The sequence below is a fragment of the Salvia miltiorrhiza genome, chromosome 6 (assembly GCF_028751815.1).
Source record: "Salvia miltiorrhiza cultivar Shanhuang (shh) chromosome 6, IMPLAD_Smil_shh, whole genome shotgun sequence".
In the NCBI taxonomy this organism is placed as follows: Eukaryota; Viridiplantae; Streptophyta; class Magnoliopsida; order Lamiales; family Lamiaceae; genus Salvia; species Salvia miltiorrhiza.
In genome coordinates, this window is record NC_080392.1 from 20,805,308 (window position 1) to 20,877,005 (window position 71,698).

Sequence of the window (71,698 nt, forward strand, 5' to 3'; positions counted from 1 at the left end):
CTAAAACGCAAATAACAAATAAAAACACTTAGGAAATTCAAATAATAAAAGACTCTGACCCTAGGGATGTACTTTTACTAATTAACTACATGCATTTAACCTATTGATTCAATTACCAATTTAATCCAACCCTGATGAGAGGTCACAGAACTATTCACAAGCTTCTCTAACGAACACCTATGAAAGTAGATTAATTTACCCCCCTTCACATTCAAGACTCCAAGGAATAAATTAACTCCCAAGCGTACACAAAGAATAGCTCCCTATAGTTTCACCTATCCCATTCAAGTGTCAAGGCTACTACTATAACATGCATTCCTGAATCGGCTGAACAATTATCGCATTCAAGACTCAAACTGAACAACTAGACATGTAAATTATTGGCCAAATAATTCACAAGAAATTAAGCACCAGGAATCATGAATCACAAGTTGGAGGGCAAATTGATATCAATAAATCATACACACATAATTAATCAGCTATGTACAAACCCCTAGGTTCAGATTAAAGAACTAGCCAAACATACTAAAATAAATCATAAACATAATTAAAAAGAACACAATTGAAAGAACTGAATTAAATAAAACTCTGAATAAAACAATTATAGCGGCTTGAATCTTCAATCTTGTGGAAATCCAATCCAAGCTGTAAAAACTGGAAAGCAATAATAATCTAAAGCTATGAAACTGAGAAAATAAAGTTTGGGAACTGAAAAAGGAACCCAAAATAGGTCATAAGAAGACCTATTTATAGTACCAGGGTAAAATACAGAGTTTGAAACCCAGAAGAACTCAAAAAACGCGCAAAACTGAAAAATCCGGGTAGCCGGCGACCTGCCCGGCGACCCATCCGGCGGTCATTGGCTCAAGCACAAAAATTCTTCATCTGGCGGCGATCGCTGCATCTTTTCCAACGTTCCAGAAGATCCGGCGACCCAGGCGGCGGTCGCCGGTCAGGTCGCCGGAAATCCTTCTTCGGGCGGTGGTCAACGGTGTTTGACCGCCGGATTCTGACTACTGCGCGCGATGTTTTCGTTTCGGCCATAACTTTCTCGTCCGAACTCGGATTTGCGATTCGTTTGCGCTCACGAACTTCTATCGCGATGATATACAACTTATATTTCAGCACAGTTTTCCAAATTCGAACTCAATAAACCTGAAATTTCCTTCAAAGTTCGAGTAAGAATCATGTTTCAAAAGATAAAGCAAATTAAGCACAAAACAATCATCCAACACTCAATTTCCTATAAAATTGACATCATATGAACACTAAAACCATGAAAACATGAGTGTTATCAAAGCTTGAATTCACGACTAACAATATTTCTAGTTGTGAATTCATTTAAAACTTGAATTCACGACTAATGCTATTTATAGTTGTGAATTCATGTTTTAAAACTTGAATTCACGATTAACACTTAGTCGTGAATTCACAACCAATACTAGCTATTCAATAGTGAATTCGAGTTTTAAAGCTTGAATTCACAACCAAAATTAATGATAGTTGTGAATTCGACTGATTGTGAATTAAAGGGAAATTTTAAATTTTTTATATACAATAGTAAAATGGTAAGTGTCGCTAATTTAAAAAAAATTGGCTTAGTGGGTAATTTTTAAATTTAATATTTTAAAGTGGCTATTTTCAAAATCCACTCTATAATCTATATCTATATATTATATGAAAGCTCACTTCTAATGCTAATATTTTCCCCGCAAAAAATTTGACATTTTTTTTCTTCAATATTTAAGACAAATTTAAACAAATGTAATTTCAAAAACAATTTAACAGTTTGGGCTATTTTTATTTAACTTAGCATTGGGCTCTTGCAATTAATAGATGAATATTATGGGTAATTCTATTCATAGCCCTCATTTTACTTAGTATAGCCTCACATCTAAAATAATAATAATAATAATAATAATAATAATAATAATAATAATAATAATAATAATAATAATTAAATATTTACTACTCTCTCCGTCCCATTATTCATGACACGTTTTCTTTTTTGGGTTGTCCCAACCTACATGACACGTTTCTATTTTTGGAAACAATTAAGGTTCACTTAGCCTTAATTTAATCACTAATTACCTACCTAAAAATTATGATAACCCTAATTAAAACTCATTTCTCTCTCTTTCTCTCTCTCTCTCTCCTACCAGCCGTCGTCTCCCTTCTCTTCAAAAATTCTCGGCCACCACCATCCGTCGATTTGGCACCTCCACCGCCACCACCGCCCTCTCGCCCCCTACCACCCGGTCGCACCTGCATCGCCGCCTTCGTCGCTGCATTTTATCACGGCTGCTCTACCCGCCTTTGCCACTCTCTTCTCCGCCGCCTCCCTCACCTTCCGCCTGCTCCACCACCTCTGAGTGAACCCTAGTAGCAGCGCGGCGACGGAGTACGAAGGAATTATTTCAATTTTTGTCTTCAATACTTGGGTTTCGATGTTTGTGGGTAGATCTGGTTTTGATTTTTATTTCGATTTTGTCTTCAATACTTATGGATTTGTGGATTTTTGTTTGTGGGTTTCGATTTTGTTTTTATTTTTGGTTTCGATTTTAGTTTCGATTTTGTTTTGATTTTTAGTTTCGATTTTGATTTTGATTTTGTTTTAATTTTTGGTTTCAATTTTGTAGATCTGGTTTTGATTTTTTGGTTTCGATCTGTTTGCTGGTGAATCGAGCTGGGCGGCGGCGGTGGCGACTCTTCACCGCGAGCCTGGCGGCGCTGGAAGATGAAGAAGGCGGCAACCTTTCTCTGTCTCTGGCACAAGCGGCGTACGCCCTGTTCCGAACAAGAGGTGGAGAGAGAGAGAGGGAGAGAAGGAAGATGGAAAGGAGAGAGGGGACAGGGGGAGGACGGAGAGGGGCCGACGACGGAGGCGCTCGGCGGCGGCGGCGGCGCTGTGTACCAATCCGGCGAGAGAGAGAGAGAGAGAGGCTGAGAAAGGAGTGTATGTGAGTGTGTGACTGCGTGTGTGTGTGTGTTAATTAAAATAACATTAAACATCTAATTCCCTTAATTCTACTCTTCTTAATCTCCGTACCGAACAGTAACGTCCCATAAATAATGGGACGGAGGGAGTACTTAATTCCATAATTCATAGCCTTCAAATTAAATACTCTGTAATTCATAGCCCCTAAATAATAATCTTTTATTCTTCATTAATTAATTTTCGGAACCATTATCTGCAACCTCACTCAACCTTTTGCTTGGAAGATCTTCTTGCATCTGATCTCCGATGCCACTTGTACATCTGCCCAAAAACTTCATACAAGTACCAAAAACTCCATGTTATTTCTATTATTTCTCCCTTCCTCTCCTTTTCTCTTTCTAGATTTGAAAGCATAAGCAGGAGAAGCGGAAGCAGAAAGCTCACTGGATTCTTCGTCCTCCCCGTCAGACCAAATGAGTTTAAATTTCACCAATATATCCGACATCAAATCATAGCAACCAAAGTCTAGACCAATCGAAAACTAGCAGCATCTCTATAGACGATGGAGTTGAGGGAGGAAATTAAGGAGAATTCACAGCTTTTCTTCATGCTGAATTCTGTTTGCACAGACTGCCTTTGCATAGGCGCGGCGGAGGATTTGGAGGTGCCGCCGCTGCAGCTCCGCTGGCTCAGGCGACGCCGCTGTTACCGCGGTCATGTCTCCGGCGAGGGACGGCGGCGGCTGTCAGCCAAGAGAGAGAGAGGGGGTGGGGGAGGAATGAGAGAAAGAGAGACTGAGAAAGTGTAGAGAGAGATTAGTTGTGGGTATTTTTTTAATTTTAATCTTAGGGGCAGTTTAGTCATTTAATATAAAAAGTGGGTAATTTTTTTTTAAAAAAATTGATTGGGTAAATTTTAAGTTTACTAAAAGAAAATGACTACTTTCATATATTAACTCTTTTTAGCTAGCTTAATTAATTTGTTAGTTGGGCTACTGATTAAAACATATTAGTACAATGATAAATAAATTACATAACATATTTTAAAATTTAGTAAATACATTATTAGAATAACATTAATAATATAATAATAAATAAATTATGTGACATATTACAAAATTTAACAAATACATTTAAAAAAAAAAACCAAAGACGAGCAACTATATTAGGAGATATCCTCCAATAAAAGGTCCCTAATCTACATGGGAAAATCAACAGTATAACAGACTGGTTGCTGACAAGAACGCGGAAATTGCGCTAAAGAATGAGCTACTCTATTAACCTTTCTAAAAACATGATTAACGCTAACAGGCATAAAAGATCTAACAGCTTGAATAATATCCAGTATGTCCTCCGGTAAAAAACGTCCCTCCTTTTCAGAGCACACCATCACTCTCGTCACCAACATAAAGTCCGTATAAAGCTCGATTGGTGCAAGGCTATGCTCAATACACCAAGTGAGGCCGGCCATTACATCCATTATTTCCGCCATAAGAGGGTTTGAGCTCGGTTTAGAAGCTCTCGCAGCAGCCATCTGAGCGACGCCCAAATGATCTCGGACAAACACCATACATATTATTCTGGGCATCAAACATTGCATCGACGTCACACCGGAAATGGTCAATTCGCAGAGGAATCCAAACCTTTTTCCCCAGTCACAAACCGATTAAGTTCGCCACTGTGTAGGTTGGTTTAGCGGACTGGTAAGCTCCAAGTGTTGGATTAAAATCCAATTAATGGGCAAATATATATAGTTAACGTAAATTCATTAATGCTACTCCGTTCATCCCCCTATTCATGGCACGTATTCCTTTTTGGGTTGTCCCAACATAAATGGCACATTTTCTATTTTGGAAAAAATAAGGGGCCAATTAACAAATTAATTAGACCTAATTGCACCATCAAATCCAAATTACCCTAAAATCATTTTTTCACATCTCTCTGCAGTCGTCTCTCTCTAGGCCGCAGCCTCCACCCCACTCCGCTTCATCCGCCCCCCGGACGCCTCGTCCACCCCCCTCCGCCTCCACCCACGCCGCCTCTTCTTCTCTCTCCTACCTTGTTTTTCTCTTACCCCAATTTCTAGGGTAACCTCATTCTTTCTCTCTCTCTCTCTCGAGATCTCTTTCTCCATGCCCTTTCTCTGCTCTCCCTCTTGATCTCTCTTTATCTCTTGTTCGCGGCAGCCGCGGCGGAGCATGCAGCGCCGATCGCCACCGCCGCCTCTGCTATATCTTTCTTCCTCGCTCACTCCGCCTCCATATCCCTCTCAGGTGTGTCTCTCACTTTATCTTACTCTCTATTTCCTGGGAAATTGCAAGAGATCTGTTTGTGTGCAAATAGAATTGGTGAAATAGGTTGAAGTTTGAACAGATTTTGAAGATTTTTTGAAATGGGTTGAAGCTTGAACAAATTCTGGAAATGGTTTTGAAGATTTTGAAGATTTTTTTGTTCTTTTGAAATGTTTGTAGATTGAGTAGATTGAAGCTTTCTAGAAATGTTGATTGAAGCTTGAAGTTGCAGATTTTAAATTGAAGATTTTTAAGTTGTAGATTTTGAATTGCAGATTTTTGAAGATTTGTGGAAATGCAGATTGATTGAAGTATTTTTCGAAAATGCGGATTCTTGAAGTTTTTCTAGAAATGCAAATTTTTGCATATTTTTGAATTGCAGATTGATTGAAGTTTTTTTTGCAGTTTTTGAATTGAGTTCTAGATTTTCAAGATTATGGAAATGGTAGAAGATTTTGAAGATTTGTAGATTTTGAACAATAATTAATTTTATTCATAATATATTTAAACATGTACTCATCAGTCTTATCTCTCTAATTCAACTTTTCTTAATACCCGTGCCAAAAAGAAACCTGTCGTTAATAGCGGGACGGAGGGAGTATTATTTTATGTATATATTAAATGTTATATTTATTATTTATTGAGGGACCAAATAATAAATGTTGATAACTTAACAGTTATATATATATGGTCTGGTCCCCAAGAAACGACAATCTATTATGTATTCTTTTCCCATAAAAAAATACGCTAAACAAGAAGGAACCGTATTCTTGGAAGATCATACTGTGTCAACCGATCTTCAACTACGACTGTAGGTTAGTGATTCCATATAAATATAATAGGATTATCGTCGTAGAGTTCATGAGCTTATTGGACGGAGGGAGTATTATTTTATGTATATATTAAATGTTATATTTATTATTTATTGAGGGACCAAATAATAAATGTTAATAACTTAACAGTTATATATATATGGTCTGGTCCCCAAGAAACGACAATCTATTATGTATTATTTTCCCATAAAAAAATACGCTAAACAAGAAGGAACCGTATTCTTGGAAGATCATACTGTGTCAACCGATCTTCAACTATGACTATAGGTTAGTGATTCCATATAAATATAATAGGATTATCGTCGTAGAGTTCATGAGCTTATTGTAATTATATAAATAAATTACTAATACTACAAAAAACACTTAAATACCGACCGGAGTTACCGACGGCGAAGTTAACGCCGGTAATTACCGGTGGCCCACTGACGACAAATACGACAACCCGCTTTTTTAAAATAACGACTAGAATACCGGCGGCGTAGAAGCCGCCAGTATATGTTAAAATAATTAATTTAATATTCTAATTTAATTACCGGCGGGACTCCACGCCGCCGGTATTTTCGAAGACGGGTTGGTGTTTAGCGGTGGCATAATGCCGTCGCTATTTACGAAATAAAATTAGGGCACTCCCCTATTATTTTCAGAACCCGCCACTGCCAACACCACTCCCCCTGTCTTCAGCCAACCCCCCTTCCCCCAGAGTTGCCAGACCGTCGCGCCCCACCCCCCGCCGTCGCGCCATATCCGCCGCCCCCAGGTCCTTTCTCTCTTTCTCTCTCTCTCTTTGACATATCTCACTCGTTCTCTCTCTTTCTCGTCTCATTTGGACGACGCCTCTCCGCCGCTGCCTTGATGACGTTTCGCCGCCGACCACCACCGTACGCTTTTGCTTGCCCTATTTTATTTATTTATTTATTATTATTTAGCTAGATTAAAATTAATGTTAGATTAATTTTAATTAATAGTATGATTAATTATGAATTTGTTAGTTTATAAATAATGATTAAGTATGAATTTGTTAGATTAATTTATTTATTTTAGATAATTTTGTTAGATTAAGTATGATGAAGTAAATTTTAGGTAAATTTGTTGAATAAGTATATTGATAAATGTTTAAGTATGCTAGTATGTGTTTGGGATGAAATGATATGCTACTATATTGTGGGATAGATTTAATCAATTTCTCAAGGAACTTCTCCCTTTGGGATAGAAACTGATTATTTCTTAAGAATCTTCTCCCAACAAATGATTATTTTTAATTAATTGTTGTATTTTTATTACTTATTTTATATTGTATTGCTTGAACAATTGCGGGCCGGGTAGACATAGCGGATAGACTTAGTATATTACAACCACTATGGTTAATTAACATAGTTGATGGTAAAGTTGAGCATTTGGTAGTTAGGATAGTGAGGTTATGCTGCCGAAATTTTGTTTGATTCAAGTAATTTATGATATTTTATTTATTTTTTTCAATTAGAATTTACAAGAATGAGTGATAATCGTCTGTAGATGTACGCGAGATACAATGATCGTTCTGTATTTGAAATGAGACTTGAGGGTTTCCTTGAGTATGCAATAAATTAAACAGCGTACATAGATGTAGTAGGTAACATTAGGTGCCCGTGTAGGAAGTGTAAGAATATGAAGCCTTTTTATCTATACCTACAGTCAGAGAACATGTTACTAGGCGTGAGTTTCTCCACAATTACACAACATGGATTTATCACGGGAAAGCACCAGTGTATATGCCACGAGTGTATTTGGCAATGTATTTGTTTGTTTGTTATTTTATGTGTTATGTTTATTATTTTATTTGTTAATGTATTTGTAAATTCACATAACTGGTTGAGTCGAACACTTGGTAGTTAGGATAGTGGATTTATGCTGCCGAAATTTCATTTGATTCAAGTAATTTATGATATTTTATTTGTGTCTATGCTTATCTGAATCAATTTGAAATAGGTAACATGTCTACTCGCAGATGTTTCTTTTCGTTTGCTCGGTCTGAGGATGAGCAGCAGACTGGTGAGACATCTTCAGGGTCCGAGCCACACATTTCTGCAACTCTTGAGACCCCCCAAGCCTCTTCTAGTTCACGGGCTAGAAGGCCCAGAGGCCGATTAGTTGCCGAGATCAAGGTTGACTAGCCTAGGGGCGACGGGGGAAGGTTCCTCTTTGAGAGGATGCCTACTGGGTAAATATTTTAATTTAAAGAATTATTTCCCGTATAACAAATAATTCCTTAAATTACTTTTACATATTGGAATATATCTACAGTGAGTTGAAGGAGCCACCAGACATCTCCACCCACTGCACGGGAGCATTTAGGAGGATTCATAACTCAGGCGGGTACATTTGAAAGTTGACTCAGCCAGCGGTGAAGGAGGCGTACTTTCAGGAATTAAAGGTAATTAAATTTCTAGTACATATAAATTTATCATTATATATTGTTAAAATGTTATATATTAAATTAACCACTTTTTCGGACAGAAAGCATATGAGTGGACGCCTGATGATGAGCGCGATGTGAGGATCATGTGGGAGCGAAATGCCCGCAAAAGGTATGGTGACTTAATGAGCGACTGCAAGAAGAAGCTCAGGGAGAAGACAAAGATAGGGGAGATGATGGAGAGACCTTTGGGCATGTCTGACGATTTCTGGACGGGACTCCAGGCATACTGGGCGCGGGAGGATGTTCAGGCTATTTCCCAGCAAGCACGTGCGAACCGGATGTCTGAGCCCGATGGACCCGGTACAGGGATCAGCATGCACGTTGGAAGGTCTCAGTTCACTCGTAACCTGCAACAGAGTCTGGTTAGTAATTATAAATTAAGTTCTTATATATATATATATATATATATATATATTACTTAAGAACTTAATTTATAATTACTAACTAGACTCTACTGCAGGATACGAATGGACTGAGACCCTCCCTGGCTGCACAGAACTATAACACCTTCCTCCGCCTCCACATGCGCGCAGATGGAAGTTATGTGTCAGATAAAGATGCTAGACTTGATGTAAATGTTTAAGTTTAATCAAATATTAGTAATACATAGTGAAATGTATTTATTTTCTAACAATTATGCATTGTTATGTATGAATTAGGCGGAGATTCATCGCATTACTGTTGAGACTGGACGAAAGAACCGGCTAGATAAGGTCTACTTGGAGCTCGTACAGCCCGGCAGGTCACGGCTCTACGACACTGGAAGTTCCGGTGTGAGTCAAGTTAGTAGGGGGTCTACTCACAGCACTGGCACTTCCAGAATGTCTCAGTAGCTGTATGAGACACGGATCTCCACGCTGGAGGAGCGCATGCAGAAGGCGGACGAGGACAGGGCTGCAGAATGAACAGCACTTGAGGCCGAACGAGCAGCACGTGCGGCCCTTGAGCAGCTGATAACTATGTTTGATGAGTTGATGAGACAGTCGGATCAGCTAGCTTGATGCCATACTGATGATTAGGTCTCTAATCCCCGGTTCATCGTCCTGGCTTTTATGTATTTATATTTTGTTGAACTATTTATTTCATGTTTTGGAACAACATTACACTTGCACTTTATTTTTACATTTATGTTTTCTTGAACTATTTATTTCATGTTTTGAAACAACATTGCATTTAACTCATTCTCCATCCCCTATTTATTGTGATTGTATAATTAAGTCACAAAAATATATGTACTTAAAAAAAAGGTAACCGAGATTGAATTCAACGTATGCAATTGAATTCAAAATACATTACAAGTACCAAATTAAAATACTTATTGTGTATAAACTAGATTGATAAATAATACTCCCTCCGTCCCGCTCCAAATGTCTTCTTTCTTTTGGGCACGAAGATTAAGAAATGTGTATAAAGTAGATAAAGTGAGTATAAAGTAGATAAAGTGGGTTGATGAAAATTGTTTAAATATTAAGTATAGAGAGAGAGAGAGCAAAAAATGAAATGAGACATTTGGAGTGGGACAACCCAAAATAGAAAATGAGACATTTGGAGTGGGACGGAGGGAGTAATAATAATAATAAATTAATTAATAAATATTTTTTCGACATAAAAATAAGGATGAAAACGAGACCGATCAGTAATTAACGACATCTCTTGGATATCATCTTCACATATTCTAAGATTATGAATGTATGATACTGTATATTGAAATAGAGTTTAAATGAATTAATATGTATTAGATATATCAATAATATGAGTGTTATGTACTAGTGACCACTCGAAAGGAACTTCAAGGTTAAGCGTGCTTGACTTAGAGCACAACTAAGATGGGTGACCGACTTGAAAGTTCGTATAACGTATGCTTATAAATACGGAAATACTTGTGGGGTATAAATAAATAAATAAATAAAATATAAAAAAAATTACCGGCGGCGTTGTGTCGCTGCTAATCACCGGCAATATTACTCCGGCAAAACACCGCCGATCCGGCGAGTATCGCCACCGCCGTCTGGTCAACATTACCGGCGGCGATAGCGCCGCCGGTATACCAATCACCGACGAGCGATATATCGGCGGCGATGGGCCGCCGATGATCATATTGCCAGCGGGATTCCTATGATTACCGGCGGTAATTTTAATTTCGATTTTTTTGTAGTGTAACACCAAGAATGGCCGAAACAATCAGACTCAATAACACGTTCCTTATTCTCAGCAGTTCCGCGCATCAGCTCACAAATATAACACCAAATGCGATGAAACATTATACACCAGAGAGCGTAGTCATCTTACTCAAAATCCCTTCTTATACCCATAATAATATCAATGAAGTCCAGCCCATTCGCTTCTTGAAGAAAGCACTAGAATCTCAAAATTTTCCAAACACCACCTATAAGAGGACAAAGACAAGTGAGAGCGACAGCTTCACCACCTCGACTTCGGGCGAGGAAATCTCGTCTTCCCGCCTAATTGGAAATAAAGTGGCAAAGGTGGCGGTGAGAGCGGCGAAGGGGAAGGGAAAGGCGAAAGGCTCTCAGTCGTAAGGCTCGGAGGCTCCATCTGAATGTAAAGAGTTCATAGCGAATACCGACGCCAAGTTCGATCGAATGATCGACGAGTACGCAACGAAAAATGCCCTCAAGTGGGAGATCCACGAAGATTGGTTCTTGTTCTTGAACACCGCCAACATGACGTCGGAGCAACGAGAAATTCATGCGACACGGGTGGCGACGATTCTAATTAAATGAAAAATACAAAAATCATAACTGATGGATATGAATATATGGATGAGTCTCCCCAATGCAGGATGCTTACTTATAAGTGGTCCCCTACTCCGTTGAGTAAACTTCTTACTCAACAAACGTGCATGCTCTAATGTATAATTTGAAAAAAAGAAAATGGATATGGTTGAAAAATAGATAAAGTGAATGGAGAAGAAATATTTTAAAGAATAATTTTGAGATTTAAGTTTGATGTAAAAGGGTGGAGATGGCTTAAAAGCATTTTCAATCCTATTATCCAACAATGTTGCATCTTATATATTTGGATTCAATTTTAATTTTTCAACTAAAAATCCGTTTACAAACGCATTCAACTTTTTTCTTTGTTTCTAAAAGTTGCAAACTATAAATCGCAAAGGTGAATGGATTAGTAGAAGATATAGAATGATGAGAAGAAGAAGCAAGCATATATGTAAAAAAAATAGGGATCTTTATACTATATAGTTTTATATTGGTGTTGGGTTATGAGATGAAATAATTTTGTATATTTGATTTTGTGTTAATAATGAAAACCTTTTTAATTTGTGAGATTTTTAATAATCATAATAATAATAAAAAATATGGCTGAAATAAATTACTATGATATATAAATTTGTTTGTCTACGGAAATCATAGTAGCGTTTTACTTCAACTGAGCTGGCGTTAAATGGGCACCTGCGCTCCGCCGTGAAAACTAGTCCATCGTCAACTCCAAACCGCCGGGGATAATCAACCCCGGAAGCCGCCGTTCAATCTCTCAATTTCCCTCCAAGAAAATGATGCGGAACCTACTCAAGCTCTGATCAGTTCAATTGAAGTAATTCACCACCAGTTCAAGTTCTGAACTGCCATCTCCACTGTGAAAATGGACATACTTTTCGCTCAGATCCAAGCGGACCTTCGCTCCAACGACGCGCTCCGCCAGTCCGGAGCATTGCTCCAAGCACTACAACAGTCCGCCGCCGGCCGAGACATCTCGGTGCTCGCCAAATCCGCCGTTGAGGAGATCGTCGCCTCGCCTGCCTCCGCCGTCTCCAAAAAGCTCGCCTTCGACCTAATCCGCTCCACTCGCCTCACTCCCGATCTATGGGAAATCGTGTGCGCCGGCGTCCGGAAGGATCTCGATTTCCCCGATCCTGACGTCACCGCCGCTGCCGTCTCGATTCTCGCCGCCGTCCCCTCCTACCGCCTTGGAAAACTCATTAACGACTGCCATAAGGAGATCTCGGCTTGCTTCGATTCGCCTAGCGATAATCTGCGGTTCTCGATTACGGAAACTCTGGGCTGCATACTCGCGCGTGATGATCTCGTGACCTTGTGTGAGAACAATATTAACTTGCTCGATCGCGTCTCCAATTGGTGGAACCGGATGGCGCAGAACATGCTCGATAAGTCCGATTCTGTTTCGAAGGTCGCATTTGAATCCATTGGCAAACTGTTTCAGGAATTTGAATCGAAGAAAATGAGTCGGCTAGCTGGAGATAAGTTAGTTGACACTGAAAATTCTGTAGCAATTCGATCGAACTGGATTTCGTCTATGGTTGATTTTGTTTGGAAGAAGAGAAGTGCATTGATGTCTCGTTCGATAATTCTCCCTATTGAGAGTTTTAGAGCGACTATTTTCCCGCTAGTTTATGCAGTGAAAGCAGTGGCTTCGGGATCGATAGAGGTGATCAAGAAGCTATCCATGTCATCAAAGAGTGGAAGTGACGCAACATCAGATTCAGGAAGCACAGAGAGATTTGTGGGAGTGTCTGATGTGGTGTCGCATTTGGCACCTTTTCTGGCATCATCATTGGATCCCGCATTGATATTTGAAGTGGGGATTAATATGTTATACTTAGCTGATGTTCCTGGAGGGAAGCCTGAGTGGGCGTCCGCGTCAACTATTGCAATTCTTACTCTTTGGGACAGACAAGAGTATTCCTCTGCCCGCGAGAGCATCGTTAGAGCCGTTGTAACTAATCTGCATCTCCTTGACCTGAGCATGCAGGTCTGTTTCCTGATTGATGTCTATTATTTAGATCTGATGCTAGTTCTCAGCGTATTTCTATGTTTTGGTGCTGTTGCAACATATGTACATTTCTTGCTTTGCTATGGTTTATGACTTTATATATTAGTTATACTAGCGGTTTTCCCGATGCAATTCTCCTGAGGAATGTTAGGAATTTAGAGGAAGAGAGATTAGTATGGCTTGAGGTACTGGAAGTTTGATTTCACCTGCATTCTTTTGTCAGCCTTTTGAGGCGGGAGGATTACTTAATTCCATGTTTCTGAATTACAGCTATAGTATTGTCCTGTTCTTGATATTAATGCTTATCCGCTTGATCAGATTAAGGATGCAATAACCGGTTTTGATGTGCCATTGCTCCTTGGTGCAGGTTTCATTGTTTAAAAGGCTGCTTGTTATGGTCAGGAACTTGAGGGCAGAATCTGACCGTATGCATGCTTTGGCATGTATTTGCCGTACTGCTCTTTGTGTAGATCTATTTGCAAAGGAGAGCGTCCGTCGAGGTCAAAAACCTCTGGCAGGAACAGACATTGTCTCCCTTTTCGAAGATGCTAGTGTAAAGGATGACCTCAACAGCATCACTAGTAAGAGTTTGTTTAGAGAAGAATTAGTTGCCATGCTGGTAGAGAGCTGCTTCCAGCTGTCCTTGCCTTTACCTGAACAGAAGAGTTCGGGCATGGAGAGCAGAGTAATTGGAGCCTTAGCTTACGGAACTGGTTATGGTGCTTTAAATTGGACAGAACCAGCTCTTGAAGTGGTGGAAGTGTGCAGGCCATGTGTTAAATGGGATTGTGATGGCCGAACATATGCAATTGATTGTTACCTTAAATTGCTTGTTAGGCTTTGCCATATCTATGACACGAGAGGAGGTGTTAAAAGGGTCAAAGATGGGTCATCTCAAGATCAGATATTGAATGAGACAAGGTTGCAAAATTTGCAACGGGAACTTGTTAAAGATCTCCGCGAGGTTTGTTAATGTTTTCCAAGTTCCTTTAACATGGTGTCGTGAAGTTTTATCTTTTAACTTTGAGCATATCTGAATCTGCACTCTAGTACCTTAAGATCCACGGAATTTTGTACTATTATTGTTTCTAGAAGTTATTTGTCCTCTCCCTCCCTCTCCTTTGTTCTTTTTTAAAAGCTGCATTTTGGTAGATTAAGTGCATGTATATCCATTATTCCCTAGTGTTGTTATATCTGATAGTATACTCATTGAACTTTTGATGTGTCCCTACATCTTTTTACTACAATATCTCATCTAAAGAGTATCTTGTTGAATAACAATCATGTATGGAGTATCTTGTTGAATAACAATCATGTATGGCAGGTAAACACACCTAGAATATGCAGCCGTTTACTCTGGGCGATTTCGGAGCACATTGATTTGGAGGGATTGGACCCCCTTCTCGCTGATGATCCGGAGGACCCATTAAATATCATCATATCAAATATCCATAAAGTCCTGTTCAATATAGACTCATCTGCGAGTACAACAAACCGGCTTCAAGATGTTCAAGCAATTCTTCTGTGCGCTCAACGTCTGGGATCACGTAATGCTAGGGCTGGGCATTTGTTGACTAAAGAGCTTGAAGAGTTTAGGAGCAATCCAGCAGCTGATTCAGTCAATAAGCACCAGTGCCGTTTAATGATACAGAGAATTAAATATGTTCATAACCATTCTGACGACAAGTAAGACTTATCCTATTATGTAACGAAAGAAAGTAGAATGCATGACTATTTTGAGAAAACAATTCTGTTGAAGAAGTGTAACTTTTGCAAAATACATATATGCCCTATTATATTTATCTTTGTGTGTACTTTTAGTGAATTTTTGTGTTCTGAGTTTGGGAGCATTTATTCACACATAGGACATCTAGGCTGGTGTTCAAAATATATAGAAAGCACACAAGAAATTACTCTCTTAGGACTTCTCCCGGTTGTCCCTTCATTTTGCATGCTTATCTTTTTTTATTTATTAATCTTCATTGTCTAAGCTTGCTTAGTAAGGAGTGCTGCAGCTCTGAATCAAAATAAAGTAGTATTCTGGTATACCAATGAAGGTTCAACTTAAACAAGCTAGCATCTTAGATTGCTAAGCTTGCTCTTCACTGCTTGTTTTTAGACCAGATCTTTTCCAAAGTTTACCTTTTGCATCCAAAAACTGGCTGTTTCTCATATTTCGTACTCTTTTGGTTGCTCTAACTCATTAGTCATTACGGGAATCATCATAAACCTGAATTGAACATTCTGAGAGTTGATTGCATTGAAGGAGAATCTGGCCTTGGTGAAGCGTATCACTGAATCCATATAGCTTGTGAATCATATAATTTTGCTAATGGTTGAATAATTCAGGGTTGGAAGTTTATTTTCTCCTGTGCCAAATTCTGTATCGAGAATAATACAAGCATTTCTTGATGGTACAGATTGTTGAGGATGCTTGTCCATCCTAATTTTCAATCTGAAGGTCTTTTTTGTAATGAAGCCATTTTTCTGATTTGGTTGCCATATATATTTGTTTTCAGATGGGCTGGAGTTAGTGAAGCCAGAGGAGACTACCCATTCAGCAACCACAAGCTGACTGTTCAGTTCTATGATGCATCTGCAGCTCAGGACCGAAAACTTGAGGGATTAATCCATAAGGCTGTATTAGAACTTTGGAGACCCGATCCCAATGAATTAACTCAGCTGATGACAAAAGGCATTAACTCAAGTTTGATCAAGGTTCCTCCAAATGCATTTACTTTGACTGGTAGCAGTGATCCGTGCTATGTTGAAGGATATCACTTATCAGATCCAAATGATGGAAGGATTACTCTTCATTTGAAGGTTAGGCCTTTTCTTTTCAGCAAACAATTTGTTTGTGTTGCCTTATTTACCGCTGCACGCCAACTCATTCATTCTTGGACAGCTTAAGATTCGCATGAACTAATATTGTGCTCATTGGACCTTTTTTATTTAGTTTCTCTAGAATGAGCAGGCCTGTATGTTGTAACAACTCCCAAATCAGTTAGCACATATGCACTTCGCACTCCCACACTTTATTTTCTTAGTCCATTGTCCTGAAAATATTCTCATAAATCGTTTTTGAATTTTGACATTGCTCATTTGGAGTTGGTTTTAAAAGGATCTGATCGAGCTAATAGTTTAAATATTTCAGGTTTTAAACCTTACAGAGATTGAACTAAATCGGGTTGACATTCGGGTTGGATTATCTGGTGGGTTGTACTTCATGAATGGGTCTCCTCAAGCTGTGCGACAGTTGCGCGATCTTAATTCACAGGTTTGTTTGAATAAGTTACTTTCTTGATAAGTGCTTGTTGGTCGTTTTACTTGGTTTACTTTACCTTTCAAGGTCACTAGTTCATGAAATCCATGTTCCGGTTCAAATCAAACATTAGTGGGTTGATTGGCAAGTTTTTTTTTTTTTTCCTTTCTTCCCAGTAACATGTCTAAACACTCGTTGATCTTGTGAAAGAGCTAATTTTTTCATATGTTCCATTTTAAGCTAACACAAGAACTTCTTTCAGCACGTGAAGTATAAATTGTTAGCGAGGAGTTGGGATTTCAAAACTAAAATCAATCATCTTGAATTTGACCAATATACATACAAATATATTTTTACTTGGTGTTGAGGTTTCTACTTGTAACATCTGAAAGGCCTGCATTTGCATTTATTCAGGAGCCAGTATTATGCAGTGTAACTGTTGGCGTTTCACACTTTGAGCGATGTGCCCTTTCTGTCCAAGTCCAATACTACCCATTTTATGGTACTGGTGCTACAGGAGATTATGAAGGGGACTATCCTGAAGAGGATCCACAAATTGTTCGACAAAAGAGGAATTTGAGAAATGACATAGGGGAACCAGTGATCTTGAGATGCCAGCCATACAAAATTCCTCTTACTGAGCTTCTTTTGCCTCATAAAATCTCTCCAGTCGAATATTTCCGCTTGTGGCCTAGTTTGCCTGCTATAGTGGAATGCACAGGTACATATACATATGAAGGAAGTGGTTTTAAGGCTACAGCAGCACAGCAATATGGGGAGTCTCCTTTCCTTAGTGGCTTGAAATCTCTGTCCTCTAAGCCTTTCCATAAAGTTTGCTCGCATATTATCCGGACAGTTGCTGGATTTCAGGTTTGTTTTAATCTCGTAACCACTATCTCTTCATTTTGAATCGTGCTGCTTGAACAACATTTCACCATCACATTCACTTATGCTGGTAAACTCTTTTGCACACAGCTGTGCTACGCTGCTAAAACTTGGTATGGAGGTTTCGTTGGCATGATGATTTTTGGCGCTAGTGAAGTGAGCAGAAATGTGGACCTTGGTGATGAGACGACCACCATGATATGCAAATTCGTGGTTCGAGCTTCAGATGCATCCATCACCAAGGAGATCGGTTCAGATCTACAAGGATGGATGGATGACTTGACAGATGGTACTGCTGAATACATGCCTGAAGATGAAGTGAAAGCGGCCGCAGCAGAGAGACTGAGAACCTCACTGGAGCGAATAGCATTGCTAAAAGCAGCACGCCCTCGCTCAAAGCCTGGCGCTGAAAAAGAAAAGGAGAAGGAAGAGGAGGAGGTGTCAGACGAGGATGAAGAAACAGATAATAAAGAAAACGGGGAGGAAGCCGGTAAGAGCAAGGGACCCACCACACTGTTTAAGCTAACTCCCGAGGAGGTCGAACATCGCGCCCTTCAAGTTGCTGTTCTGCAGGAGTGGCATATGCTGTGCAAGGATAGAAGCACAAAAGTTAACTAGCTCTTCTTCCTCATCGTCATTACTTTGTTTTTCTCTTCCAACCTTTAATTTTTGCATTCTCTCTCTCTCTCTATGTGCGTGTATTTGTGTTATTACTGTTGTACATGTAGCAATAGTTCCATTGATTTTTTTTTTTCTTATTCTTGAACAAGTATGATTTGAGTGATGAAAAGAGAGTTTTTCTTTCTTGTAGTTTGCCATGTAAGTCCATATTCATCATCAATTGTCACTATTGATCTGTTTCGCTTGTTCCATATGTTGCATTTGATCAAAGTTGTAGGTATTTGATGAAAGTTACAGTAGAAGAAGCAAAGTAGAAGGAAATGATGAAATTGATCAAAGTTGCAGTGGTATTCATTATTTTATGAACAAAACCAAAAGCATCAAAACACAAGTGAGTTCTAGTCGAACCAAGTGGGGACAGTTAAGGCAGCGGAGTCATTCCTGATAGCAGCGACCTCCGCCTTAACCGTAGCTAGTTGGCACTCGGCAACGTTCAACTGCTGGTGCAACACACTGACCATCCCGGCACACCCGTAGACGGGATCTTTGATCCTGCAGTACGCCTCGTAGCACAACGTGTCAGCTGCTTGCGCCCGACAGCTCACCGGAAGATCCTGTTTTTCTCCAAAATCAAATGAGCAACAAAAACATCTATATGTATTGTATTGTATTACCTGAAGTATTTTGCCAACGTTGCTGGCGCCATAAATCTTGTGAACATAAGCAAAACGACGTGGATTGTTGGATGGAAAATATGGAGCGAAAATGCAGTCGGAGGGGCATCTCCTCCTCAAATGCTTGCACGCTGCACACCGGCTTGAATTCATCCCATCCAATATCAAATCTCTCCTTTCAGATTTTATCTCTCCAAAAAATCCAACCTTAGATTTTGGTTTCTTGCTACACCTATTTATACTCCAAAGATCACATCTTTTTAACGGCTATTGCTATACAATTATGGAAATATACTAATTAAATTCCCACTAAATCTCACATTCCATATACACCATAATTGCCTCAAATCATGCCCCTAATCTAATTACAAACTCTCATAACTTTTTGCTTTCTTTTATTCTTTTATCCGTTTTTTTTTTACTTGGTTTCACATTTGCTACATGGTAAGTGCAACAACAATATTTCTATTTTATTTTACTTAAAAAGAAATATATAAATTGGTCATATATTTAAATTTGACGTAATTGTGTCTAAATACACGAGCTTCAACTTAATTCTAGTTTTACACACCAACTAAAAAATATGCTTTCAAATAATTATATTTTAAATTGTTCCGAGTTTCACACAGATTGTTAATTTTTGGCAAATTGATAACATCGTAGCTAGCTTAAGGAATAAATTAATATCATGGTGCATCGGTTATTTGAGCCATATAAACACTTCATGTGTCTGCCCTAGGATTAATTTTGAGCAGTTGAAAACAGTACGAGAAATTAGAACAATTGAAAATTCATTTATTTGGAGATAATTTTTTTCTTTTAATTTATATACAATTTAGAATTGGACAAAAACTCATAGTTTGTGTATCTTAGAGCAGTTACCCCATTAAATTTTGCTCCTTTTTATTACTGGTATGCAAAGCATTCATATTAATATAAGAAATGGAGAGAATTTGGGGTTGCATTTTGTATGTATTTGATAAGATATAAAAAGAAATAATGGGATAATTCCGTAGCCAATCCGTAATCATGTAAAATGTGTGGGTGACCCACATAGTCATACCGAACCAGAACCCGACCCGGTTTTCGGATTCGGATTAGATTTGTGCTTCCATCGTCTCTCTCGTTTTGGTCAAATCCAAACTCGTCGAAATATCTTCAACTCTGCCAAGTGAGCTCCGTCGACAATTTCACCACTGCCGTTTCATAAACCCTAATAGGATAAATGCATTAATCAATCGATTGAAGAGTCAATTCTCCATGGACATACTGAAAAGTTCGCGCTGCATTTCAACTCCATTTCGCCCTCCGCCGCTCATTCCCCACTCTCGTCTCGCAAATGCAGTTTCTCTCGACAAAAAGCCTCGGAATATCAGAAAATGTAGAAATTTGTGCGCAGCTTCGAATTCCGACACAATTCTTAAGTCGAGCGAAATTACGAGCAAAAAGGAAGAAGATTACGGCGATTTGAAGTGTTGGATGGAGAAGAACGGGCTTCCGCCATGCAAAGTTATGCTCAAGGAAAGGCCTTCTCACGACTCCAACTATCACTCCATTCATTATGTAGCTGCCAGTGAAGATCTCCAGGTCAGCACCATTGCATTTACTGATTGCAGTTATCTCAATTGAATTCTCGGCTGTATAATTCCAAATTCTTAGCTATTCGTTTTCGGAATTTAAAGGGGATAAAGAAAAACGGAAGAGAATTCTTCAATGCCGAAGGCAACGGATATTTCAAATTGGCGCTTGATTTGTTCAATTTTTGTGGAGTTTAATGTAGCTCCTAGGTCAGCAGACTAATTTGCTGGAAAATTATTTTCTTATTACCAGGAAGGTGACGTAGCATTTTCTGTACCTAATTCATTGGTGGTGACGCTCGAGAGAGTTTTGGGAAATGAAACTGTCGGTAAGGCCTTGCTCAATGCTGGAGTATATTTCTTTCCCTCCGATTTTGTTCAAAATTGAGAGACATTAGGGACTCGATCCTGTTTGAAATTTGAATGGAAGTTGGTATTTGTTTTTAAGCTATTGAGCTCCAATTTAATGATACGGACTTACAAACTGTTTCATGTTTAGTTCACCATTGACTGTAGAAGGCGAAAGCCAAACTAGTTTCTGCTGTTGCTTGTTAGATTTGTTCTGGTAAGGCCTTCGCTTTACACTGTAGTATAACTTCTTAAAACCTCCAACTGTATCTTCTGGCCTTTGGCATGAACAACTGATCTCGCATTTGGTCTTCACCACTCCTTTCTCTAAACATATTTCATGCCCACGCCTTCTAATTTTTTATTCCCAAAATAAAAGAGTGGAAGTTGTTTAAAGTGTTATAGACTGTTATTTGCTAATCAAGCTTATTTTAAGTTGATTTGTTAACTAGAAGATTGTTTTTAATGATGCAGCTGAACTTCTAACCACGAACAAATTATCAGAGCTAGCCTGCTTGGCATTATATCTAATGTATGAGAAGAAGCAAGGTAAAAAGTCTTTCTGGTATCCATACATTAAAGAACTTGATCGCCAGAGAGGTCGAGGGCAGCTAGCTGTTGAATCCCCACTTTTATGGTCAGAAGCTGAATTGGAGTACCTGATGGGCAGTCCAACAATGGTATCTAAAACTCTGCTCCCCCTTGCTTTCAAGTTATTGAAACAAGGCAACTGTTTGTTGTCTACCAATTTTGTCTGTGTGGAAAGTTCCAGTTTGCATGTTGTAATGATTCAGGCTGAAGTTTTGGGGAGGGCCGAAGGAATAAAGAGAGAATACAATGAGCTTGACACCGTCTGGTTCATGGCTGGATCGTTATTTCAGGCAAGTTTCTGTGACTAAGACGCATGTAAATATTTACTCATGTATATTTTTGTTCACTTGTGTGGTACCCTCTTTAATCTTGAATATTTTTGACTTTTTTCAGCAATATCCATTTGATATCCCAACAGAGGCTTTCCCTTTTGAGATTTTCAAACAAGCTTTTGTTGCCATTCAATCATGTGTGGTTCATTTGCAGGTTTGTTATGTTTAGGAACTATAGTCTTTGTGTAATATTCTTACTAATTTAACAGTAATATCAATTTCAGATGAGTCTGTCATATAGCATTAGTAGAAATTCTAAGGCACTAAAGTTAATTTTTCATTCCGTTTAAACCAGAGAGTCAGTTTGGCGAGGAGATTTGCGTTGGTTCCCCTGGGACCTCCGCTATTATCCTATAAAAGCAACTGCAAGGCAATGTTGACTGCTGTTGATGGGGCTGTGCAACTAGTTGTTGATCGTCCCTATAAAGCTGGGGAACCTATTGTTGTCTGGTTACAACTCTCTCGCTCTCTCTCTCTCTCTCACACACACACACACACACACACAGATAGACATAGAGAAGTAGTGATTGGTTTGGGGTGGAGGTGGCTAGTTCCTTGTTTTAGCATATTCATCCATTTCAAAGGGCTTGTCATAATTTGAAGATGTTTTTCTTCATTTCAGGTGTGGGCCGCAGCCGAATTCAAAATTACTAATAAACTATGGTTTTGTAGATGAAGACAATACTTATGATCGCCTGGTGGTGGAGGTGAAATTTGTGGCTGTTGTTTTGTACATGCAGTTGGTTTGTATTAGTAATCACTAGATCTCATTGTTTTGTACCTTAGGCGGCTTTGAATACCGAGGATCCTCAGTATCAGGATAAGAGATTGGCTGCACAAAGAAATGGGAAGTTATCAGTTCAAAGTTTTCAGGTACAGCTCTTTCAAAATATACTTAAAATATCCTTGAAGATTTTGTTTCCCCTGAAATTACACATACGCAAACAGGTTGTGGTCGGAAAAGAAAGAGAGGCTGTGATGGACATGCTTCCTTATCTGCGATTGGGATATGTTTATGATCCGTCAGAAATGCAATCTGTTCTATCTTCTCAAGGTCCAATATGTCCGGTAAGCTTAGTTTAACGTGCAACATGAACGTATATATACGCTGTTATGTAAACCAAAGCCAGAAAAGCATATGCTCTAAGACATGTTTACTCCTTTTTATCATATGTAGCATGAAAAAAAGGTTTTGATTTCGCTTGGGAACTTTTTATCCTGATATTTATAGGTGAGTGCTTGTATGGAACGCGCTGTTCTGGATCAACTTGCTGGATATTTTATAAAAAGACTTGATGGTTATCCTACTACTCTTAGTCAAGATGAGATCTTGGTAACTACAAATTATCTTCTCTAGTCAGTTATGCAGCTTAATTTTCTTTTGTCTGTGCTCTGCTCCAGTTGACTTCTTGAACTCACATAGCTTGCAGATAGTGACTTGAATCCAAAACGACGAGTAGCAACTCAACTTGTAAGGTTGGAGAAGAAAATACTAATAGCATGCCTACAGGCAACAGCAGACCTGATGGAACAGTTACCTGATGACTCCGTATCCCCATGTCCTGCTCCTTATGCCCCAATCCTGAAATGGTCTCTCTCTCTCTCTCTCTCTTATGCTGCATATACATATTGTGTCTGTCATGGCTTATATGAACTTTGATGGTCATTTTCCAGAGTCTTTGAGTCTCCAGTTATTTTTGCTGCTTGCTCAACTTGTGCGAATTCGCCTATTTTGAGGAGGTTAGTGTTGGTTATATATTTGTTTATTTCTTTATTCCCATTTGTGCAAATATGAAGGAGAACTAGTATGTTGTCTGTCCAGTGCATGAGAAATATTTTATACTCCTATGTTTTAGGATTTTAAATTTTATATAAATGTGAGTGATTGATGTTATAATTAGGTATTAGGGTGAAACTGCCCAGAGGCAGAGGTGATTTCAAATAGCTTGAACTTGAAGTTCCTTCCTATGCGAGGTGGGAATAATAAGCCACAAAATGCATCTTGATGATTGCCTTAACCGCGCCTGCCAATTCTGAAGCCGCACTAAAAGTGAATTCCCCTCGCCAACACTACTAATTAGTGTTGTATTGTTTGTATTGCTTTATTTTCTATTATACTAACAAAAATCAAAATTTTATCAGTTAGTTCAAAATGTTGGCGTAATCAATTAGTTTGATGTTTGGAATGCATGAGAAATATTGAAGCACATAAAATAATTATGTATATATACTCTTTCAATCCACGAAATAAGTATCCATATTTTTTTTTTCCCGTCCATCAAATGAGTATTCATTTCATTTTTTGATATGTGTATTTCATGCAACTCACAATAAAACTGAGCTCCATATTCACTCACGTATTTAATTAATTTTTTAAAACTCGTATCACCCTCAAATGGATATTCATTTTTTGGACGAAAGGAGTATAATAAAATGAACAACATTAGGTGCATGATAACATTGGCCAGACATTACATGCTATAATACTTTCTAATTATCCAAACTCATTTAGATTTATAAAATACTTAATTAAATAAATATAAATTTTTACAATAATTAATTACATGTCTTAATTAAATAATATAAGTACCCGCTAATTACCAATCCTCATCTAAAATTCACGAGGTACTACCCGTTAACTCCCATAACTTGTTTCGATTTATAGGAATGAGGCACACTTATGTGCGCTCTCTCGCATGCCGTGCTCCGAGATGTTTGATAGCCATAAAGCAAAATAGATAAATAATCATGTTTTATCTAAGCGTTTGATAGCAATATTGATTAATAAGAAAGCCCGCATTAAGGGAGAGGCCCGCTCTTATATCACTCTTCCACTAAGAAATTTAATATCTCATCCCCTGATATTATTTATCTAGGTATTATTTATCTAAGTTTTATTTATCACCCTTTATCTCATTTTTATATCAAACACACCCTAAAAGTTAGCTTATATATAGTAAACGAATAGCTTTTATGCAAATTGAGTAGCTAACTTAGTTGATTGTGTGGCAAATTAATGAGGCGGAGGTCGGGACTTTGAATCCCACCTTACGGGCTTGCAATTTTCAAAGCCTTCAACGCTTGCGGTCTGGTAGCTCGGTCCAGCATTTAATGTTATTCGTAATGTACTATCATTTTGCGAAGTAAGTAATTTTATTTACTTGTTTTTTTTTTTTTTTTGTTGTTGGACATGAAAATAATGTCATTTATATATATAAAAAGTATTATTTATTAAGGTAAATAGTATCATTTACTCGTAAGCATAATATCATTTACTAAGATAAATAGTGTTATTTACATATAGTAATCATATCATTTACATAGAATAATAGTACCGTTTATTTGCAAGTATAGTATCATTTACCATGTTGAAATTTCATTTACTTGTGACTTATTTTTTAATTTTGTTAACAATAAATCAGACTTTTTTGACTTAGCAAATGATACCATTCTTATAAGTAAATAACATTTTTTTCCATGTACTATATGTAAATAACACTATTCATCTTGGTAAATGATACAATTCATATATATATATAAAGGGTTAATTGCATATAATATCATGAACTTTGCCCGAAATTCATTTTCTCCACGATCTTTAAAAATTTCATTTTTTATCAAATATTTTAACATTTGTTCAATTTTCCCACGATTTTTTTTTACCCTCAAATCGGAATCGACGTGGTGCTGATGTGGCTCACCGGCACACGCCATTCCAATAAATTAAACGATGCGTTTCAGTTTAAACATTAAAACGCTCGTTTCAGCAATCAGCTCCACCAATGGGCGAAGCAAGGGCGCAACAATCGGCGCACTAATTTAGAAGACTGAAAACACGAAGCAATCGGCGCCAGCAATCAACGAGCAATCGGCGTCACTGGTTTGGAAGACCTCGACACGAAGACTTTGACACTGGTCTGGAGAGGAATCCTTCGACAGAGGTGATGGAAAGAAAAGCAATCGTTTTTTTCTAGCGCCAAAAGCAATCTTTGATTTCATTTTGCCCGATAAAAATGAGAAATTAAAAGAAATTTGGATTTTTTTTATTATAATTTAATATTATATGTCTAATTTAAAATTCATATATATTCCACGTCAGTGTTACGTGTAAAATTAAATCCACGTCACTGCTATGTCATTTTTTCGGTCATAAAAAAAAAATCGTGGGAAAATTGAACAAATATCAAAGTATTTGATAAAAATGAAATTTTTAAGAACGTGGGGAAAATGGATTTCAAACAAAGTTCGTGATATTATATGCAATTAACCCATATATAAATGACACTTTAAATATAAGTAAATAACGTTATTTATTCAATTTTTTATTTATTGAGACATTATAACAAACACCTTGTTTGAAGGTGTTTGTAGATAAGATTTTAGCAGTAACAACATTTTGGTATTGTAATCACAACATACAATACTTATTACGCGGGTTAAACATGGTAATCCACTTCAGTTGGATCTCTTGCTTTATTGCTGTAAGTTGGCTACATTAGCTAGTTACGTTAAGTTGATCTTCACGTTGTTACATGAACATGACCCGTATGCTATTTTTCTGGTAGTACTCGATACTTTGCCACCTTTCAAACTATTTACACGTTGCTTATTTGTTAGATTTATTCTAACTCAACACCTAACTATTACAAGCGGTGAGAGAGTTTTCAGAGTTTTGGTTCCAACTTATATAAACACACTGTTACAAAGAATGGCTTTAGTATATTCAAGATCTAGACTTGAGATATATCAAAAATTGCCTAGATGTTCTAAGGAAATATATGTAAACTATCTTCCGAAAGATTTATCAAAGATTATTATGGAGAAAGCTTTCTTCAGAAATACACTAGATATAAAGCTTGAGGTATTAAGAGTTGAGAGCTCTATAGATTTGAAATGTGCAGCGTTTCTGGTAGTCTTTTTGTTGAAGATGGTGTGATATTTATACTTCTTAGATGAAAGAGTTTCATCAGAGATAACATTTTCAATTGTCAGTTATGAGCTAAGCTACAAAATGAGAGATAAGATTTGCAGAGAAGAACTTATTTCATTCATCTGGAATGTGCTATATATATAACAGATTACAAGAAGCTTAACTGAAAGCTTAACTTCCTAACCTCACTAACAACTTTACACGTCAGCATAACTATTTTAGAGCTAACCTATACAATTCTATTATAACTATTTCTAATATCAATCTTCGGTAGTAGGTGAAGTTTGTATTTTTGTTGTTGCTCTTTTTTTCCCGTTGCACTCTCATCGGGTGTTGTTGCTTTCTGACACCGAATACTTGATGAGATCTTCATTAAATGCAGTAGAGAGTCTATTTGTTGTCTTATTGTCTTAGATTGACCTTCCATTTGCTTTCTTCACTTTTCTCCTGAAGACTCCACGTGTTGTCATCAAGCTTATTCTCTTTATCAGCGGATCCTTTGTGTACACAGCTGATTCCAAGATATGGATAAATACTTATATTTCTTCTCTTGAACTAATGAATTAAAAATAAAAAAGGCAAAATGAGCTACAAACTATAATTACATCGAAAAGGCTTATCATCAATAGGAAATTTGGGTGTAACATCAAACAGGACCGGTCCTGAGAAAAATGAGGCCCTGAGCTAAATTATAAAAATGGGCCCTCAATATATTAGCGCATCAATTTATTAAAAAATAAAATTTTTCATTACTTATAAAAAATGATTTCATCTAGCATTTTTACTTGCAAAATCATCTACGATATTGTTCAAATCTATGTTATCTAAAATCTCTTAATAAAGATAATAGAATTAAAATGAAGATAAAACCATCTTATAATTGGAGGATATAAAATGAATGACCAAGATCTTGACAAAACCTTTTTAACTAACTATTATTATTATCTATATAAAAAAATTCCACCAAAATATCTAGATATTTTTCTTTCAAATTTTCTATTAATTTTGAAAGGGGTTTTGGAACTTTTAATTACTTTTTACTGATTTGCATTTCATAATATATTTTTAGGCGTTAATTGACTGTAAATCCACAAACTATTAGTGAATTTTGCTATTTTTTCAACTATATAAAGTTGCAATATAAATACATAAACTTTAGCTCATTCATGAATTTGCCCTGAATTTTAATTTAACTTATACAAAATTTCTACTGAAATATACACAGTACTATATATATAATAAATATATAGTTTAATTTTAAAATTTGTATTTTGATAAAATTAACAAATACAACCTAGCAAAGATGAAATTTAAAATTTGTCATGATCAAGAATCATAACGTTTTAAAATTTGTTTATTTTATTCTGTATTTTTTTTTTATATTTTTTACTATATGGTATTATTTTTATATTTATATTTTTTATTATAACAATTTAATGCAGTTACTAAGATTAAACTATATTTTTTCATTTTAGAACACTTTAGCTTAAAATATAAATTTGTAGATGAATAATTATATATATATATATATATATATATATATATATATCTTAAAAATAGAATTTCTAGTATGATTTACATTTATTAAATTTTTAGTACGCTTTTGTATGATTTTTATATTATTATTATTATTATCTAGAGTAGATTGATAAAAAAATTAGAAAGAAAAAATTATTTTCAAAAATAGTAAGGTGACTTTTGGCAAGAAAACATAACTTACTATTTTTTAAAGTGATTGAGCTTTTATATATGTATATAGATATTGTCAAATCATTCAATCTCTTTAGGGACATTGACGATCTCAAATACGTTTTCAACAATTTTAAATTTGAGAAGCTCATTTTAGAACAGTCTGTTAGTAACTGACATTGTCAGCATAATTTTACATTTCGATTTGAACTTTGAAGTTTTAATATAATATAAATTTGATAAAAAAATTTGGTGTATTGCCTAATTTTTAGTATATATAAAGTCTATAATTAATGAGATATATTTAAAATTTTGGGTCCTCAAAATTATGTTACAAAATTATCATCAAATTAATTTGAAATTGATTTTAAATTGAATTTTGAATTTTTGACAATAAATTATGTTATCTAATATTGTTTAGTATACATAAAGCCTATAATTAATGGGATATATTAAAAAAATTGGGCCCTCAATTTTTTGGGGCCCTGGGCCGTTGCCCATGCCCGCCCGCCCTCAGGGCCGACCCTGACATCAAAACTTCATTAATTTTTCCAATAGCATATATATAAGAAATTTAGATAATTCAAATTAGGAAAAATATAAAAATGTCAAGTAGGAACAGAATTAAGGAGAGAGCTACCGTCATTAACCATCTCATATATAAGATTGTAATTTGTACATAAGGGTTTAGATATAGAAATATTTGAATTTATAAGAGTGAAGTTGTGTTGGAATCAATCATGTGGTATTCGTTATGAGCTATTTAAGAGGGATGTTATATATGTGTATTTTGGGCCAATAATGAGGTGTTTATTTTAAAAGATTAATCTTCATATATAAAAATAAGAAGGTCAATCATTATTTACTTTGATGGATTGAATTTTAAAATATCCCAAGACTCTTGATTATTTCTATCAATTAAGTTACTTTTACTTGATTCTTATCCAATTGATAGGATCTCTTGAAGAAATTTTACTCTCTCCGTCCCAGCGAAGATAAGGCGTTTCTTTTGAGCACATTATTTAAGGAATTAGTGTTCTGTGAAAAAGTGAAATGAAAAAGAGTGAATGAAAAGTAACTTTAATTTATTCTAAAAAAGGAAACGCATCGACTTCGTTGGGATGGCCCGAAAAGAAATACGCATCAGCTTCAGCGGGACGGAGGGAGTACTACTCAATTATGCATCTTATCAATCATGCAAAGTAAATGCCCCTAATTCGATGACCAAATTCATACAAGAAATACATAAGGTTAAACTCAAACTAAAAACTGAATAAGAATACCTGTCCCGACTATCCTATCTCGCAATTAATGTTAAATAACAGCAGCAAGTGATGAATCTAAATAACATATGAACATGATATACATAAACAAGTATGGCTGTGGATATGGAGAAAATTTTCTCAAGTTGAAAAAAAGAAAGCCTAATCTATGGCAGGAGAACATGAGAAGCTCAACTTAGTTCTCCACATTTCTGTTATCACTTTCTTTGGTTGCGGATTATCCTCTCCTCTGTCTCTCTGCCCAGATGTCAAATACACCCACCCATCCCACAAGCCAGCCAACGTCGTTTTCACGCGGTATGGAAGCTTCCCCATCACACACCATTTCTGCACTCACAAACAACTCAAGTTTTACTTGTTGGATTGCATATATATATATATATATATCTTCAATTAGTTTCATATATAGATACTAGACTTTTAGAATTTCAATCAAGAGTGATTATGATCATACCAGGGTATCCAAATGAAATTGGAACATCTCTCCCACTAGGATCATCCTTTTAGTTACAGGGTGCTTCTCCGTCGTCCCTCCCATTATGATGATCGAGTTATTCCAAATGATCCAAGATGACTCTATATGGGAATCAGGTTTGGGCATAGGGCTCGCAACTTTCCACTTCATCGTCTTACCATCAAGCATATATACATCCCCGTAAACCACCTGCAAACATAATCTGCCTAGAATGAGATTGATCTCTTCGAGCAAATGCTAATTAATACTATGGCTTAGTTGTCGTCTACCTCATGCCTCCTTGAGCATTTGAAGATAGGCGACCCCGGTTTTGGCATAAAATCACCCTCTTGACCGCCTATAACAAACAGATTATCACCAACAGCGACACAAGCCCTATTCATGATTCAGTGCAAGTTAGAATAGAATTAGTATTCCTGCATTTTTGCTTGCAATGTGCTCTCATTGTACCTATGAGGTCCCCCTCGGGGTAGGGGCATTTCCTTTCGCCATTCTTTCTCGATTGCTTTACCATTCTTCACTGCAATGCTCCAATGATCGGTTCCAGGTGTGTGCCGATTCTCTTTGCTACCACCCATTACATGTAGCCTTCCCCTCCATAGCTGAGTTGCTGGAGCATATCTGACATCATATATATAACTTGACCAACCACACAACTTCTAACTCCTAAACTTCATTTGCATATACATATATGATTTTTCAGTTCAAAACAAATCAATTTCATTTTGAAAAAGGAGCATACCTAGGAGCCGGCAATGAGGGAAAGCTCTCCCACTTCCTCGTCTTCGTGTCGAGGACAAATGAAAGAGCCACCGGAGGAGCCGTGCACTGAGGGCCATGCTGCCCAGACACGATGTACACATATCTTCTTCCATCACTTGCCACTCCCAAATGCGAATGCGCCATCTCTTTTGGCGTCTCAAATCTCTCAGTCCAATTTCTAGCCGTGAAATTGTAGACATCGACGTGGGAATGCACCTGCCACAAGTCATCAAAACAATTAATAAGCAGAGAAGAAAACAGACATTGAGGAGGGCTTCTATTCAAAGACTTTACATTACATGATCTAGTGTTCCATATCCACAGAAAACGTATAGAAGATCCTCAATCTGAATCGCGGAACCATCCAAACGCGGCACAGGCGCTGAAGGCATTTGCTCCCATTCTAATTCTGGAGCTGGTAGATCAGCAAATGTACCTGATAATTCCAGCTCAGGGACATTATTCTTCTTGGCTTCATCTTCTACCTTCTGCAATAATCAAATAACTAATCATTCAGGCATTTCTACAAACAGGTAGGTCATACACAACACAGATGGAACAAACAAAACAACACATTTTTGCATCACATTCATCACTACTGCTGAAAATCAACCAGCGCCAAAACTCGGTGCATAAACTTAGAAATCAATCTCTCTCGGCATACTTGATTTTCAAGAGCAATCATCAAATAATTAATCACACAGGCATTTCTACGGACAGGTAACACACAATACAAATGGAACAAACAAAATAACAATTTCTGCATCATATTTAACACTACTGCTAAAAATCAACCAACTCGGTGCATAAACTTAGAAACTAATCAACTTTCAAGAGCAAAACACAACAATGAAAAAGGGGCATGATTAGGAGCTAAAGCATGAAGCACCAACCTCCTGTTTTTCGTTATCGATTTTAGGTTTGGAAAATACAAAGATTTGATTTTTCTCCTGAGCCCAGTTCGACAAAAAAGGCGAGGACGAGGAAGGAGAAGAAGACGACGACGAGGCCCAGAAGAAATCCACCGTTAAAGCGATCCCAACAAGGGATAGAAGCATAAAAATGAGTGTGGATTTAGCGGAAGCGCGTTTTCCGGCAGACAGCATAGTGATTGAAGATCGAAGAAAGGCGATGAGAAGTTGATGAGGAAAGCAAAGTAGTAAATTATAGTAAAGCAGATCATGTTTCGAGAGTGGGGCGCCAATGGTTTCCTTTGCTTTCCTTTCTCACTCATTCAAATTCACCGCCAAACCACCTCAGATACAGACGGTTTTCTGCCAACCTCGTCAGTATTTTATTAAATCTTTTTATTTAGTTATCTTTATATCTCATTGTTTAATTATGAGTAGGGGTGGCACGGTACGGTATACCTTATTAAATCGACCATACCTTATACCTTACCTTTACCTCCGGTATGGAGAAAATTCATACCTTTACCTTACCTTTACATACGGTATACCTTAGTTCGATATACCTTAAGTACAGTATGGAGAATATACAAAACCTTTACCGTACCTTTATTTCGGTATACCTTACCGAATTTCGGTATACCGTACTTTCACGGTATACCGCACTTTAACGGTATACCAAAATAATCGGTATTACCGAAATCGAAAAAATTTAATACGGTAAAAAATTGATAACTAACTTATTTATTTAAAACATGTTTAGATAATGAATAATATTTAACAAATATAATAATGACATAATAGTTATATCAAATTGTATAACTCATGGAAGTATATAATTTTATTATATTTATAGTCTCATACTTATATATTCATAAATTATATTTATGTTATAAGTTGGGTATAATTTAGTTTAGAAAAATAATCATAATTATATATACTATACAATATAACTATGTAACTCACGTCACATGATTATGATAATAAAACTATGTTATTATATATATATATATATATATATATATATTAATATAAACAACACTATCATATAATTATAAGATACTTATATTATTTGATTATATCTATAATCTCGTACTTACATGTTCATATATTATATAATAAGTTGTATTAATGTTGTAAGTTAGATGTAATTTGTTTTAAAAAATTATTCATATACTACACAAAATAACAAAATTAACATTGTCTACATCTCAAGTCTCATCAATTAAACTTCAACAAAAGCAAATTCAAATATTATATTATAATTGTGTTACAATATCAATATAAATAATTCAATTATATTAAATCATAAACTATATGTAACTTATAACATCTATATAATTTACTATATATTACATGAATGCATACAAGTATGAGAATATAAATATCATCAAATGATATAAAAGTGAATAAAATATAATATAGTATGTAAGTTATATAATTTAATATAGTATAAATTATTTATATTGATATCATAACACAGTATATTGATATAACTTACATACTATATTATATTTTATTCACTTTTATATCATTTGATGATATTTATATTCGCATACTTGTATGCATTCATGTAATATATAGTAAATTATATAGATGTTATAAGTTACATATAATTTATATGTTAGACGTAATATTATTTATAATATAATACTAATATTATAACTATGCTATTATATATGTAACTATTATAAGTTAGATGTATAATATATTGTAAAACAATAATTTTAGTTATATATTATAACTATACTATAATATCAAAATAAACAATTTTATTTTATTGTATCACTTATACTATATACTGTATTTTATTTGTTTTTGTATCATTTGATGATATTTATAAATTCATGTACAATTGTATATATTCACATAATATAGATTATATACATCATTTTATAAAATTTATAAATACTTTTAAAAATATAAACATAAAAATATATATTATATATTTTAAAACTATAGATTTTGATACGATATATACCGCGATTTTCGGTATACCAATATATACGGACAAATGCGGTATATCAGAATAAGGTATTGTACCTTATTACCGGTATATACTGAATAATAAGGTATACCGGAATAAGGTATGATACCACATCACCGGTATATACAGTAATATTCGGTATACCAGTAATACGGTATCATACCGTGTTCCGGTATATACCTTTAATACAGTATTTATTGATTTTTTCGGTATATACCGCGGTATCGGTATACACCGGTATACCCCGGTATCTGGAAAATCCATACCTTTACCTTACCGTAAATCTTCGGTACGGTATCATACCTTGTCAAAAAAACCGGTATACCTTAAATTCGGTATTTTACGGTACGGTATGACCGGTATACCGAGTTTTTGGTATATTTTTCCAGCCCTAATTATGAGTAGTTTTGTAGGGGTATGCATTTGATTTTTTTATTTGATTTTGCTAAAATCAATCAAATCAAATTTATATTTAATTTAAAAAACATTCGAATCAAATCGAATAAATTGAACCAAATCGAAAAATCAAAATAGTCCAAAAAAATCGAAAAACTGAAGAAAGAAAATGACAAAAAAAAATTATATTATATTTAATATCAAAATTATATATATATATATATATACATATTTTAATATAAAAATTATGTATCAATATGTATATATATTTATAGGGAAAGGCTAAAATAAGAGCATTTCTTAAGATATAAAATAAGAATCATTTTCAGCCCTTGGATCATCAAGATCTACGGTTGATTCGTAATCCTGTTGGATGGATTTATAGTCCTGAGTTCAAATATCAAAGGTAGCAAAAAATTAATTTTCACAATTCATACATTTATACAAGGAATTCATACATGTTCTACATAAAATTCATTCATTAAAAATTGCTCTTATTTCTTATTTTAAAATGTGCTCTCACGGTAGCCCACCCCTATATTTATACATATAAAGTATATGTATATGTATTAACATTAATATATTATTAATTAAATATAATTCGGTTTTCGAGTTTTTTTCGGTTAATCGAATTCTTCTGAAAAATCAAACCGAACCAAACCAAACCAAAAAATCGAAAAAATCAAACCATATTTCAAAATTTCAGTTTGGATCGGTTCTTTATTCGGTTTTTGTTATTTTGCTCACCCCTAGTTATTTTGACAAAATTTGTCTGAAATAAAGAATGTTAAATGCTTTTAAAAGTTAGTTTATTTAAAATTTTTTGTTCAAATTTAAAAAGGATTTAGTTAGTTTTATTGTTTTCTTCACATTATAGTTTTTTTTATAATTTTTAATAATTATTTAAATTTTTACTATTTTTTGTAATTTTTGTACTTTAAAAGTAATAAGTAATTGTTTTAAAAAGCTACAATATGAAAAAAATAATAAAAATAATTAAATTATTTTTTATTTTGAACCATCTTAAAAAAATAAAGCATTTGACATTTTTTTTGTCCGAACATATGTCGTCCAAATAACATTATTGTTAAAATATTTGATTTTGATTGGATAAAACTGTTGAATTTTAGGGGCTTTTTGGACGTAGAGCGGCATATGAAATCTCACTCATATTTGGTAATCTCGTTAGTTAAGTCAAGATATATAAAATTTAAATTTAAAATATATATTATAAAGCAAATGAGATTTGGTATTGTATTTAGAGTAAAATTTTGAAGTAGCCAAAATGAAGCATAAAACACAATTTATGGCCACACATTGAAAAAATACAAATTTTGACCATTTTTATTGATTTGGACGTTTTTACTCTTAATGAGGCGGACCGGGTAGGATCAGGCACGCGGGTCACGTGCCGGGTCGGGTTAGGCACTTATGGCACTATTAGTGCCATAAGTGCCAACGGAAATCCAAAATAAAATCAAGTAAAATAATCATTTTGGGCACTTATGGCACTAATAGTGCCATAAGTGCCATACGTGCAGCACAAATACAGAACCAACAACATCATTTAAACCCTAAATGGAACATCTAAACCCTAAATGGATAATCTAAACCCTAAATGGAACATCTAAACTTCAAATGGATAATCTAAACCCTAAATGGCCGGAATATCTAAACCCTAGGGGGAAGTGTGCACTTATGGCACTTATGGCACTAATAGTGCCATAAGTGCCATACGTGCAGCACACAGATCAGATCAGATCTGCCATGGCTGAAATCGAAGGAGGCGGAGATCAAATCTGCCGATGGAGGAGGCGGCGCAACGATCAGATCAGATCCACCGCCGCCGCCTCATCAGACCAGATCTGCCGCCGCCGCGCGCTGGAGAGAGAGGGAGGGAGATGAGAAAGAGAGAGGAGAGAGCGACAGCCGCTGGAGAGAGAGAGGGAGGATCTCCTCCACCACCACCGCGAGAGCTCCGACGAATTCTCCAAGCTCGGCGCCGCTGCCACGCAGCCGCTGGAGAGAGACAGACAGAGAGAGAGAGATGAGAAAGAGAGAGGAGCCGCTGGAGAGAGAAATGGGGAGATGAGAAAGAGAGAAGAGAGAGAGAGAAGGGTAGAATAGTCATGACATACAAAAAATTGCCAAAATTTATGTTTTTTCAAATGGTGGACAAAATTTGATGTTGTATTGTATGTTTTCTTGTATTTATATATTTAGTAAAAGAGATATAAAATAAAGATAATTGAGTTATTTAGTATACAAATTTAAAATCAAGATTAAACAACAAATTTATGGAAATAACCTTCCAATAATTTGAAAATGACAAATATATCTCTAAATTAATACTTCTCTCGTCCCAACTTTTTGTATCTATCTTTCCATTTTAGTTCGTCCACATTTTGGTTTCCATTTTTATTTATAGTAAAAGTATGTGAGACTCTTACTCCACTTTAATCACTTTGACACTCTAATAAAGGTGAGACATTTATTCCACTCACAAAACACTTAATCAATTTATTAAAACTCGTGTCATTCTCAAATTAATACTAAAAGTTGGGACATATGGAGTATTGATCAAAGTTAGAGCGAGAAATCTACTTTTTTTTTCTCCATTATTTTTTGAGTCGAAATTTAATCTACCCACTCTTATAATCTATCTTACAAAACTACCCACATTACCCAAAAGCAAAAGTGATGGTGATAGGCATGCTTGGTTTTTTGTAAAAGTTCTTACACAATGTCAGAAAGATGCCATAAATGCCAACTCACGTCACTTTCCTGCATTAATATATACTGTAGGTTGAAAAATTGAAAAAAATTAGGGGACGTTTGTGTGTTAGAAATATTATTACGAAGGTACAAAAATTCACGATTATGTGTATTATGAAGGAAATATTTAGTTTGAAGCGAATGGCATAACTAGCCGCCAGAAATTCTTAGCCGGCAGCACTAGCCGCGGAACTTTTTTACCGGTGGCTAGGGCTTACGGCTACGAATTTCTGGCGGCTAGTTACAAATTGAGAATCAAAAAAAGGTTCTGAAACTAATGGGTCAACTAGCCGCCAGTAAACCCTAGCCGCTAACACTAGCCGCCGGAGAAAACACCAGCGGCTAGTGCTAGCGGCTAGGGTTTACTGGCGGCTAGTTGACCCATTAGGTTCAGAAATGTTTTGTTATTACATATATGTTTAAATTGGAATTTTTCAGCCCTCGTATTACTGTTTTATTAAATTTTGTGCATTTTTAACTACCTATCTTACACATTTTCTTACACAATTGTACTTGTGTAAGAACTTTTACAAAAAACCAAGCATGCCTATCATGCCTATCACCATCACTTTTTGCTTTTGGGTAGTGTGGGTAGTTTTGTAAGATAGATTATAAGAGTGGGTAGATTCTCCCCTATTCACTTATTTTTTTATATCCTCTGTTTCCCATTCACATTCAATCAACATTTTCCAATCTCCTTTTTTCATTCATAACCTCGATTTCTATCATTTCTCACCGTAATCGAGACAAGGAAGGAAATTTGTCCGATCCAAAAACCAAACAAAGAATGATCCAAATCAACAGTAAACTCAAATATGTTTGCAAATATATCCACGTTTTCATTCAAATACCCCAAATACCCCATCTCCCTCATATCGGATCTCAAGTTCCACATTCGGGCATTGTCTCTCATGACCTGCACTGTGTGCATGCTTACCCTCACTGCATCCTACCAATTCTGGCTTGATTGCCACCACGAAGAATGAATATCTATCCAAGTGCCACATCTGGATAGTCTTTTCCTGGTTTTCACTACTAAAGAGAGTAAATTCGTTAACATAAAATAGATATTTGGAGCACTGTTCTAGATAGGTTCATAATCAGAAGATTATCACATGAATTTTAAAAGAGGAACATTTAATTATGTACAGACATCTCAAAAACTCCAATATTAGTGGTTATAGATATAGGATATCAAACAAGTAAATAATTAAGACTAGCTAGATAGCTTGGCTCTCGATCTTGGTTTGTTGAGTATTGGTTATACTCAAATATATATTGTCATTATATAGATAATTCTATCAGTTTCACTAGATGTTCTCAGCGGGTCTGGTACAGCGGGAAGCACTGTATCTATCATTGTTCTTGGCGGGTCTGACATTGGGAATACAATCTCCAGTAGCATATTCCAGTTGGTGTCTAACACGACTCTTTTGAATATATCCTACATCATATCTCCAGTGCGCACGAATTATTGATGGATTACTATTATAGAATTTATTATATTATCTTTATTGAAATTCTATTCAAGATATAACTCGCCTATTTAAGGATAATGAGGTGAACATTTTTTTGTTGCTGCGTTTCATTGTTATTCTCTTATTTTTGGCAGAATATTTCATGGGGTGAGAGACCATACAGTGCGTGTGTGCTTAGTCTATTTTTTATTACTATTTCATATTGTGTTCTTGAGATATTAGTTTAGGTTGTGTGATCTGTATTCGTTTATTTCTCTATGTGATTGGTGATATTATTGTAAGGGTTTAGGTGGTGAATGTGTGGCATTCACACTTGGAGAGTAGGTTGTTGTCTTGCTCTCAATTAATCACCGTCGGTGGAGTTTTGGGAAGATATAGAGGCTAGAAAGATCGAGTCTTTTCATGTAAGTTATTTGTATATCTTAACTTCATCAGTGGAAAATATACCTGGGCATGCCCCTCTAGACGTAGGCGTTTTATCACCAAACTGGGTAAACAATCGTGGTTCACTGTTCTTTACTTTCACCAGTACTTTCGTTGATACTTTCTATCTGCAAATACTTATGTTTTGAGTGTCTGAGGTTTATGCACTTTGATAGGTGACTATTTCAATTGGTATCGGAGCGGGTCACCCAATTTATTGGTGTAGATCATGTGTTTTCGCCGCCTATCCCGTCACTGATTTTGTGTGCTACAATGGCTCCGAATGGAGATTGTATTTTGAAACCCCCTATCTTTAATGAATCTAATTATTGTTATTGAAAGGTTTGTCTTAGATCATATATTAGATCTATTAATGAGAGTGCATGTAGGGGTGTGCAAAAACTGAGCCGATCGAAAAAAACCGACCGAAAATAGGTTGAACCGATCGATTTTCAGTCAGTTTCTTTTTTCTATGGTCGGTCGGCTCGGCCCATTTTTTCTAGAAATTTCAAATTTTTTAGCCAGTTCGATTTCCTAAATTTGGTCGGTCAAAAATCGAATCGACTGATATATATATATATATATATATATATATATATATATATGGTGTGGTTCTAGAGAGAACTACATTATTTGTGAGAACGTGAGAAGTGAGAACCATCAAATCTAATGCATCCACTGTAAAAATTAATGCATTCGTTGTTAAAATTAATACACTCAAAAAAATAAAAAAAATGCTCCCTTCAGGATTCGAACCCAGGATCTGCATTCATCCAACAAGATGATGCATCCACCGTAGATCTTGATGATCGAATAATTGAAAATAGTTCTTCGTTCTTATTTTATTTAGTGGTTTTTCCTTGAACCATTCCATATATATATATAGGAATGAGATCATGTAGTATCCAATGCTTATAATAGATCCGTAGGTCCAAATCTTGACCACACATTTATGACATGTGGCGCATCAAGATGGTGACACGTGGCAAGGAACTTCCAAGCATTCCAAGGCAAAATCTGGAGGGGTAAAATTGGAATGTAATTTTTGGATTTAATAATTAAAATATATATATATATATATATATATATATATTTTAGATTTTCTCAAAATAGATATATTTTAGATGCATATAGTTTCACACAAAGATGCATAAAGTTTTCACATGAAATGCATAACTTTGAACAGAAAAATGCATTTAATTTTTCCAGTTTTAGTATTTTCACCACCCCACCCCATATCACCCCCAAAAATAGGCATGTTTCACATGCATATAAAATCAAACAAAAATGCATAAAGTTTTCACATAAAAATGCATTAAATTATACAAAAAATGCATTTCATTTTAATAAATCTGGTAGTTTCGCCACCCCACCCCTCCCCCACCCCCCACCCCACCCACCCCACCCCCACCCCCCACACCCCCCCACCCCCAATTTTTTTTTTCAAAAACTGATTTTCTGATTGCTGACCCACACCCCCCCCTAATTTTTTTTTTCAAAAACTGATTTTCTGATTGCTGACCCACCCCCCCCCAAAAAAAAAAACTTATTTGTAGTTAATGTTTATGCATTTTCATGTAATAATATATGCATTTTATTGTTCTTGATTATGCATTCTTCTTTTTTATATACACACGTTTTATAATATTTTATTTTAGGGTATAGGGTTAGGGTTTAGTGTTTAGGTTTTTAGTGTTTAGGGTTTAGTTTTTAGCTAGGGTTTACTGTGTAGTGTTTTAGTGTTTAGGGTTTAGGGTATAGGGTTTAGGGTTTAGTGTTTAGGATTTAGTGTTTAGGTTTTTAGTGTTTAGGATTTAGTGTTTTGGGTTTAGGGTTTAGGGTTTAGGGTTTAGGGTTTAGTGTGTAGTGTTTTAGTGTTTAGGGTTTAGTGTTTAGGGTTTAGTTTTTAGGGTTTAGTTTTTAGGGTTTAGTATGTAGTGTTTTAGTGTATAGGTTTTAGTGTTTAGTATTTATTTTAGGGTTTGAGTTTTAGTATTTAGAGTTTAATGATGTTTAGATTTTAGTGTTTTAGTGTTTAGGGTTTAGTTTTTAGGTTTTAGTGTGTAGTGTTTTAGTGTATATAGGTTTTAGTGTTTAGTATTTATTTTAGGGGTTTGATTTTAGTGTTTAGGGTTTAATGATGTTTAGAGTTTAGTGTTTTAGTATTTAGGGTTTAGTTTTTAAGTTTTAGTGTGTAGTTTTTTAGTGTATATAGGTTTTAGTGTTTAGTATTTATTTTAGGGTGTATTTGCAAAAATAATTATTTGTAGTTAATGTTTTATGCATTTTCATGTAATAATATATGCATATCAGTGTATGAAATTATGCATCCCCAAAAATAAAAAAAAATTGAAAATTAAAATTTTTTTGGGGGGAAGGGGGGTGGGTGGTGGGTGGGTGGGTGGGGTGGGGGTGGGTCAGTGGTCGAAAATTAGTTTTTGAAAAAAAAAATTTGGGGGGAGGGGTGGGTGGTGGGTGGGGGTGGGGGTGGGTCAGCAATCAGAAAATCAGTTTTTGAAAGAAAAAAAAAAATTTGGAGGGGGGGTGGGTGGGGGTGGGTCAGCAATCAGAAAATCAGTTTTTGAAAAAAAAAAAAAATTTGGGTGAGTGGGGGTGGGGGGTGGGTGGGGTGGGGATGGGGCAGGGGTGGGGTGGGGTTCAGGGGTGTGAGGGGGTGGGGTGGGGTGGGGTGAAATCTTATGCATTTTTATATGAAACTGTATGCATTTTTATATGAACTTTCATGCATTTTCGTATTAAATTTTATGCATCTAAAATATATCTATTTTGAGAAAATTAATTTTTTTTAATTATTAAATCCGAAAATTACATTCCAATTTTACCCCTCTCCAGATTTTGCCTTGAAATGCTTGGAAGCTTCTTGCCACGTGTCACCATCTTGATGCGCCACATGTCATAAATGTGTGGTCTAGATTTGGATCTACGGATCTATTATAAGCTTGGATACTACCAGAACCCAATCCTATATATATATATATATATATATATATATATATATATATATATATATATATAGAGGGAGGGTCCTGTGAGAATTGCATATTTTTGTGACACCTAAGAACTAATCATATCCATTGATTTTGTGAATCCAACGGCCTAAGATGAAAACCGTATGCAGCCTTAAAAAATGGCGTTAAAGGGCAATTCTGTATTTCATCTATTATCACAATACGTTTCTTTACTTATTTAATGCAAGATCATATCCTTAATTATGGCATTTTAGATATTGGTCAAACAATCATATCTCTAATTACCCACTAACTCACGTCATTGTAGGAGTTTCATATCCTAGTTAATGGCGGATCTTTGATTGCTAAAAGTAATTGCAGGCAGTTTACACACCATAACTCAATAACTCACGTATTTTTTCTCCTTAACAATCATCCGCAGGGATTCAATCCTCAAGTCAACAATGTTCGACGAAGGTAAGTAATCGATTGTACATGTATTCATTCCATTGTAATTTTTTGCTTAATGCAATACGTCGATCTCACTTTTCATTTTTATTCTGTAAATGATTTTGTATTAAAATACCGAATTGAAATGGTTGGTTAAAATATAGACGAAGCGTATATATTATGTGTTGAAAATTATCGATTTTTAGTTGTGTGTATACATAAGCTACAATTCTGTTCAGTTGAATTGTGATAATCCAGTCATGGGATTCACTGATTCATGAGTTCAATTCATAGGTGATGTTATTTTTTTACTCATTGTTATTTTTGGCTTAAATAAGTATGAAGTTATTTCGTTTTATGTTATGAACAAATGTGAGTCAAGGCATGAGTTCAATGTTTCGATTTACTCCCTCCGTCCCATAAATAATGGCACGTTTCTTTTCGGCACGGAGATTAAGGAGTGTTGAATTAAGGAGAAAAATTGTAGGGACCACATGTTTAATGTTATTGTTAATTAGTTTTAAATAGTTTTAATAAAATAACTCACTTCTCTCCTCACTCTCTCTCCCCTCTCATCTGTTCTCTCTGTCTCTCTCTCTCTCGAGTTCTTTCTCTCTCTCTCTCTCTTTAAGCCAACCATGCCGCCACCCTTCATCCCGGCGAGCAGTTTCCGGCAGCCGCGGCCTCGTCAGCCTGAGTCGAAGCTCCGGAAGCTTCCTCCTCCCCATATACCCTCGACTCTCACACTCACAGAAAGAAACAAAGAGAACATTTCAAATGTAAATTAAGATTCGATTTTTGGTGTTTTGTGCTTGTGAAATTTTTGAAGTTATAAGAAAAAAAAAATTATGCCATTGATGTGTTCAGATTTGGGCGTAAAAAAAAATGGCTTAATTTTTGAAATGGGGGATTCACCTATGTTTTTCAGCGAGGGATTTAGAGCGAGAAATTGGGAATTCATTTTTGGGGTTCTTCCAGTTTCTGGCGAAAAGGACCACGGCACTGGTTCTTCCGATCTGAATCCAGTTTCTCACCGTTGTTCTCTTTCACAGATCCGGCGCTGCATACGCCGCCGTGGCTCGCAGCGGCCATCGCGAACAGTTGAGAAAGGGAGAGCAGAGAGAGGACAGAGAGAAAGAGAGATCGAGAGAGAGAGAGAAAGAATGGGGTAAAAGAAAACCAAGGAAGGAGGGAGAAGAAGAGGCGCCGGTCTCGCTGCGCCGGTGGCGGCGAGAACCGGCGATATCGCCGGACGACAGAGAGCACAAAGGAAGAGGGAGTGTGCGTGTGAGAAGAGAGAGATAATGTTTTGGGAAGAAAAAGGTAGAAAAATTAGGCGAGGGAGAAAAAGATTAGGATTTGATGGATTTATTAAGAATTTTAATTAGATGTTAATTATAGCCCAAAAAGGAAACAGGCCATTATATATAGGACAACCTAAAAAGGAAAACAGGCCATTATTTCTGGGACAGAGGGAGTAATACATAATTTTTATACATGTTTATTCGAATGCGTATAGTCAAGGCATGATTTGAATGATTCATGTTGTTGATTCGGATGTTAAGTAATTTTTAATCCACTTATGTTCATTCGAACATGTTTATTCATGCTTGAATAATCAATTTTTCATGATTTTTGTTCATATTTTATGTTATTCTTAACATACTGTTATGTATTGTTACATAAATTATTTGGTTATTCAACTATCGTTATTCATCTTGGTAATATTTTGTTTAATAGATGTTCATAGATCTCGTGATGAACAATATATTATTGACTTAGTCACACCCACGTGTGATCCTCAATTGATTCCATTTGAGGGACAAATATTTCCTACATTGGAGCTGGGTGTCAAATTCTATGAGGAGTACGCGGATGCAGCTGGTTTTGAGACACGTCTAAGTACGCCCAAAAAAGCGGAAGACGGTACCATGCTTTATAGGTATGTGTTATGTAACCGAGCTGGATTGAAGCCCAAGAAAAAAATTCCGTCGAATACTAAGGGAAATGAACCTAAGAAGCAAAGGCAAACTGTATCTATTAGAGTTGATTGTATGGCACGCATTGTCCTCCGTCATGCTGGTAATCGTGGATACAGGGTCAACACCTTTGATGAGCATCACACGCACAATATGGTCCCTGAAGGTCAGCGGCATCTTATGAATTCTAAGAGAAATGTCAATTATATTCATCAAATGATGATGCTTACTGGAATGAAAGCGAATATCGGGCCTATGAAGACATTTAGATTTTATAAGGAACTAGTCGGTGGATACGATGATGTGGGCTGTACTGCACAAGATTTCAAGAATTATGGTCGTGACCTAAGGGCGTTTTCCGATGGAGTTGATGCCCGCATATTAGTAGATAATTTCAGGGATAAACAAGAGAGTTGTCCAGGTTTTAAGTTCTCCTTTGATACATTTGAAGATACTACATTGAAGAGACTGTTTTGGGTGGATGATTGCTCCATCAAGAATTTTAAATTATACGGGGATGCTGTTTCTTACGATGCTACATACCGAACCAACAAGTATGAACCTTCTTCATGCATTATCTGCTATGTTCATGAACTATTAGATATACGTTTATTTGCCCTTGATTGTTAATAGCATGGATTGCATATTTGATATAGGTGCAGCAACATAAGCTCACTTTTGTTATTCATAATGATGTTGTTCATATCAAGGTCATATTCATTTTCTTCACTTGAACATAGTGAGAATGTTCACATAGTTTTATTCAGTTGAACAATGGTATATATTAAAAATTTTCAACATATATTTATTCATAACCATATATGAGTAAAGTAGAACAACCAATATGCATAATTTAGATTCCAATTGTCAAACTGAAACATATATTTATTCATAACCACAGCTTGCATATGTGATATAGGTACAAATTGATATTCACTCCTTTCACTGGCAGAGACAATCATGGGAGATGCATAACCTTTGGTGCTGCTCTTATTTCGAATGAGGATGTTGAATCCTATTCATGGGTCTTCAGCAAATTTGTTGAGAGTATGGGAGCTCATCCACTTATCCTTATAACAGATCAAGACCCGGCAATGAGAAAGGCCATTGAAAATGTATTACCTAATACGTCCCATAGACTTTGCATGTGGCATATATTGATGAAGTTTGCCGAGAAGTTGCCGAATCACTTAATGAAGGACTCGGAATTGAAAGAAAAATTCAACAATATTGTGTGGCCTGATCTTGTTGAACCTTCTGTCTTTGAGGAGAAATGGCACTGTCTCATGGATGAGTATGACCTCGACGGCAATAGATGGTTTACCGACATGTTTGCATTAAGAGCCAATTGTGTCACAGCCCGCCCTAACTATGGATAGTTAGGCCGAGTGATCCACGACTAGGGATGGGGTTAAAGAAGAAGGGGAAGAAAAGGGGCGTCATTTATAGCCGTAAAACTTACTCATCTTAATAAAACTCGTCATTTTTATTCATTAATACTCAATTGAAAACAGTTTATGAAAGACAGCATAAAACTTAATTAATATCATTAATCAAGTTATACATCGTATGAAACCATTCTCTTAAGACTCAAAGTATGACATAACATACTATAACATCAACAACATCTTGCAGCGGAAAGTAGCTAGACATATGTATGAAGACATATTCTAGACAGGTTAACTATTTATTAACAACCCTGGAGACTCCGCTCATTGCAGCACCATCATCACATCAGCTCAACCTGCACATTTAGAAAACATATGCAGGGCTGAGTACAAAAGCACTCAGTGGGCACGTATGCCTATGTATAAAAATACATGCTTCAAAACTATAAATTGTCATGCCATCATAATCAGTACAACAAGGGAGTTTTTCGCTAAAAAGGCCCAAGCTTACTAAGTTCATTTGTGATTCTTAAAGTTCGTCTGATCAGACTAAGTTCTTTTGTAATCTATCATATCTGGAACTTTGTGCCGGAGAGGTGGCCACCTCTCACGGTCACTTGACCGGCCAACCCGCTAGATGACTCACGGTCACTGGTGTACACTAGCCCTGGCAGGATAGCTATCAACTGCTCAAGACCCGAATTCGATTGCATCATTGGCAAAGCCAAAGCAGATAGATATCATACTAAAATTTAAACATTTTATGGCAAGACAATACTTGAAATAACTTTAACTCAAATATTTTGTAACGAAATAACTTGCTCAAATGTAACATTAAACTCATTTGATAGATATATAAAACTGAAATTAACAGTTAAATCATCTCATGCATTCATTCGTATAAGAGGCCTACGACACGCAGGGGATCTCTATATACGTATAGTAAAAGTAATGCCCACCTCGTTGTGTCTCTGTATCAATGAGTAACGTCACTCTCTCCCTCAAGTCGTTACTTCCCAAAAGGACCTTCATCGTTATGAAGAATTGGTGAGAAGTTATAAAAGAAACCTCGATTAATAATCTAATTTCTTTTATGAAACATTAGTATCTCTAATGTTCATCTCTCTTGATTGTTAATCAATATAACAATTATTATCTCTCGTCATTACTCATTAATTATAACATCCTTATGTTATAATTAGCAGCGCTTCAATTAAAAGAAATATTTAACACATCGAAAAGTCCACTTTCTTAGCAGATCTATTCGCTCTCATCTCGTCTAATTAACCAATTAGAAAGTTAAACTTTCCATTAGGTATGTATTTGAGTCACAGGTCAACAAGAATTGACTATGCTCAAATTCTAATTTCACTAAAAATTTCGGCATGACCTATTCATATATAATGTCAGCCACGAGATTTCAACGCGTGAATCTCACTACGTGAACTCGTCTCTCGACTCAAAACTTAACATCTTGACATCTTTTCAACGCAAACCAAACAATTCAAAATCATCAAAACTCTTTATCAGTAAACTATCATTTATACTCGACACCAATTGTTCGAGTGTCAGATACCAACATTTATGTGCGTTAATCATAACTCTCACAACTCACACCATTTAGTCATATCGTATCATCCATCAAAACAAATATAATCAAGTTATTTTCTAGAAAGTTTTGCTGTTTTTGTGTCATCTTTAAAACTTCATAACAACCAACTCAATCATCATAAACTCTCATACCAATTGATCTCAAAAACTTCATGAAGTGTAGTTCACTCTAAAAATGGTAGTTAACCAAAAAGGTTAAAGGTTTTTGGAGATATTGCTCTTTTAGTGCAGGCTGTCAAAGATTGACAGTTTCTGCCAATTTTGTTTAGGCCATTAGAAACCAAGGCAAACCTTAATAAAATTCCATCAAATTTAATCATCCAAAACTAAAGGTATCCTTGAAGATTTGGTTAAAATTTCACAAGAGAAAACGTTCATATGATCTGCCAAATAAACAATGAAACTCATACACTTTTACTGTTGGACAAATATGACAGCAGAACAGGGCATTTTTGAAATAATAAACTGCTCTGTTTCAGAGGTCATAAAAATTGAAATCTTATGTTTTTAGAAAAGTATTGAAGTCTAGTTTCGTTTAAAAAAAACGGTGATGCAAAATCCTTCATGGATTAATAGATATAAACGTTTTTGTGAAGTCTACCAATAGTTGACAGATTCTGTCAAGGATTTTTCAAAATATCTTTAAAATAGCAAACATCATCCAAAAGACATGAAATTTTGCAGCAACGAAATACACATATCATAGATAAACATACTAAAATTTCAGAGCCATCAAGCAATGAAAACTCATCGAAACATAAGCTTGAAACTGCTGTAAAATTTTGACAGAATTCCAGTTTTAATTTCGTTCAACAATTATCATCCATAAATTGTAAATCAATTAGCATGCTCATGTGACATCGTAGAACACATATACGCAATAATATTCATTATGCAACGTCTCAAACTTCACGAATTTAAATAATCATACTCTAAAAATTTATACAATTTTCGTGCTTGGAAAAATACGAATTTAATATATATCGATTCTAGCATACCCCTAAGCACAAATATCAAGTCAAAACGATCAAACAAAAATCGAAAGACAAGCTAATATGTGAAAAACGGGGCTGCCCTCATGGGTTTCATAGCTACGGTTCGTTCCGTTCTTACTCCCTTCATTAAACATGCTCAACATCTACCCAAGAACAACATACTAAAATTTCACGACGATCCGACGTCGTTTCAAAATAAAGTCGAGAATCGACGTTTTTCGACGTCGACGAAAATCGAAAAGAAAACCATCAAAACGTAGGTAGAGATCTTACCTACTTAGATACGTGATCGAAAAGATGATCGGCGCTCGTCTCGGTGCTCAAATCGGAGGTCAAAAGCTCCAACTCCTCAACAATGGTGTTATGCGTGAGTTTAGTGTGTTTTAGGTGTTGTGTGTGTGAGTTAAAAGTGTTTGGCTGAAACAAACGTGTAATATGTGTGAGTGAGTGAGTTTGGGCGGTTGGGGGGTGGTTAGGGGTAGGGTAGGTTAGATATTTAGGATATTAACCCGTTAGTCGTTAAATATCTCGTTTCGTCTCGTCTCGTTTTAACGACTAACTACCCATACTCTTCGTTACTCGCCCTCTCAACTCCTACTCACTTTTATTACACTCGTAATTCTATATAAATATAGAAAATACAAGCTCGTTCTCGAAATTCTGATAAACGAGATTTACACGTTTATCGAGAAATCCCGATTTACTATTCACTCGTCGTCCAAAAATAAAAACTTTCATTATTGGACTCGTATCGAAAAACTAAGAATATTTCTCGACGACGTGCACGTAAGATTTTGAAAGTCGACAAAAAGACGAAATAGCCGTACTTTACTATTCATCGTCAAAAAGTCAAAAATTTCAAAAACGTCTTAACGGACTCAGATTTCACTTCCGAGTTCACCGTTCTCATTCAAATAGTTATCTAGAATTATTCAAATACTCAAACTCAAATACGGATATAAAATCCCACATCATCCTCACATCATCAAAAGAACATCTCAACATCTTTAAAATATAACAACAAAACTTCATATAACTCTTCATCTCTTTACAAAGTAAATCAAACAAGGGATCTAAACCCTAATTATTCAAACTTAAGCAATTAACACGTCATCAAAAGCCCGGGTGTTACATACCCTCCCCCTTAAAATAAATTTCGTCCCGAAATTTGTACCTCCTGTAAATGTTTCGGGTACTTCTCTCACATCTTATCCTCAAGCTCTCTTTCCACTTCTTTCTAACTATCATATCTCCATTGGACCTTATCCAATGCAATCGACTTATTACTCAATTGCCGAATTTTATGATCTAGCATCATCTGAGGTCTCTCTTCATAACTCAAGTCTGGTTCTAAGATCATTTCTTCTTAGTAAACCACATGGTTTGGGTCGAAAATATATATCCTCTCAATTGTGACACGTGAAACACGTTATGCACATTTCCAAAGCTAGGTGGCAAAGCCAACCTATACGCTATTGGACCTATCTTTTGCAATGTCTCGTAAGGACTTATAACTCTGGGTCTAAGCTGTCCTTTAACTCCAAATCTATTCATCCCCTTTGAGGGTGAAACCTTCAAGAAAACTTTGTCTCTTATCTCGAAACTTTGTCTCACATCTTATAGGTAAACTCAATTAGTGGCAACACATTCTCCCGATTTACTCCTCTATCAAGGATAGTAGTTCCTATAATATCTTCTATCGCCTGCTATGCTAAAATTCATCCTTGTACCCAACTCTTTCTGTAACTCATCCAAAAACGTGATGTAAATTTTTTTTTTCTTTCTGAGGTGATCTACACCGGTACTCAATGCAATCTTATAATCTCACGAACGTACAATTGTGCTAACTTATCTGGTCCATACGCGATTAGGATCGGTATAAAATGTGCAGATTTTGTTAGTCGATCTACAATCACCCAAATTGCTGTATTTTCTCTTTGACTTTTGGGTAAAGCTGTCACAAAATCCATCGTTATGTGATCCCATTTCTACTCGGGAATCTCCAACGGTTTTAACTTCCCATAGGGTCGTTGGTGTAATGCTTTCACTTGCTGACAAGCTAAGCATCGCTCTACAAACAAAGCTATGTCTCGTTTCATTCCGTCCCACAAAAATCTCTTTTTTTTTTTTTTACAACCTGATACATCTGTGTGCCTCCTGGGTGGGCGGTGTAAGGCGTGTCGTGAGTCTCACTCATGATCTTATTCTTAAGTTCATCATCGCGGGAATGCCTCTTCTCACCTCAAATAAGATAGCATTGTCTGATTTTTTTTTTTTTTTTTTTGTAACTCTTGAGATCTCCTGCTCTTATCCTTTCTCGTAACTTGTTCATTGTCTCATCTTTCCTTGTGCTTCAATCACCATTTTCCTCAAACTAGGCATCGTCGCAACAATACTCGCTATCGTCCCTGGTGGTTTTATCATCTCTATCTTCATCTTGTCAAAGTCCTTTATAAGCTCATCCTCTCTCGTGAGAAGACATCCTAACTTTGACGAGACCGTTCGGCTAAATGCATCGGCTACTACATTGGCCTTGCCAGGGTGATAGTTAATGTCGCAGTTAACATCCTTTACTAATTCGAGCCATCTCATTTGCCTCATGTTAATATCCTTATGCTTGAAAAAGTATTTCAAAGTTTTGTGTTTCGTGAAAATCTCATATCTAACTCCGTAGAGATGATGTCTCCAAATTTTCAGGGCATGCACAACGGCTGCAAGCTCTAAATCATGCGTTGGATAATTGATCTCGTGGGGTCTAAGTTATCGTGATGCATAGACTATAACTCTTTCTTCTTGCATCAAAACACATCCTAGCCCACTCTCTAACGCATCTGCGTAGATGGTATACTCTTTATCCATTTCTAGGACTATCAGCACTGGTGCTGTAGTCAATTTCCTTTAAGCTCTTAAAAACTCTTTTCACACTCCTCTTTCCAATTGTATTTAGCTTATTTTCTAAGTAATTGTGTCATCGGTCTTGCTATCGTGGAAAATCCTTCAATAAACCTCTGATAGTATCCTGCTAAGCCTAAAAAGTTGAGAATCTTGTTAGGCGTAGTTGGTGATCTCCACTCATGTACAGCTTGTACCTTGACGGGGTCAACTTTAATTCCTTTTGATGATATAACATGTCCTAGTAAAGTTACTTTGTTCAACCAAAACTCGCACTTGGTGAATTTGGCAAAAAGCTTCTCAACTCTTAGTGTTTCCAACATCGTTTTCAAATGTTTTGGAGCTCCTGCTCATTCTTCGAATAGATGAGAATATCATCTATGAAAACTAGGACAAATTTATCCAGTTATTGATGAAAAACTCAATTCATGTGATCCATGAAAACTACTGGTGCCTTCGTCAAACCGAATGGCATAACTATGAACTCATAGTGCTCATACCTCATTTGAAAAGCTGTCTTAGGTATATCATTCTGTCAAAATTTGAACTGGTGGTAATATGATCTCAAGTCAACTTTCAAGAAAAACTCGCTCCTCGTAATTGATCAAACAAGTCATCTATCCTCGGCAAAGGATATTTGTTCTTGAGTGTCAATTTATTCAGCTCTCGATAATCTATGCACATTCTCAACGTGTCATCCTTCTTTTTGACAAAAAAGACTGGTGCTCCCCACGGGGATACACTACGTTTAATAAAACCTAACTCGAGCAATTCTTGTAGCTGAATCTTCAGCTCTTGTAGCTCCTTAGGCGCCATTCTATAGGGTGCCTTCGACACTAGTGCTGATCCAGGTTCTAGGTCGATAGTGAACTCCAACTATCTTGTTTGTGGCAATCCTGGTAAGACCTCGGGAAATACATCTCTATATTCCCTTACCACTACTACATCCTCAAAGTTTTTACTTGATTCTCCTTCATCATTCAAGTAAACTAGGTAAGCTTGTGCTCCTTTATTCTTTACCAATTTCGACGCCTGAAGTGCCGAAATGATTGGAATTCTCTTCTTTCTATCAATGTCGTGAAAACATGTCTGTTCCTTCCCAGGTGGTTGGAAAGTTATCTGTCTCTTCTTACAATCAATCGGGGCAAAGTTCTCTGCTAACCAGTCCATCCTTAGAATAATGTCTACGTTCCACATAGGCATTAAGTGCAAGGTTCTTGTTTTCATCTTTAGTGATCCTAACTCAAACTCTAATTTAGAAATCATGTGAGAAACTGTAGTAGCTCTTCCTACAGGAGTGATTACTCTCAACTTGGGACTAGCTCGTTTTGGTTCGAGTTTGAAGGTAATATGCTTCAAACACTTAAAGAATGCGAGGCTCCTGTATTAAACAGGATTCTAACTGATGCATCCAATAACTTGCCCAATACTACCTTAAAGTCCTGCCTTAAACCGGCACATAAAACTCAGACATCTCTTCATCAGTATCCATCTTCTGATGAGCGAACGTGTTAGCTCACAGAATTCTCGATTATACTCTACAACCGATTTCTTTCCTTGCATCAAACTTCGATAATCAGCCTCTCGCTGCTTACTGTACTCCTCGGTACATACTTCTCAAGAGTAGTCTTCAATTGTTCTCAAGTATAGTCTACCAGTTGCTCAGGTGTTAAAGTCCTCTGACGTGCCTCTCACTAGTCTTATACATCAAAAGAATCTACTAGGATAACTCAAAAGTTGTAAGGGTTCAACCCTAGAATGACATCAAAACAAATTGTTCAAGAGACTCAAATGAATGACCAGAGGGTAGAATGAAGCAACTACCAGGTCGAACAAAAATGACCTAGAGTAAGAACCCATCTGGCTTTTCAACCAAAAGTTGAAACACGTGGGTTTATAAACCCAAAACACGTCTACTGAGATTTGGATCATGCGGACTGGCCAGGTCCAACATAATCACTCCCCAGTCACACGGGATATACTATCCCGAACTTGGAAATTCTGTGTCTTCTAAACCCTCAACATACTATACATAACAAAATTTAAGTTCACACCAGCAAGCTAAAAGCTTAAACTCAGGGTCCTATGTTCTAGACTCTTGTTTCGAAAGTTCAATATTTTTCGACTCTCCTCTCATGTTGCGGTGGTGGTGGCGGAGTATTATCCCGCCTATCCTTCACATCACACTCTTGATGACATCTTTGAGGCATTTTTTTGAAATCACAAAAGGAAACTCAACTCGACCAACGCTCTAAGCATCCTCGAAACTCAAGTTCAATTTACTAACTCAACTTTAAGGAAACCCTCACGGTCACCTTAACATTCATCTATAAGGCAATAAGCACTCACGAAATGCTAACAAAAAGACCACTCTGGTCAACCTAATATATCCATCAGTAGAATGCCTCTTTTTAGAGGACTTACATAAAGGGGTTATTTAAACCCTACAAAAACCATAGTATCTATCGTAATGTCCCTTCTAAACCGACACCATTAATAGTACTATGTCTCGGTCTGGACCTCCTACGGTAATTGCTACTAGTTAACTCATCTAGTTACTACTTTAGCACACTAGGAACATCCATCTATTTAACATCAGTAGGGTACTATATTTGCATGCTTATCTATCATCATGTCAAAATCTCAAGCACCAGTATCTCCTAAGTAAGTTATATACATCGCAATGTAATTGCAACTAATCAAAAACGAGGGTGTACTGCGCATACTCTCAAGGTCATCCTTAGCTCTAGCCTACATCGACTTCTCTTCTCATCCTCATCAACTCTAGCCCTCCTCGGCTACTTCTCATCCTCATTATCGTTTATCATTTTATCATCTTTGGTAACTGATACTCAAGGATCGACTCGATATCTACTACACTCTTCTAGAGTCCCTGGTAGAAAACAAGCATCCGGTCAGTAGATCCGCATAGAAAATCTGGGTATCTGTAACAAATCCCATCTCCTGTGGGTCCAATGCTCAAGACGACATGTCCCATCATATTGAGTGGCTTTCTTCCTTGCTCAATCCTACCACTCGATTGGTAGCACGGGGACTAGGTGCACGATGCCATCCAGTCTAGTAACAACCATAAGGCTTTCATCCTTTCATAGTCTATGAACATGTGTTTGAAAATCTACTAGGGTATCTCTGTACCACATACTGTACGCCTCGTCCTCGTATCCGATCTTCCCTGAGTTCGATCTCACAACAGTCCACTTTCGTGCAGTGCCAACAGTCCTGGCCAATCTATAAGGAGAACTTAAAGGTGACTCTAGGAACTAACTCTACTTGGCTCCAGCAACAGAAATAAACAAAACATAACTTAGCAAAACTCCTATTAAGTAGTACTGTTATCTTAAAACTCAAGCTCAAAACATCTAAATTCTCATCTCGTCCCGTCTTTACTTAGTAGGGAATCTCTCTAAACAATGATATTAGATCCCTTAATCTAAATCATCGTGACTCAGTAAGACAACTCAACAATTCTCTCTCAAAGCCATCTCCAAAGACTATGGCTCATGATACCTCCTCAAGTACCATTAAGGTTGCGTGAGCAAAACTCGCGTCACAAAATAACTCAACATATCGTACAATATCTCATTGCAGCATGCTAATAACTCATCATTAATCATGCTATTATACTCAAGCTCATAACTCAAACTCATAACTCAAACCAACAAGTACTTAAAGCAATTGCTAATTCTCTCAAGCTTTAGCTCTAAGTTCTCATTTCATCCTTTTACTTAGTAAAAAAAAAAATATCTCTTAACAATGACATTAGATTCCTTCATCTAAATCATCGTGACTTATCACAACTGCTCAAACAATTCTCATCACAAAACATCTCAAATACATCACATCATAACTCATAATTATGCATCCTCAATCATATAACATCATATGATATAAACGCTCTCATGATTCATCATGTAACGTCAACATATGCTCTTACAACATAATAACTCATTATTAATCATGTTGTCATCCTCAAACTCAAACTATGCACCTTCAAAGTGTAACATCATAACTCATCATATAACCTCAACATCATGCTCTTCAAAATTTAACGTCAAATAAACTTTGAAATTTTACATACCTCGTTGAGCCTGGTGTGATGGTGCGCTGAGCTCACGGTTGTTAATAACTATTAGTCTAGTGACTCATTCTAGACTAAACTCAAGACTTCTAATTCAGAGCTTTCCTTCGCTCTGATACCACTCTGTCACAGCCCGCCCTAATGTTTACCTCGTATTTGGGCAGTTTTTGCGTATATTTCTGTTGAGGATTCGAGCATGCTTCATGACTTTTTGCCTTATATTGCACGTGCTCGATGATCTTTTTGGATATATTACTGTCATGTGCAGGAAACGAGAGTTGTTAAGAGTTTTAAGCATGGATCGGAGCGTTTTCGAAGACAACCTCATGGCCGCCGCCGTGACACGGCGGCCGCCGTATAGACGGCGGCCGCGGCCCCACGGCGCGGGCCGTGCTCAATTGTGAGAGAAGTCGCGAAGGGGGGTTACGGCGCCGCCGTGTCACGGCGCCGCCGTCCACGGCGCCGCCGTCTCACGGCGCCGCCGCCTCTGTGCAGATCCGACAGTACACTTTTTCGTTTAAAAACCCCTTTCTAGGGTTTCACTTTATCACTCTCGTCTCCAGCAGCCTCCATAGGCGATTTTCATCTCTTTCTTAAGGTTTTTAGAGTTCCACAACACTTACTTTCAATCTTGGATTCATTGGATTGCTTTGGATGTCAATTAACACTTCATCGGATTGGTTTTCCTTGGATTGCTATGTTTTGTAAGAACTCCCTTTGATTCTCTTTGTTTATGAATCCCTTGGTTATTTAAGTCTTTGTTTCTTGTCTTTAATGAATATGATGATTGAAGATTATTATTGTTGATTCTAAATTCTCTTGGTTTTATGAATCTTTTGGTTAATTGAGTTTTGTGTTTTATGTATTTGATGAATGTGAAGATTGAAGTTCATTGTTGTTGATTCTAGATTCTCTTGGTTTTCTAAATCCTTTGGTTTATTTGAATCTTTATTTTGTGTTTTGATTAATATGATGATTGGAGATAATTGTTGTTGAGTTTAGATAATCTACGTGATTCGTAGTTTGTTGCTATTGTTTACCCTTTTCCTTTCTTGTTGATGAATATTTAGAGATTTCTTTTATGGAGATTAAGATTTTCTTGCATTCGAATCTTATGCTTGATTGAGTTTCTTGCCTAGGTAGTTATTAATCTTTGATGTTTACAAGTTTATGATCGTTGGTTTAGTGTTGGAGTTGGAAACTCTAGTTGATTTCGTTAATGTTCAAATGCTATGTTCTAGTTAGTTCGTCGTTGAGTTGCTTGTGAAATTCTCTTTGATTGTGTGTGTTTGCTTAATATTCATTTGATTAAATGTTAATATGTTATTTCGCCTAGATAATCGTTGTTTATGGTGTTGAATTGATGATTGCTTTCTAGATTGCTAGTTTAGAACCCTAGCTTTATTTGCTTTCTTGCATTCTTATTGGCTTTCTATCTTTTGCCTAGTTAACTTTATATGCTTTATTTTAATTACGCATTAGTTAATCGGAGAGAAAGTGTCAGACCCAATTACCCGATTAGAGTGTTTAGATTTCTTTTAAGTTTCTTGTGAGCAATACGATTAGAGCCCTGCTAAGTCTTCCTTGTGAGACGACTTGAGTCACCTTACCACCCTAGGACGACCTCGTATAAATTCGAGTCCATCCGTTAGGTGTTTTTGGATGAGTCAAATTTTGGCGCCGTTGCCGGGGAAGGCTTTAGGCATTTGATTGTGTTGCATTGTTTTCCGTGTTTATTTTTGTTTATTTCTTTTGACTCGGTTATTTTCTCCCTCCAGTGCGTTTGATTTGTTTGTTCGTGTTGTGTATGCAAGGACGTAGAAGCTTGAAGAGAAAGCTTGCACCTTACTACGACAACATTCATCGACCTCGGGAGGTTCTTTCAAGCCTGGAGAAGGAGTCCGAGTCCAGTTCAAGAAGTTTTGTGGAATTACCGTTTCGAGAGAAAAATTGTGAAGAGAGAATTGATTCCAATCCCATTCTGGAAACTTTTGAGGAGACACTTTCAGTGCATTCTGAAAAAGAAGAAGAAGCTTGGCCCAATCCTGACCAAGAAGCAATGGCGGAGCAGAATGTTCAGTACATGGGAGATTTTTCCAGGCCAGTTATTGGGACCACTAGCACGTCAGCTATAGTGCTTCCCACGGCGGTTCGAAATTACAATCTGAAGCCCAACGATTCAAACCTGCTGCCGCTCTTTTATGGGATGCCGAGTGAGGATGCCTTACAATTCATTCGCGACTTCTGCACTCAAGTGCAGACTTTCCCACTACTGGAACTCACCGAGGATCAATTGAGACTCAAGTGCTTACCTTATGCACTCAAGGACCGGGCTAGAACGTGGTTACTGTCCTTGCCGCCAAACTCCATTACCACATGGGCAGAGGCGAGTGAGAAGTTCATGCTCAAATACTACCCTAATCACAAGACGCAGGAGATTAGGACACAAATAATGAACTTCATGCAAGGAGCTGACGAGCCTCTCCACGAGGCTTGGGAGAGATTCCAAGAGCTTCTTCGCCAGTGTCCACAGCACCAGTTAGCACCTGTTATGTTGATGCAGTTCTTCTATGACGGATTGATTCACACAGCACAATTTATGGTGGACAGTACCGCTGGGGGCAACATTGCCCGAAAGACAGCTGATGAGCTCAAAGAGATCTTCAACACTCTTGCCGCGAGTTCTCAACATAAATCAGTCAGAGGAAGGAGGGTCGAAGCCAATGCTGTAGTCCCAAATAATGAATTGCAGAAGCAAGTAGCGGACCTGATGAGGCAAGTTCAGCATTTAAGAATGAACCAGGTGGAGCCTCAATCCGTTCAAGCACCGCCAGCTCAAGCACCCCTAGCACAGTCACCGCCATCAGAAGGATGTGGAATATGTGGCGATTTTGGCCACGGAACCAATGAGTGCCATCGAATGGGGGAGTTTACACCCGAAGGGGAGGCAGAGGTCTATGCTGCTCAGGGATACCCAGGGAGGCCTCAGTTTGAGCATAGGCCCATGTTTAATCAAGGGCAACAGAATTCCAACTCTGGTTGGAGAGCTCAGCAGAATTCTGGATGGAGGAATCAAGCTCCTGGCCAAGGGTCGGGATCAAATCAGGGAAATCAATTCCGCCGACCTCCTCAGCAATATGGGTATCAGAACCAACAGCAATTTTACCCACCTCAACAGCAGTTTCCCTTTCCTCAGCAGCAGAACTACCCGCAAGCTTATCAGCAGCAGCAGCAGCAGCCACCGCAGTATCAGCAGTATCAACAGTTCCCTATGCAGCAAGGGAATTTTCAGCAGCAGCAGCAATACCAGAATGCGCCCCAGCAATTTCAGAAGCCAGCTCAACCGCAGAAGTCGTCTCTCGAGGACACCATGCAATCCTTTATGGAGATGACCAAACAGAACATGGAGTCACAGTCTGCTACAATCAAGCGTCTTGAGACAACCGTTGGACAACTCTCAGGGACTTTGAACCAGATGCAACAGCAGCAACAGCCAGGGAAACTCCATGGACAAGGATTGCAACCTCATCAAGCTCAAGCTGTCACAGTCTTACGAAGTGGGAAGAAGGTGGACAACAAAGTAGAGATCCCCACTGACGAGATCCCTAAAGAAACTCGTGAGGAGGAGATGGTGAAAGAATTACCTCCACCGAGAGAAGAAGAACAGCAAGGAGAGCCCTCAGAGCCACTTCACAAGGCCACCAAGCCCTATAGACCTCCGATTCCGTACCCAGGGCGGTTGAGGAATGAGAAGCAAGATCAACAATTCACCGACTTCTACAACATGTTGGCAAAGGTGAATGTTAACCTACCACTTCTAGACGTGATCAGAAACGTCCCGGCCTATGTGAAGTTCTTTAAAGAGCTGGCGTCCAAGAAGAGAAAGTTTGTTGACAACGAGAAGATTCTTGTATCCGAGGTTGCAAATTCCATCATGCAACAGCCCTTGCCACCAAAGCAACGAGATCCAGGTAGTTTTGTTATCAATATTGCGTTGGGGAATGGTAAGGAGGCCTCGGGTATGCTTGATTTGGGGGCAGGGATTAATTTGATGCCGTACTCTATTTTTAAACAACTAGAGTTAGGCGACTTAAAACCCACTCGAATGTGCTTGCAATTGGCAGATAGATCAGTTAGGTATCCTCGCGGGGTCATTGAGGATATTCTAGTTAGAGTGGGTAGTTTAATAGTGCCTGTCGATTTTGTTGTGCTTGAGATAGGAGAAGTTCATGAGAATGGCAAGGAGCATACTTTACTGCTAGGAAGACCATTCATGGCCACCACTAACACGTTGATTGATGTGAAAAATGGAACAATAAAAATGACAGTGTTAGGAGAGTCTGTGTCTTTTTCAGTGCATCATAGTCGTGCTTTGCCATCATCTTTATTTACTAATGAATGCTCTTATATAGATGCTATTGATAGCCTAGCCGAGATGGTGTATATGCAGGAACAAGAGATAGTGGAGGTTTTTGCAGGATCAGCGGATATGGAAGAGTTTGCTCGGGAAGCCGAAGACAGAGAGAGTGAACGAAGAGACAAACTCCCCATTGATGAGCCTGTGGTGCTTGAAGATGCCACGAAGTGCAAAAAGATCAAGTTGGAACTCAAAGACCTCCCCAAACACCTAAAATATGTGTACTTGGAAGAAGGAGAGGAAAAGCCCGTGATAATATCCGCCGAGCTCACGCATGAGCAAGAAATGGCATTGATGGAAGTGCTAAGGAGCAACAAGTTAGCATTTGGTTGGGGTCTTGCCGACATCTGTGGTATTAGCCCCGCTACGTGCATGCATCGGATTTACCTCGAGGATGGAGCAACACCTAAGAGGGATGGCCAACGACGATTAAACCCCGTCCTCATGGAGGTAGTACGAAAGGAGATACTCAAACTATTAGCAGAAGGGATCATTTATCCTATTGCCGATAGTGAGTGGGTAAGCCCGGTGCATGTGGTGCCCAAGAAGGGAGGAATTACGGTTATCCTCAATGACAACAAGGAGTTGGTACCGACCCGTCCGGTTACGGGTTGGCGTATGTGTATTGACTATAGGAAGCTAAATGCCGTAACAAAAAAGGATCATTTTCCTCTCCCTTTTATTGATCAAATGTTGGATCGTTTAGCTGGTCATGATTTTTACTGTTTCCTTGATGGTTTGTCAGGATATTACCAAATAGCAATCGCGCCGGAGGACCAGGACAAGACGGCGTTCACCACCCCATTTGGTACCTTTGCGTGGAAGAGGATGCCATTTGGGCTGTGCAATGCACCGGGGACCTTCCAACGGTGCATGATGTCGATCTTCGCGGAAATGATAGGTGATTTTGTTGAAATTTTCATGGATGATTTTTCCGTGTTTGGTAATTCGTTCAGTGATTGCTTGGGTAAAATTAACTTGGTTTTAAAAAGGTGTATAGAGAGTGGGCTAACTCTTAGTTGGGAGAAGAGTCACTTCATGGTGACTAGTGGCATCGTTCTTGGCCACGTCGTGTCAAAAGATGGTATAGAGGTTGATAGGGCTAAGGTGGAGGTGATTGAAAAATTACCTCCACCAATTGATGTGAAAGGCATTAGGAGTTTCCTAGGTCATGCCGGGTTTTACCGGCGTTTCATTAAGGATTTCTCTAAGATTACCCAACCTTTATGTCGTCTGCTTTCTCAAGATGTAGATTTTGATTTTAATGAAACCTGTATGCACGCTTTTGAATTGCTAAAGCTCAAGTTAAGCACTGCACCTGTTGTTGTTTCACCCAATTGGTCCTTGCCTTTTTAGATTATGTGTGATGCTTCAAACTCCGCTGTGGGGGCCGTTCTTGGTCAACGTGTTGACAAAATGTTGCGTGTGATTTACTATGCTAGTTTGACTTTGAACAGTGCACAAGTGAATTACACCACCACTGAAAAAGAGTTGCTTGCTGTGGTTTTTGCTTTAGATAAGTTTCGTGCTTATATTATTGGGTCTAAAGTAATTGTCCATAGTGATCATGCAGCACTAAGGTATTTGTTGACTAAGTCCCAAGCTAAGCCACGCCTTATCCGTTGGATTTTATTATTGCAAGAGTTTGATCTTGAGATTAAGGATAGGAAGGGGAGTGAAAACTCCGTTGCCGATCACTTATCTAGACTTGAGCATAATGTGGTTGAGTTGAGTAAAGATGCTATACATGAGTCCTTTCCGTTTGAACATACTTATGAAATTGCCTCTGTGCCTTGGTTTGCTGATATTGTTAACTACCTTGCTTGTGGGGAATTAAGACCCGATCTAACATCCCAAGAGAGAAAAAGGTTTCTGGCTACTTGCAGGCAATATTTTTGGGAAGATCCGTACCTTTTCAAGTTGGGAAAGGACGAGGTGATTCGGAGATGCATCCCGGATGTGGAGCAACAACAAGTGTTGAGGCTTTGCCATGAAGCCCATTGTGGTGGGCATTTTGGTGGACAAAAGACGGCTCATAAGGTCCTCCAATCCGGTTTGTTTTGGCCAACTCTTTTCAAGGATGCTCATTCTTTTTATCTTGCTTGTGATCGGTGCCAAAGAGTTGGTAACATTGGGCGCAGTAATGAAATGCCTCTCACGAGCATTCTTGTGGTTGAGATTTTTGATGTGTGGGGCATTGACTTCATGGGCCCCTTCCCTATGTCTTACGGTTTTGAGTATATCTTGCTTGCTGTAGACTATGTGTCCAAGTGGGTTGAAGCCATCCCCACAAGGACATGTGATGCTAATGTCGTCTTGAAGTTTGTGCAGGAGAACATATTATGTAGATTTGGATTTCCAAAGGCCATAATCAGTGATGGAGGCAAACACTTCTGCAACAAGCTTTTTGAGAAGCTTATGAAGAAAAACGGCATCACTCACAAGGTGGCCACACCCTACCATCCTCAGACCTCAGGGCAAGCCGAAACCAGTAATCGGCAAATCAAGGGCATATTGGAAAAGACGATCCAACCCTCCCGTAAGGATTGGTCACTTAAGCTTAATGATGCCTTGTGGGCGTATCGCACCGCCTTCAAAGGAGTCCTGGGAATGAGTCCCTACCGCCTTGTCTTCGGTAAAGCATGCCACTTACCGGTAGAGATTGAACACCGAGCTTATTGGGCAATAAAGGCCACAAACTGCGACCTTACAACCGCAGGGAAGCATAGAGCCTTGCAAATGGAAGAACTCGATGAATTGCGCAACGAGGCGTACGAGAATGCAAGGATCTACAAAGACAAAGTCAAGAGGTTGCACGATAGCCGTATTGTGTCCAAGAATCTCCAACCCGGAATGAAGGTGCTTTTGTTCAACTCAAGGTTGAAACTCTTCCCGGGCAAGCTCAAGTCTCGTTGGAGTGGCCCTTTCATTCTTAAGGAGATGCTCCCTCATGGCGCCGTGGTTTTAAGCAAGGAGAACAACGAAGAGTCGTTTACCGTCAATGGGCATAGGGTGAAACCTTACTTGGAGCATGAAGTGGTTGCTGCCGTAGTGGAGTCCCAAGCACTCCACGACCCATTGTTTTGACAAGCTTATTATAGTCGAGCTCTCGACCTTAACTAGAGCGCTTCGTGGGAGGCAACCCACGTTTCCTTCGTTTCTCTTTACCTTTTTGTTTTGTGTAGAGTTAGTTCTTGAGGTGTTTTATCCTCTCGTTGCTGTTTTAGTTGGGTTTTCACTTGTGTATTTTTATGGTTTTGCAGGCTTTCAGTCTATCGGACTCTTTCCGAGCTCGAAGACAGCGATAAGGGGCCGCTGGACGCCCCGGGACACTCGCCGCCGCCCCATGGCGGCGGCCATACGCTCTCCGCAAACCAAAATCACCGAAAATCGGAATGGAGTCACGGCGGTGCCGCCTCACGGCGGCCGCCGTCCACGGCGCCGCCGTGTCACGGCGGGCGCCGTCACCCTTTTTTTCCCCCTTCTCATCCTTTCCTCCAAAAACCCCGTAGGGGGTGCACGGCGGCGCCGTGCCACGGCGGCCGCCGTCACCCCCATCTCATAACACCCAGCCCGACCACCCAGCCCGGCCCGGCCCATTGCTTTAAAACCCCCAAACCCTAGCTACCTATCTCTCTCTCACGCCTCCCACCTCTACCAGCCGCACCATCTCTCCTTTCCCTCTCCAATTGCTCGCCGTCCACCACACCCGCCGCCGCTCAACCACCACCGCCAGCCCACCAGCAACCATAACCACCACCTCCCTCAACCACCCCCATCTATCTCTCTCACTCACACCCATCCGCCTCCCTCAACTATCTCTCTCTCTCTTCCTTCCACCAGCCGCCAACTCCACCAGCCGCCACCGAGAACCGCCACCACTTCCTCGCCGTCCAGCTTCTGCGCCGTCAACTCCTCCCGCCGCTCAAGGCCGCTACCATCAGCACGTCCGCCTCCGTGAGTCACGTCCGCCGCCGCCTCCACGTCCGCAGCCGTCTACCACTGCCACCGCTGCCTCCTCTCGCCGCTCACGTCCGCCGCCGTCAACACGTCCGCAGCCGTGAGTCACGTCCGCCCTTAGCACAGCCGCATCGTCTGCTTCCATCTACATCATTCCATGGCACCCTTCAAAACTTACAAGCGCCTCCGTCGCCTCATAGTAGACGAAGACGAGGATGCGGCCCCAAATAACACTCCGGCCTCTTCTAGCCGCAATCCGGCATCTTCTAGCCGCCCACCGTCCTCGCCTATCAGAATTCCCCGCCCTCCCACGCCACCAAAGGATATCCGAAATGTTTACAATGCCCCATTTGCAATCTTTGAAGATTGGGAGGGCACTCGGTGGAAAGCTCTTAAAGGAAAGAAAGTCACTCAACCGCGATGTCTTGATTGGCCGTTGCTCCGGCGGGTGCAGCTTGACCAAGCAATACAGACACATTTGCAGAGTTTGGGACTCTTCAAGTTTTCCCAAACCACGCCACCGGGCCTGCTTCCATTACACTTGGAGTTCCTTTGCACACTCAACATGACAGCCGACAAGACCCAGCTGCATTGCCGCATGCTCAACAAGCCATGCGTCGTCACCTATAGGATAATGAGTGAAGCCTTTGGGTTTCACCCTAAAAAATTGAAGGGAATGCCGGATACTTGGGTGCCGGCTAAGGCTTGGAAAGAATTGACTGGATTGCCGACTTGGACAGGACAGGGTGCCCCGAGCAACCAACTCATTGACGCCGACATCGGCGTGCTCCACAAGTTCATCTCTTTCTGCATTCTGGGAAAGGAGCAGGCAAACAAAGTCAATGAGACTGAACTTTATATGCTATGGTGTGCAAAGCGGCAGAAGAAAATCGACGCAACCACCATCATTTGGAACCAGCTGCACAGCATGGCCAGACATGGGGGTTTCAAGCCATCCCTCAGCCCCATCTCTACCGCCCTTGCCCTCCATTTTGGACTCTTCTCGCCGAACCAGGTCCCACCACACCTGAGCGCTGCTGACACAAGACCAATTGACCACTCTGAGCTCAAGACATTTGTGGCCAAAGACTTCACCATCATTCCATAAGCCAAACGCCACAATGTTCGTTCCATTTTGCAGCAGTTCCAACGGGGCGAGGGCACGTCATCCTCAGCGCAACATGAATTAAATGACGATGATGACGACGACGATGAGGAGGAAGAGGAGGACCCTGTGCCACCACCTGCTTTCGTTTATGATCCTGAGGCCGGTTTCCCCAATGCCTTTCAGCAATTTCAGGCACATTTTGACGAGTCCTTCGGCCAGTTCCGTCAGGATGTCTCCTCCCGTTTTGATTCAGTGGAGGACTCGGTGGGTGGCCTCTATGCCCGGATTGACGACATTTATGGTCATCTGGACCATCTTGGAGGCCAAGTGACGCCCATGCAGCAACAGTTGGGCGACGTCTATGGCCATGTAAATAAAATTGGCGGAGAGGTCTCGCGCTTGCGTGAACAGGTGTCTTCATATGATGCTCGGTTTGCCCAATACAACCAGGGCCTCACCGATGCCAACCAGAGCCTCACTGACACCAACTATTACATTGCCGACCTCGAGAGGCAGTGGGCAGCCTTCTCCTTGCAGAACCAGGACCAGTTCCGACAACCCCCGGGCCCCCCTCGTGGCCCCTACTGAGCTACATCTTACCCACGTTTGTAAATATTTTTGTCTTTCTTTTATTAATTGTTTTATGTCTCTTGTGGGTTTTGTTGTTGTTTAGTTTACAGGTTCTTGGTCGCCGCTCTCTCTACCGCCATAGCCGTGTTAGCTTCACTCTTATTCAGGGACGTTCTCTCACTTTACCATTTATATGCCCTGAGGACAGTGCAAGTTTTTCTATGTGGGGGAGGGGCGTTATTTATACTTTGTGGGGTTCCTTTGGTTCTGGTTGGTTGTTTTGTTGGTCGTGCTGCATGCGGATTTTACGATGCTTTATCATTACGTTGCATGCTTGGTTGTGGTGCCTTGTTTTGCTTGTCTTGGGGCGAATGGTCCCCTTTCTCTTGTCTTCTTGCTTGTTTTAAGTACATCATATAATTGATGGTGATTCACTGGCGATTCTGGATTGTGTCTGTTGGTTTGTTGTCCTTGTTTTTCCGATTGATTTGTTCCCAATGAAGTGTAATTAGTTTAAGATTTTGGTGCAACACCCTGATGAGCAACTCTTGATGTGATTTTTCCGGTAGATGCTAAGGGGAGTGTTTTCAGTGCAATTTCCTAATATCTGTCTCTGTTTTGAATTGTCTGGTTGGTTGTTGAGTTTTTGATAGTCTGGGTCTCTGTTCCTCTAATGATTTCATTATGAGCATGGGAAACCACATGAGAACAATTTGGATAACCTCCAAAAATGCAATCTCGTGAATTATGGCCCATCTATTAAGACTGAAAATAACTTAACCTCAATAAATAAAGAGAGAAGTGTAGTGCGAAAAGTGAATGAAGATGAAAAAGGAATGAGACATGATTGTAAAGGAAATTGCATTAGGAAATTCACCCTTAGCGGAGAATTGGGTCTGATCGGATTGAGTTGTATCACCGTGTTGTTGCACTTTTAAAATCTTAACTTTGAACACTTGATTTGGGGACATTGATTTCTTGAAGGACTTGGATTGATCGGTGTTTGTTTGGTGAGAAGAATCGCTTGTAGTTTTCCTGTCGATTTTATGTTTGTTGCTTGAGGACAAGCAAGGATTTAAGTGTGGGGGGGTTGTTTACCTCGTATTTGGGCAGTTTTTGCGTATATTTCTGTTGAGGATTCGAGCATGCTTCATGACTTTTTGCCTTATATTGCACGTGCTCGATGATCTTTTTGGATATATTACTGTCATGTGCAGGAAACGAGAGTTGTTAAGAGTTTTAAGCATGGATCGGAGCGTTTTCGAAGACAACCTCACGGCCGCCGCCGTGACACGGCGGCCGCCGTATAGACGGCGGCCGCGGCCCCACGGCGCGGGCCGTGCTCAATTGTGAGAGAAGTCGCGAAGGGGGGTCACGGCGCCGCCGTGTCACGGCGCCGCCGTCCACGGCGCCGCCGTCTCACGGCGCCGCCGCCTCTGTGCAGATCCGACAGTACACTTTTTCGTTTAAAAACCCCTTTCTAGGGTTTCACTTTATCACTCTCGTCTCCAGCAGCCTCCATAGGCGATTTTCATCTCTTTCTTAAGGTTTTTAGAGTTCCACAACACTTACTTTCAATCTTGGATTCATTGGATTGCTTTGGATGTCAATTAACACTTCATCGGATTGGTTTTCCTTGGATTGCTATGTTTTGTAAGAACTCCCTTTGATTCTCTTTGTTTATGAATCCCTTGGTTATTTAAGTCTTTGTTTCTTGTCTTTAATGAATATGATGATTGAAGATTATTATTGTTGATTCTAAATTCTCTTGGTTTTATGAATCTTTTGGTTAATTGAGTTTTGTGTTTTATGTATTTGATGAATGTGAAGATTGAAGTTCATTGTTGTTGATTCTAGATTCTCTTGGTTTTCTAAATCCTTTGGTTTATTTGAATCTTTATTTTGTGTTTTGATTAATATGATGATTGGAGATAATTGTTGTTGAGTTTAGATAATCTACGTGATTCGTAGTTTGTTGCTATTGTTTACCCTTTTCCTTTCTTGTTGATGAATATTTAGAGATTTCTTTTATGGAGATTAAGATTTTCTTGCATTCGAATCTTATGCTTGATTGAGTTTCTTGCCTAGGTAGTTATTAATCTTTGATGTTTACAAGTTTATGATCGTTGGTTTAGTGTTGGAGTTGGAAACTCTAGTTGATTTCGTTAATGTTCAAATGCTATGTTCTAGTTAGTTCGTCGTTGAGTTGCTTGTGAAATTCTCTTTGATTGTGTGTGTTTGCTTAATATTCATTTGATTAAATGTTAATATGTTATTTCGCCTAGATAATCGTTGTTTATGGTGTTGAATTGATGATTGCTTTCTAGATTGCTAGTTTAGAACCCTAGCTTTATTTGCTTTCTTGCATTCTTATTGGCTTTCTATCTTTTGCCTAGTTAACTTTATATGCTTTATTTTAATTACGCATTAGTTAATCGGAGAGAAAGTGTCAGACCCAATTACCCGATTAGAGTGTTTAGATTTCTTTTAAGTTTCTTGTGAGCAATACGATTAGAGCCCTGCTAAGTCTTCCTTGTGAGACGACTTGAGTCACCTTACCACCCTAGGACGACCTCGTATAAATTCGAGTCCATCCGTTAGGTGTTTTTGGATGAGTCACCTAACTATGGATAGTTAGGCCGAGTGATCCACGACTAGGGATGGGGTTAAAGAAGAAGGGGAAGAAAAGGGGCGTCATTTATAGCCGTAAAACTTACTCATCTTAATAAAACTCGTCATTTTTATTCATTAATACTCAATTGAAAACAGTCTATGAAAGACAGCATAAAACTTAATTAATATCATTAATCAAGTTATACATCGTATGAAACCATTCTCTTAAGACTCAAAGTATGACATAACATACTATAACATCAACAACATCTTGCAGCGGAAAGTAGCTAGACATATGTATGAAGACATATTCTAGACAGGTTAACTATTTATTAACAACCCTGGAGACTCCGCTCATTGCAGCACCATCATCACATCAGCTCAACCTGCATATTTAGAAAACATATGCAGGGCTGAGTACAAAAGCACTCAGTGGGCACGTATGCCTAGGTATAAAAATACATGCTTCAAAACTATAAATTGTCATGCCATCATAATCAGTACAACAAGGGAGTTTTTCGCTAAAAAGGCCCAAGCTTACTAAGTTCATTTGTGATTCTTAAAGTTCGTCTGATCAGACTAAGTTCTTTTGTAATCTATCATATCTGGAACTTTGTGCCGGAGAGGTGGCCACCTCTCACGGTCACTTGACCGGCCAACCCGCTAGATGACTCACGGTCACTGGTGTACACTAGCCCTGGCAGGATAGCTATCAACTGCTCAAGACCCGAATTCGATTGCATCATTGGCAAAGCCAAAGCAGATAGATATCATACTAAAATTTAAACATTTTATGGCAAGACAATACTTGAAATAACTTTAACTCAAATATTTTGTAACGAAATAACTTGCTCAAATGTAACATTAAACTCATTTGATAGATATATAAAACTGAAATTAACAGTTAAATCATCTCATGCATTCATTCGTATAAGAGGCCTACGACACGCAGGGGATCTCTATATACGTATAGTAAAAGTAATGCCCACCTCGTTGTGTCTCTGTATCAATGAGTAACGTCACTCTCTCCCTCAAGTCGTTACTTCCCAAAAGGACCTTCATCGTTATGAAGAATTGGTGAGAAGTTATAAAAGAAACCTCGATTAATAATCTAATTTCTTTTATGAAACATTAGTATCTCTAATGTTCATCTCTCTTGATTGTTAATCAATATAACAATTATTATCTCTCGTCATTACTCATTAATTATAACATCCTTATGTTATAATTAGCAGCGCTTCAATTAAAAGAAATATTTAACACATCGAAAAGTCCACTTTCTTAGCAGATCTATTCGCTCTCATCTCGTCTAATTAACCAATTAGAAAGTTAAACTTTCCATTAGGTATGTATTTGAGTCACAGGTCAACAAGAATTGACTATGCTCAAATTCTAATTTCACTAAAAATTTCGGCATGACCTATTCATATATAATGTCAGCCACGAGATTTCAACGCGTGAATCTCACTACGTGAACTCGTCTCTCGACTCAAAACTTAACATCTTGACATCTTTTCAACGCAAACCAAACAATTCAAAATCATCAAAACTCTTTATCAGTAAACTATCATTTATACTCGACACCAATTGTTCGAGTGTCAGATACCAACATTTATGTGCGTTAATCATAACTCTCACAACTCACACCATTTAGTCATATCGTATCATCCATCAAAACAAATATAATCAAGTTATTTTCTAGAAAGTTTTGCTGTTTTTGTGTCATCTTTAAAACTTCATAACAACCAACTCAATCATCATAAACTCTCATACCAATTGATCTCAAAAACTTCATGAAGTGTAGTTCACTCTAAAAATGGTAGTTAACCAAAAAGGTTAAAGGTTTTTGGAGATATTGCTCTTTTAGTGCAGGCTGTCAAAGATTGACAGTTTCTGCCAATTTTGTTTAGGCCATTAGAAACCAAGGCAAACCTTAATAAAATTCCATCAAATTTAATCATCCAAAACTAAAGGTATCCTTGAAGATTTGGTTAAAATTTCACAAGAGAAAACGTTCATATGATCTGCCAAATAAACAATGAAACTCATACACTTTTACTGTTGGACAAATATGACAGCAGAACAGGGCATTTTTGAAATAATAAACTGCTCTGTTTCAGAGGTCATAAAAATTGAAATCTTATGTTTTTAGAAAAGTATTGAAGTCTAGTTTCGTTTAAAAAAAACGGTGATGCAAAATCCTTCATGGATTAATAGATATAAACGTTTTTGTGAAGTCTACCAATAGTTGACAGATTCTGTCAAGGATTTTTCAAAATATCTTTAAAATAGCAAACATCATCCAAAAGACATGAAATTTTGCAGCAACGAAATACACATATCATAGATAAACATACTAAAATTTCAGAGCCATCAAGCAATGAAAACTCATCGAAACATAAGCTTGAAACTGCTGTAAAATTTTGACAGAATTCCAGTTTTAATTTCGTTCAACAATTATCATCCATAAATTGTAAATCAATTAGCATGCTCATGTGACATCGTAGAACACATATACGCAATAATATTCATTATGCAACGTCTCAAACTTCACGAATTTAAATAATCATACTCTAAAAATTTATACAATTTTCGTGCTTGGAAAAATACGAATTTAATATATATCGATTCTAGCATACCCCTAAGCACAAATATCAAGTCAAAACGATCAAACAAAAATCGAAAGACAAGCTAATATGTGAAAAACGGGGCTGCCCTCATGGGTTTCATAGCTACGGTTCGTTCCGTTCTTACTCCCTTCATTAAACATGCTCAACATCTACCCAAGAACAACATACTAAAATTTCACGACGATCCGACGTCGTTTCAAAATAAAGTCGAGAATCGACGTTTTTCGACGTCGACGAAAATCGAAAAGAAAACCATCAAAACGTAGGTAGAGATCTTACCTACTTAGATACGTGATCGAAAAGATGATCGGCGCTCGTCTCGGTGCTCAAATCGGAGGTCAAAAGCTCCAACTCCTCAACAATGGTGTTATGCGTGAGTTTAGTGTGTTTTAGGTGTTGTGTGTGTGAGTTAAAAGTGTTTGGCTGAAACAAACGTGTAATATGTGTGAGTGAGTGAGTTTGGGCGGTTGGGGGGTGGTTAGGGGTAGGGTAGGTTAGATATTTAGGATATTAACCCGTTAGTCGTTAAATATCTCGTTTCGTCTCGTCTCGTTTTAACGACTAACTACCCATACTCTTCGTTACTCGCCCTCTCAACTCCTACTCACTTTTATTACACTCGTAATTCTATATAAATATAGAAAATACAAGCTCGTTCTCGAAATTCTGATAAACGAGATTTACACGTTTATCGAGAAATCCCGATTTACTATTCACTCGTCGTCCAAAAATAAAAACTTTCATTATTGGACTCGTATCGAAAAACTAAGAATATTTCTCGACGACGTGCACGTAAGATTTTGAAAGTCGACAAAAAGACGAAATAGCCGTACTTTACTATTCATCGTCAAAAAGTCAAAAATTTCAAAAACGTCTTAACGGACTCAGATTTCACTTCCGAGTTCACCGTTCTCATTCAAATAGTTATCTAGAATTATTCAAATACTCAAACTCAAATACGGATATAAAATCCCACATCATCCTCACATCATCAAAAGAACATCTCAACATCTTTAAAATATAACAACAAAACTTCATATAACTCTTCATCTCTTTACAAAGTAAATCAAACAAGGGATCTAAACCCTAATTACTCAAACTTAAGCAATTAACACGTCATCAAAAGCCCGGGTGTTACAAATTGGGTACCGGCATATTTTCGGGACACTAAAATGAGTGGGCTCTTCAGGACAACGTCATTGTCAGAGAGTGAAAATAGTTTCTTCAGACGGCACGTTAATAAGAACTCGGATTTGGTGCAACTATATATGCATTATGTTGGAGCTATGGAGGCACAACGTAATACATATGATACTATAACTTTGGCTGATGAAA

General features: G+C 37.9%; 5 protein-coding genes and 1 long non-coding RNA gene across 8 annotated transcripts; 3 read left to right on the forward strand and 3 right to left on the reverse strand.

Moving 5' to 3' along the window:
• The first annotated feature begins 11,884 nt into the window (after window positions 1-11,884).
• Window positions 11,885-18,243, forward strand: LOC130987403 (protein TPLATE-like). Its single transcript, XM_057910924.1, has 7 exons — window positions 11,885-13,265; window positions 13,654-14,250; window positions 14,611-14,972; window positions 15,806-16,109; window positions 16,441-16,563; window positions 16,963-17,418; window positions 17,524-18,243. Exons 1-7 carry the CDS (start codon window positions 12,138-12,140, stop codon window positions 18,049-18,051), a joined length of 3,498 nt encoding a protein of 1,165 aa, XP_057766907.1. The 5' UTR covers window positions 11,885-12,137; the 3' UTR covers window positions 18,052-18,243.
• Window positions 18,244-18,380: 137 nt separating this feature from the next.
• On the reverse strand, window positions 18,381-19,017 carry LOC130987440 (LOB domain-containing protein 24-like). The gene is made up of 2 exons (XM_057910981.1): window positions 18,729-19,017; window positions 18,381-18,668 (listed from the first exon to the last, which is right to left on the reverse strand). The coding sequence occupies exons 1-2, from the start codon at window positions 18,879-18,881 to the stop codon at window positions 18,453-18,455; spliced, it is 369 nt and encodes a 122-aa protein (XP_057766964.1). The 5' UTR covers window positions 18,882-19,017; the 3' UTR covers window positions 18,381-18,452.
• A 708-nt stretch (window positions 19,018-19,725) lies between these two features.
• LOC130987417 (uncharacterized) lies at window positions 19,726-23,790 on the forward strand. Of its 2 annotated transcripts, XM_057910946.1 has the most exons (14): window positions 19,726-20,315; window positions 20,559-20,634; window positions 21,128-21,333; window positions 21,448-21,534; window positions 21,638-21,730; window positions 21,872-22,026; window positions 22,199-22,283; window positions 22,363-22,449; window positions 22,525-22,644; window positions 22,808-22,909; window positions 23,000-23,166; window positions 23,251-23,316; window positions 23,478-23,507; window positions 23,551-23,790. In XM_057910946.1, coding segments are annotated over exons 1-12 (1,506 nt in total). In that variant the 5' UTR covers window positions 19,726-19,988; the 3' UTR covers window positions 23,252-23,316; window positions 23,478-23,507; window positions 23,551-23,790. The 2 variants fall into 2 exon arrangements, with proteins under 2 accessions (XP_057766929.1, XP_057766928.1); XM_057910945.1 differs by having other exon boundaries at window positions 23,478-23,790.
• A 5,598-nt stretch (window positions 23,791-29,388) lies between these two features.
• On the reverse strand, window positions 29,389-32,000 carry LOC130987422 (kelch repeat-containing protein At3g27220-like). 2 transcript variants are annotated; one of them, XM_057910953.1, is made up of 7 exons: window positions 31,609-32,000; window positions 31,015-31,203; window positions 30,696-30,931; window positions 30,404-30,574; window positions 30,223-30,328; window positions 29,933-30,142; window positions 29,389-29,805 (listed from the first exon to the last, which is right to left on the reverse strand). In XM_057910953.1, exons 1-7 carry the CDS (start codon window positions 31,819-31,821, stop codon window positions 29,620-29,622), a joined length of 1,311 nt encoding a protein of 436 aa, XP_057766936.1. In that variant the 5' UTR covers window positions 31,822-32,000; the 3' UTR covers window positions 29,389-29,619. The 2 variants fall into 2 exon arrangements, with proteins under 2 accessions (XP_057766936.1, XP_057766937.1); XM_057910954.1 differs by having other exon boundaries at window positions 30,404-30,563; window positions 31,010-31,203; window positions 31,609-31,976.
• Window positions 32,001-43,003: 11,003 nt separating this feature from the next.
• LOC130990629 (protein FAR1-RELATED SEQUENCE 5-like) lies at window positions 43,004-45,449 on the forward strand. The gene is made up of 4 exons (XM_057914851.1): window positions 43,004-43,136; window positions 43,842-44,634; window positions 45,000-45,398; window positions 45,440-45,449. Exons 1-4 carry the CDS (start codon window positions 43,004-43,006, stop codon window positions 45,447-45,449), a joined length of 1,335 nt encoding a protein of 444 aa, XP_057770834.1.
• Window positions 45,450-45,558: 109 nt separating this feature from the next.
• On the reverse strand, window positions 45,559-48,461 carry LOC130987452 (uncharacterized). Its single transcript, XR_009089748.1, has 2 exons — window positions 48,348-48,461; window positions 45,559-45,824 (listed from the first exon to the last, which is right to left on the reverse strand). It is a non-coding gene; the product is annotated as an uncharacterized LOC130987452 (long non-coding RNA).
• Window positions 48,462-71,698: the final 23,237 nt, after the last annotated feature.

Coding starts and splice junctions, on each gene's coding strand:
- LOC130987403 (XM_057910924.1), top strand. CDS start 12,138: ATGGACATACTTTTCGCTCAGATCCAAGCGGACCTTCGCTCCAACGAC. Junction 14,251..14,610: donor TTGTTAAAGATCTCCGCGAG/GTTTGTTAATGT, acceptor CATGTATGGCAG/GTAAACACACCTAGAATATG. Junction 16,564..16,962: donor TGCGCGATCTTAATTCACAG/GTTTGTTTGAAT, acceptor GCATTTATTCAG/GAGCCAGTATTATGCAGTGT.
- LOC130987422 (XM_057910953.1), bottom strand. CDS start 31,821: ATGCTGTCTGCCGGAAAACGCGCTTCCGCTAAATCCACACTCATTTTT. Junction 30,329..30,403: donor CCCCGAGGGGGACCTCATAG/GTACAATGAGAG, acceptor AATCATGAATAG/GGCTTGTGTCGCTGTTGGTG. Junction 30,143..30,222: donor AATGCTCAAGGAGGCATGAG/GTAGACGACAAC, acceptor TTATGTTTGCAG/GTGGTTTACGGGGATGTATA.
- LOC130987440 (XM_057910981.1), bottom strand. CDS start 18,881: ATGAATTCAAGCCGGTGTGCAGCGTGCAAGCATTTGAGGAGGAGATGC. Junction 18,669..18,728: donor ACGTTGGCAAAATACTTCAG/GTAATACAATAC, acceptor GGAGAAAAACAG/GATCTTCCGGTGAGCTGTCG.
- LOC130987417 (XM_057910945.1), top strand. CDS start 19,989: ATGGACATACTGAAAAGTTCGCGCTGCATTTCAACTCCATTTCGCCCT. Junction 22,284..22,362: donor ATGATCGCCTGGTGGTGGAG/GTGAAATTTGTG, acceptor TTTGTACCTTAG/GCGGCTTTGAATACCGAGGA. Junction 22,645..22,807: donor CTCAAGGTCCAATATGTCCG/GTAAGCTTAGTT, acceptor TGATATTTATAG/GTGAGTGCTTGTATGGAACG.
- LOC130990629 (XM_057914851.1), top strand. CDS start 43,004: ATGGGGGATTCACCTATGTTTTTCAGCGAGGGATTTAGAGCGAGAAAT. Junction 43,137..43,841: donor TCTGAATCCAGTTTCTCACC/GTTGTTCTCTTT, acceptor TTTGTTTAATAG/ATGTTCATAGATCTCGTGAT. Junction 44,635..44,999: donor GCTACATACCGAACCAACAA/GTATGAACCTTC, acceptor TATGTGATATAG/GTACAAATTGATATTCACTC.